At 42.0% G+C, this 53,200-nt stretch overlaps 1 protein-coding gene across 1 annotated transcript; it reads left to right on the plus strand.

The window, feature by feature from the left end:
• The first annotated feature begins 11,714 nt into the window (after positions 1-11,714).
• LOC117560065 (myocyte-specific enhancer factor 2D-like) lies at positions 11,715-50,614 on the plus strand. The gene is made up of 3 exons (XM_034236820.1): positions 11,715-12,061; positions 21,970-22,173; positions 50,252-50,614. The coding sequence occupies exons 1-3, from the start codon at positions 12,008-12,010 to the stop codon at positions 50,597-50,599; spliced, it is 606 nt and encodes a 201-aa protein (XP_034092711.1). The 5' UTR covers positions 11,715-12,007; the 3' UTR covers positions 50,600-50,614.
• Positions 50,615-53,200: the final 2,586 nt, after the last annotated feature.

Raw genomic sequence — 53,200 nt, forward strand, 5'->3', positions numbered from 1 at the left:
TGTGTTGTTGTGTTGTGTACGTGTGCGTGTGTACGTGCTCCTGTAGACTGCAGTATTGACAGCGGCCCGGCAGCGTGGGTGTGATTCACGAGCGTATATCTCCTCCCCTCCCCCCCTAAAAACCACCACCTTAGAAGTGCTGTCCTTGCACTGCATCAGCCCCCCACCTCTCCAAAGACTCACCCATGATTGGTTAAGAGGAGGAGGAGAAAGGGAGGAGGGGAGAGATCATGTTCCACTGCCAGGGTTGGCATCGCACAGCCACAAGCTTCAGATGTACAGCCAGCAGCTCCTTCCCCTCCTCCACTATTTGTCACAGCCCCCCCTTTCACTCCACCTGCTGATGATTCAAGATTCAAGGCTTTTATTGTCATGTGCACATAGCTACAGTGTAGATATGTCAATGAACATCTTAGGTCCTCCAACAGAGCAACACAATAAAACAGATCAAATAGGAGAGTCTATACAAGTAGTTGGAATCTGATATATTAGATACATAATGTGTGACAGATGAATGTTATGGATGGTCTTTCAAAAGTTCAGGTGTTAAATCGTGTCATTTCATTTCATTTGTATTCCGTTCATGGTATGCACAACTTAATGTATAACAGTTATTTATTATTTCTATAAACACACCGTACCCGAAAAGGAGCAGGGGACAAGAAACACAATCTTATATTACCTGCCCCTTTCTCAAAATAAATAAATACATAGAAATAGTCATATGTTCTTATTCACAGCCAATCATAACTGTATCGAATAAGAGAAACACAAAAACGTACTTATGGCCTGTGGAATGAAACTGCGGATGATTCTGCCACAATATCAGCCATAGGGTTTTGTTGATATAGTCGAGATGCATGCTGGGTAACTGAAGTGTAGCGTGCTTGCGTGTCAAATGGTTGCCCTGGAACATGCAGCAACAGGCTGTAAATATCAGGCGGTTGCTGGCAGAACATCCTCAAGGTTGGGCTGCAAACCGAGCCTCGCTGAGACCGATGAGGGAATTCAGAGGCTTGATAAGACGCCAATAACCCCCCCACCAACTCCCCCACCCCCATTGGTGGTTTGCCCCATATGAGGAATGAAACCCCCTCTCGTCTCCACCTTAAAAGCTGATTCATACTTGCACTGCCCTTTGATGCTGCTGAACTGCGCATGAACTTTGGCATTAATGCCTTCATGATGAACCTATAGACGGCTTAAAGTGATGTATGTTCAGGTGTATATCAGTATGTAGTGTCTCTACTTTAAAGAGTCCTCTCCTGCTGATGTTCAGGTGTATATCAGTATGTAGTGTCTCTACTTTAAAGAGTCCTCTCCTGCAGATTGTTCAGGTGTTATATCAGTATGTAGTGTCTCTAATTTCAAGAGTCCTCTATCGCTGATGTTCGAAGGTGTATATCAGTATGTAGTGTCAAACCCCTAATTTAAAGAGTCCTCTCCTGCTGATGTTCAGGTGTCTAGTCCGTATGTAGTGTCTCTACTTTAAAGAGTGCTCTCCTGCTTAATGTTCATGTGTTATCAGTAATGTAGTGTTCCTCTACTTTAAAGGGAGTCCTCCCTCCTGCTGATGTTTCAGGTGGTATATCAAGTATGTAGTGTCCTCTACTTTTAAAGAGTCCTCTCCTGCTGATGTTCAGGTGTATTCAGTATGTGTGTCTCTACTTTAAAGGTCCTCTCCTGCTGATGTTCAGGTGTTGTATCAGTATGTAGTGGTCTCTTCTACTTTAAGAGTCCTCTCCTGGCTGATGTTCAGAGTGTATATCAGCATGTAGTGTCTCTACTTTAAAGATCCATCTCCTGCTGATGATTCAGGTGTATATCAGTAATGTAGTGGGTCTCCTACTGGGGTTAAGAGTCCTCTCCTCTGATGTTCAGGTGTATCAGTATGTAGTGATTCTACGTGTATATCAAGTATGTAGTGTCTCTACTTTAAGAGTCCTCTCCTGCTGATGTTCAGGTGTATATCAGTATGTAGTGTCTCTACTTTAAAGAGTCCTCTCCTGCTGATGTTCAGGTGTATATCAGTATGTAGTGTCTCTACTTTAAAGAGTCCTCTCCTGCTGATGTTCAGGTGTATATCAGTATGTAGTGTCTCTACTTTAAAGAGTCCTCTCCTGCTGATGTTCAGGTGTATATCAGTATGTAGTGTCTCTACTTTAAAGAGTCCTCTCCTGCTGATGTTCAGGTGTATATCAGTATGTAGTGTCTCTACTTTAAAGAGTCCTCTCCTGCTGATGTTCAGGTGTATATCAGTATGTAGTGTCTCTACTTTAAAGAGTCCTCTCCTGCTGATGTTCAGGTGTATATCAGTATGTAGTGTCTCTACTTTAAAGAGTCCTCTCCTGCTGATGTTCAGGTGTATATCAGTATGTAGTGTCTCTACTTAAAGAGTCCTCTCCTGCTGATGTTCAGGTGTATATCAGTATGTAGTGTCTCTACTTTAAAGAGTCCTCTCCTGCTGATGTTCAGGTGTATATCAGTATGTAGTGTCTCTACTTTAAGAGTTCCTCTCCTGCTGATGTTCAGGTGTATATCAGTATGTAGTGTCTCTACTTTAAAGAGTCCTCTCCTGCTGATGTTCAGGTGTATATCAGTATGTAGTGTCTCTACTTTAAAGAGTCCTCTCCTGCTGATGTTCAGGTGTATATCAGTATGTAGTGTCTCTACTTTAAAGAGTCCTCTCCTGCTGATGTTCAGGTGTATATCAGTATGTAGTGTCTCTACTTTAAAGAGTCCTCTCCTGCTGATGTTCAGGTGTATATCAGTATGTAGTGTCTCTACTTTAAAGAGTCCTCTCCTGCTGATGTTCAGGTGTATATCAGTATGTAGTGTCTCTACTTTAAAGAGTCCTCTCCTGCTGATGTTCAGGTGTATATCAGTATGTAGTGTCTCTACTTTAAAGAGTCCTCTCCTGCTGATGTTCAGGTGTATATCAGTATGTAGTGTCTCTACTTTAAAGAGTCCTCTCCTGCTGATGTTCAGGTGTATATCAGTATGTAGTGTCTCTACTTTAAAGAGTCCTCTCCTGCTGATGTTCAGGTGTATATCAGTATGTAGTGTCTCTACTTTAAAGAGTCATCTCCTGCTGATGTTCAGGTGTATATCAGTATGTAGTGTCTCTACTTTAAAGAGTCCTCTCCCTGCTGATGTTCAGGTGTATATCAGTATGTAGTGTCTCTACCTTTAAAGAGTCCTCTCCTGCTGATGTTCAGGTGTATATCAGTATGTAGTGTCTCTACTTTAAAGAGTCCTCTCCTGCTGATGTTCAGGTGTATATCAGTATGTAGTGTCTCTACTTTAAAGAGTCCTCTCCTGCTGATGTTCAGGTGTATATCAGTATGTTAGTGTCTCTACTTTAAAGAGTCCTCTCCTGCTGATGTTCAGGTGTATATCAGTATTGTAGTGTCTCTACTTTAAAGAGTCCTCTCCTGCTGATGTCAGGTGTATATCAGTATGTAGTGTCTCTACTTTAAAGAGTCCTCTCCTGCTGATGTTCAGGTGTATATCAGTATGTAGTGTCTCTACTTTAAAGAGTCCTCTCCTGCTGATGTTCAGGTGTATATCAGTATGTAGTGTCTCTACTTTAAAGAGTCCTCACCTGCTGATGTTCAGGTGTATATCAGTATGTAGTGTCTCTACTTTAAAGAGTCCTCTCCTGCTGATGTTCAGGTGTATATCAGTATGTAGTGTCTCTACTTTAAAGAGTCCTCTCCATGCTTTCATGTTCAAAAAGCTCTTTATTGTTCTCATACTGCCTGTGCTGCAGCACCTCTTTTCACCCTCTGTCTGAAACCAGAGCCCAGTCTGCTCTGATTGGTTAGCTGGCCGGCTGTGTTGTGATTGGTCAACCGGACAAATTCAAAACTGTATACCATATGAATGACTAACAAGTAGTCCTTTAAACCAAATAATTAATAAAACAACTACTGTTTTTATGTCTACATGGCATATTTAAGTTAAAAGATTATACATGTCAGCGTCTCAGAAGCGTTGATCTTGATCGCTTGATCTTGGTCTTCTGCCCCTTCTGCTCGAAGGTGTCAGATTTAGCGAACACTATACTCGCCTCACCACCTCAAACACCTGCTGGTTTCACTTCATGTGATCCACAGTTGCATTAATCCTCTGGCGGCATCATTTGTCATCTCATGTTTCCCCCGTCCTGTGAGGGTCGGACTGAGTGAACACTGAGTGATAAATGATTATTGGTGAAATATTGATCCTCCTCAGCTTCAAACTGAAGGACGGATCAGTCATTTTGATGTTGGTGTGATCCTTCAGAGGCCGGTCGCCCTCCTCCTGAAACCTGACGCCCTCCGCAGATCTCCTGCATATGAACATTCTTCTTCATACGTTTCATCAACAGTCAACATGATTTGTAAACGTCTCATGACTCTCAGCCTCTGATATCTGTTGGACACTTTGATGTCCCAGCATGCCTCAGAGTAACATGTTTTATTTTTAGAATCAACTGTTGTGGCGGCAGCGTCTATTCAATTGTTGTTTATAAGTGTTTATAATATGCAAGTTCAAAGTAACAATGACATGAATTGAAATATGTGAACTTTATTGGCAGTAGATTGGGGAAATAAAAACACACTTATTAGTCATTTCAATGGCAGTCAAGACCCATAATGCCCCAAAAGTAGCCAACAGTGTGGGAGAGACACAGTGATTTTAGCCTTTGCAGACCATTTACATGCACTAAATACCTATATAACACAATATAGGGAAGGAACAACCCCAAAAAGCATAATATGCCCCCTTTAAAACAGTGCATAACTTTTTATCGAGGCGGCTGCTTGAGTCACTTTGTTCTTTTTGGAATACATTTTAAAAAGACTTGGAACATGGTATGTGGACATTGTCCCACTTGTTGATTGTTGTCAGAGTAATTATAGTATTAGGGCCTGTTTAAATCGTTCAGGGTGTAATAATCCCACTCTGGATGACAGTGGACGTTGCAGTCGGGGTGTTTGCAGTGGTTTTTACCGGCAGATGTTGGTGCCATATCTCAGCAGTCCTTTGGCATGGCGCCAGCAGCCATTTTCACCCCCGCCCCCAACAAGAACCCCCACCACCGTTGACTGTTATCTTTCTGCTGCAGGCCGCTCTGCTGCCACTTAACACGCCGGGCCAGTAAAGAATGGAGATGCAAGAAGAAGACTCACAGATAACACACACTCAGGACGGACCAATATATCGATGCTTCAGTTATGTTTCAAGTATTCAAGGCTTTAATTGTCATGTGTACATAGCTACAGTGTAGATATGTCAATGGAAATCTTAGGTTACAGACTCCTCTAACAGGGCAAATCAATAAAACAGATACAATAGTGCAAGTAAATACAAATAAAATGCAATAGAAATAGTGCAAGAAGAGTCTATATACAAGTAAATGGAATATGATATCTTCGATAAATAATTTGTAAGTTGCAAACAGATGAACATACTGATAACGCTCCTCTGAAATCACTGAAAAAGATTTTAGCATGATGACTTTTTGGGGGGAATTTGTGTTCCCTAGACAAGATACTGCAAGACTTTCCTCCCCAGGAATGATAGAGGGGTTATTTATACTCCTTCTTTGAGTCTTAACTTAGAACCCAAACGTCCATAAACCTTGTAGAAAAGATTGCAAAACAATTTTTGAAAAAAGGCACTCTTCATATTTGCAGATCTGCCTGAGAACGCCAGGTTTTTGAAGAGGTTATTCATAGTCTTTCTTTGAGTTATAACTCATTGAAATCTGAACGCAAATATCCCTTAAAAAACAGAAATGATAGAAAAGTTATATAAATAAGACGCTGCTCATATTTGCCTGATAATCTAATGTTTTAAAATGAGTTAAGGCGTTATTTATACTCCTTCTTCGAGTCATGACTCCTATCCCTAAAACCTGATAGAAATGATAGAAAAAGGTACAGAAAAAGGAGGCTTCCTCATATTTGCAGATGTGCTTGAGAATCCTCATGTTTTTAAGTATTCTTCAATCCAATGATACTTGTTGTAATACAGCAAACAAGAAGTGCTAATAGCTCATTTGGCATACATTTAATGGCGCAATTTTGGGCTAAATATTGGGTAGTTAAGGGGATCAATTGTGTCAATACTGTGTGAAGAAGACTACAGTGTCAAACATGTAAAACCCCTGCTCTACACCAGCAAGAAATGTATAAATAAACCGTGTAAATGTATTTCATTCCAGTCTTTCCGATTTAGTTCTGCTCTAATTATCACCTGCTTCTGACCCAGTTATTATACTGTCAGTCAGGCCTTATTTTGCTCTCACACAGACAGCCTCATCGTCATCGCATTACATCACATATTTCCTTTTTATTAAAGCCAACAACAGAATGCCGTCCAACCCAAACACAAAGTCTCTACTCGCTGCGTTTTTTTCTGATTTGTGTTTTCTGTGTCATGACTCAGTCACAGCCCCGCAGCCTCGACACACACACACACACACACACACACACACACACACACACACACACACACACACACACACACACACACACACACACACACACACACACACACACACACACACACACACACACACACACACACACACACACACACACACACACACACACACACACACACACACACACACACACAGCTTTAGGCAGAAACATAGGTGGTGATATATCATTAAGGGGCAGTGTTAGCCTTGAGGACAGCAAAGCAAGGCAGGTTGTCAGGAGGAAGGTCACCAGTTCACAAAACCCCTCGTCTCTGCTGGGAAAATCTGCGTGACGTGCCCTTTAGCAAGTCACTTAACCCCTGATCGCCCAACGGAAGCTTCTTATTCTCCAACAATAGGAGACTGTAGCTGTACTGGGAAGCTTCCAGATGCAACAACTCTGTTTCTAAACAAGAACATGCAAAGACTCTCCTCATGAATACATTTCAAGATATAATATTGCCCTCGCTGCTCGTGGTTTTCCACCCACATCGTTGGAATAAAACACTGAGGCTTTGAGATGTTGTAGCAACAGATGTCAGGGATAATGATCCAATGCAAAACAAATTCTAAATGTGAGGCTATGACCTGATGTGCCTTCTCTGAAGCTTTGTGGACACATTTCTATACTGATAGTACATCTGTTTAATTTTCATACCTTTCTTAAGCTAAGTTAAGACGCTTTCTTTTGTTTCTCAGATTCTGTTTTTGTAGGTTTTACGCTGTCATATCTTTAATACAAACGTTTGATTCATCTTTTTTACAGCACAATCTAATAACATTTAAAGGTCCCTACTTTGGGAACTCTGTATTCGTAGCCTTTGCAGAACATTTACATGCACAAAAACATGAGGGAAAACCCCAAAATGCAGCGTTAAGATGTCTTACGTTTGAAATTCTTGTACTAAAACAAATCACAATATCTGAGCAACTCTTAAAACAATTGCAATTCAAAACAGACACTACTATCCGACTAGTTTGCTGAAGGTTTTCTTTTCAATGCAATTTGCATGGAGGTTTTATCCAAGGAAGAAGCACCACTGATATTTAGTTAGTTAAATTAATCCACAGGGACTGTAATATTCCAGCATCTGTTCTTCTAATGTAATGAATGTAGCAGCTGAGCACATTCTTTAGAAGCTCTTTGCTCCAATATGTGCTTTTATGTCCTTATTCCCCGAGTCCAACTCTTCTGAATATTGCAGAAGAGGAGCTTGTCACTGGCCCCTTGTGAAATAAGCCGGCAAAACGTTTTTTGGGCGTTCCCCAGGGCTCTTATCCGGGTCCGCTGTAGATTCCTAATTATCAGCGTTAATCTTTTCATTGTCCAGAGCCCGCCTGTCGCTCCCTGCTGCTCAGCGAGGCAGGGACACACTCCAGGCCTCCTGCTTCCCGTGTGAGAGCAGAGATTCGGCCTGACATCAGACATGGGAAGCGAGCCCGCGCAGCATGAAGGGTAAAAGGTCGAGATTTGACCACCGGCAGATAAAGCCGCCTTTTCATGTGTGATCAGCCCACAACCTAAAGACAAATCCCTCGGCGCGCTGCTTTGAACTTCATCGCTGGCTTTTCAGAGGATAACGAAGGCTTGCGAGAGAGGAAGTGATGTTACCAACACCTCTTTACTCTGCCGAATGACAAGAACCAATGTTAAAACGTATTGGTAACACCTACTCTTTTCAAAAAGTACACTAATGAGGTGATCCACTGTACGATTTCCTGCTCTCGCTTATTACATCTCTGCCAGTCAGAATTGAAAGACATGACGATGAAGAGAAGCAGAGGATTTTTTATTTTTTTGAAAATGATTGTGCTGTAGGAGCTGGAAGCTGATATCAGAAATATGTTTGCCAATGCTTTGTACATTCAGTTCCTGCAGCTAGACTTTCCAAGTGGAAACCAGGCTCTCAACGGTCTTCCATAATTCATAAGCAACTCATCTCCAAAGCAAGCCCTTTCCATCCTCTCTAAACGAGCGTGCTGTGCGGCGCCCACAGCTGCACAAAGGGAATGTCAGTCTCATGACGGACAATTTCACATTCTTTGTTTCAGAAGAATGGATGTGAGTAGAGGGCGTTTATCTTCTTCTTCTGCAGGTACAGGGAATGCAAACAATGCTGGAGAGCCTGTGTTGTGTCTGTCTCCAGAGGCTTCAGCTCTGCACACTGCTACCACTTTTTTCTCCCACTGTCATGTGACGTGTGCACGCTGCGCAGTGGGTGTACACACAGTCTGTATGTGTATATATATATAGCGCGCTATTTTTAAAAGCCGAACCGCAAATAGTAGGAAACGGGGCCTAAAACGGTCCTCGCTTCTGTTGCCATTCCTGGTCTGCTGCTGCCTCCTCATTCATTCATGAGTCTGCATGAATTTGCAGAAACACGCTTTTCTCTCTCCACTTTTCCCTTTTTGACATTTGAAATGTATGAAGTGCCAATCCTGTGTTTCTGATCATGCATTGTAGAGTATCGCAGACCACCCTTTATTTCATGGTTAATTAGATACACGGCTGAATTAGACACGGCTTTTTACACTCTTTGTATTTTCTCCGTGTTACATACAATTAGGTCAGTGTTCAGTATTTATATTATACTAATGTTATCAGTGGACACCAAATCAGCTTGTATGCCGAGTTTAATCGGAGAGATCTTCCCGACTCATACATGCTTGACTTGAGAGTCATCCATCCATCCATCCATCTTCTCCCGCTTATCCGTGGTCGGGTCGCGGGGGTAGCAGTTCCAGCAGAGAGCCCCAAACTTTCTTTTCCCTGGCGACATCAACCAGCTCTCAAATCAAAATACAAAAATAACGAAAATGTGCTTTTTGAGAGTTAAAGTCAAATTCTTCCTTTGCTGTGAAGTTCATTTTTTATACCCTAAAAAAGACCCTATTTTCTTGTAATTGAACGTCCATAATTGCTGGATATACATATATATATATATGGATATAATTTAAGGACTTTTAATACAAGAGCGTAACGATATAATGAATTATTATTCATTTGGAGCAGAAGTGATTTATTAAATCTTGAATAATTGTTTGATCGTTAATTTCATGTTAGGCTCAATGATGGTTGAATGGATGGTAATTTTAGTTTCACTACTTGACATTAATAACGCAAGATCAGGTGTTTTGTTGGTTTGCATTGGTTGTGTTTATGTGGCAATAGTGTGTGACTGTGTGTGTGAATGTGTGTGTAAGGAGCGTAATGTAGAGTAATGTTCATCCCAGTGTCAACGGTCGTACTGCCCTGCTTTTATCACACAGATCACTGAGTCACAGATTATACGATGCGATACAATAATACTTTCCTGTCAGATCAAGTCTTATATTTTTCTTGAATAACAGCAGCTCCATTTGCAACGTCAAACATTGACAGATATTAAGGAAAACAAACATGTACCAGAACATCACGATCACTGAAGAGAAACACTAATCAAGACCTTCAAAAATACATTTGACTCAATGGGGAAAAAAGATTTGGGGCCATTGAAGTCGCGGACTGACACGTACTGCCGTTTGGCCACTACACATTTCTGCTTCAACGTCTTGGCTTTTAGTCAAAGTCAACTTTAATGTCAATCTTCCAGTTTGTGTGTACAGACAGAGACTTAAATAAAAGCACAACAATCAGTATATACAACATAACAGTCACTTCAATATTTTGAGAATGTGCATTGGTGCAATATTGTCCATTAGTGCGTTATTTTATTGACACAGATCGCAGAGTGAAACTTGTTTCCTGTCATAAATTAGCCGCGTTTATGATGGAAAATATGTGGCGTTAACAGTCTCCGACTAATTATCGGGGGGGAAACACATTCAGAGTGTCAGTCCGGGGCAAGTAAATACCAATACAATACAATAGATATAGTGCAAGAAGAGTCTATATACAAGTAATTGGAATATTGATACATATGAGTTGCAAACAGATGAATGTTATGGAGGTTCTTTCAAACGTTCAGGTGTTACACAGTCTGTGGGATGAAACCGTCTCTGAGTCTGGTGGTTTTGTGTACTTTTGCCATCTCTGGTCATAAATGAGCCACATGGCGTTTTTTTAAATATGTGGCGTTCACGGTTTCTCCTCGCTGCTCTGCTTTCCATCGGGAGGGAAACACATTGGTAGTGTCAGTCCAGGGCAGCCGGGGGCCGCGGGCGACCAGCGGATCAGTGATGTGGCGCTGATGCCTCTAATGAAGCTGACACAGCCCCCCCCCCCCCGAGGGCCTCCTGCTCTGCATGTAGCCCTACAAACACCCCCCACCCTCCATAACTCCCACCACCACACCACCACAGCCCCTAGTAGACCACACACACACACACACACACACACACACACACACACACACACACACACACACACACACCACACACACACACACACACACACACACGCACACACACACACACACACAACTACACAGACATTCCTGTTTGTCATCTTGCAATATGCTTATTTATATGAAGTGTTTGTCTGAAACACCAAACAGATCATTGCAGCATTACCCATAATCCCCTCTGTTTCAGCCCTGTTTCCAAAGTGCTGATTCTCTGTCTGTTACTTTAGATGAAAATAAGGAGCCCCTCCCCACGCCCCTCTGAGAGACATTTGGTTACAAAGAGCTCAATGGTGCTCTAGGAGGAGATTCAGGTGATAAGGGGGGGGGGGGTTACCTTGGTTGCTGATTGGCTAATGGTTACTCAAGCCAAAACATCGTTATGACATCATAAAGTGACCTTTAATTTACATTATTTTATTTTATATTCTGTTCTTGTACATATCACATTCTATTTACATGTATATAGACTTTTTGCACTAGTTTTTTATTTTGTATTTTTGTATTTTATTATATATGTTGCATTGTTGGAGGAGCTCAGGTCAGAAGAATTGTATTCCCATTTCTACACTGTAGCTTCGTGCACATGACAATAACACCTTTGAATTTCTGTCGTTGTGTATGAGGGGTCGTTGCAAACCGTAGTCATATTCCAATTACTTGTATATAGACTCTTCTTGCACTATTTCTATTCTATTTTATTTGCACAATTGTATCTTGTTTGTGTTGCACTGCTGGAGGAGCCTGTGACCTAAGATGTTCACTGTCATATCTACACTGTAGCTAATATACACATGATAATAAGCCTTGCATCTTGAATCCAGCAGCTAAAGTGGGTCACAGTGTGCAAACTCCCCCCTTTTCTCTGTGCACTAATGAATGTCTGTGTGTTGTTTTCCAGGATCTGCCCAGCTGAGGTGAAGGGGAGGGCAGAGGATCCCAGATCAACCTGAGTGTGGATGACCTGGCTCTGGAATCAGGAACATGATCTGAAGAAGGCGCCGCACACCGAACCCCGACTTCCTCTCCTCCTCCTCCCTGTTTTTTTATTTTTTATTTCTAAATCTACTGGGTCACAGCCTCCCTGCCGGGCTGCTAACACCAGCGTGCACTGAGAGGACGACCTGAGGAAGGAAATTCAGCGACAGCCATCCGTGACCTCTGACCTCGACACACTGCCAGAACCATGGGGAGGAAAAAGATCCAGATCCAGAGGATCACTGATGAACGCAACAGACAGGTGAGAGGCTGTTCAGTAACCCAGCGATATCTGGATGTGTAACCAGGCTACTGTTACATGTGATGAGATTAGGTAGTCAAAATACCATTTTTTTTTTTTTAACGGTATTCGATTACAATTACATTAAAAAACGGATTATGGTTACATTCAAAATAAAATAGAGATTACTAGCAGGATTACAGCGTTACAATACATTTTGAAATAATAATAATAATGCTTTAATGTGGTGTAGGAATGAGTCCTGAAATCCCGAAATGAGTCAGCAGTTCACCACTTCCTGTTGCCTCGTGTTGAAGTCAATGTATTTTTGAATGATTCCTATCGAGCTGCAGAGATTTTCTTGTTTTGTTCTGCGTGATAAGATACATCAGTAAATACTCCACTGGTGAATTAAAAAAATGGTGGTTGCTAAAAAGTGTCTAAATGAGACGACCAAACGTCATCACGCCCAACATTAGCCACCTTTAGCTTAGCGGTGGTGACGTGAAGTCATGTGACCGTGCTGTAGTTCCTTTATAGCGCAACATTAGCCGCCTTTAGCTTAGCGGTGGTGACGAGAAGTCATGTGACCTTGCTGTAGTTCCTTTATAGCCCAACATTAGCCACCTTTAGCTTAGCGGTGGTGACGTGAAGTCATGTGACCGTGCCGTAGTTCCTTTATAGCCCAACATTAGCCACCTTTAGCTTAGCGGTGGTGACGTGAAATCATGTGACCGTGCTGTAGTTCCTTTATAGCCCAACATTAGCCACCTTTAGCTTAGCGGTGGTGACGTGAAGTCATGTGACCGTGCTGTAGTTCCTTTATAGCCCAACATTAGCCACCTTTAGCTTAGCGGTGGTGACGTGAAGTCATGTGACCGTGCTGTAGTTCCTTTATAGCCCAACATTAGCCCCCTTTAGCTTAGCGGTGGTGACGTGAAGTCATGTGACCGTGCTGTAGTTCCTTCAAAGCCCAACATTAGCCACCTTTAGCTTAGCGGTGGTGACGTGAAGTCATGTGACCGTGCTGTAGTTCCTTTATAGCCCAACATTAGCCACCTTTAGCTTAGCGGTGGTGACTTGAAGTCATGTGACCGTGCTGTAGTTCCTTTATAGCCCAACATTAGCCCCCTTTAGCTTAGCGGTGGTGACGTGAAGTCATGTGACCGTGCTGTAGTTCCTTTATAGCCCAACATTAGCCACCTTTAGCTTAGCGGTGGTGACGTGAAGTCATGTGACCGTGCTGTAGTTCATTTATAGCCCAACATTAGCCCCCTTTAGCTTAGCGGTGGTGACGTGAAGTCATGTGACCGTGCTGTAGTTCCTTTATAGCCCAACATTAGCCCACCTTTAGCTTAGCGGTGGTGACGTGAAGTCATGTGACCGTGCTGTAGTTCCTTTATAGCCCAGCACTAGCTTTTTACTTCAGAAATCATAAAGTGGTGTCTTGCTAAACAAACCATGTTAGTATTATTAACGTGGGAACCAGGGAGATGCTCATTTACTCTACAAAAAGAATGCATCCGATGTTAACCTGGATTGAACTCCCTATATGATTTAAATATCCCCGTCACACATCCTGCTCATATAATCATATCAACGCCTCCTTAATTAATTTCCATTAGGCTGACAGAAAGCCTTATCAAATTCCCACAGGGATCCTTTCTGTTTTCACATGTTCCATGTAGCATGAACAACCTAATGGGCGTTCTCTCAACAATATAACCGCATTGAGTTTTATGAGTCTCATACGACTCTAATCGGGAGACTTTTTCATTCCCCTACAGTAGAGAAAAAAAGCAACACATTATGATATATACCACCTTAAAACAGTCCCTCGGTTACATCAGTGGCATTGTCAGCGATGATGAAAGGGTAAATGATCCGTCTTAAATGAGTCAACTGGTAAATGGGCTTCACTCCATTGAGCAGATTGAGTAATGGATGTGACGAGCTCTCCTTTAAAAGCAGAGCGAGGAGAGAACAAGGTGTCGAGCTGAAAAAGAGCCGGCCGCTGGGTTTTGGAAAATCATCTTCACTTTTCTCCTCATCAATCTGAGTTGCATTTCAATAAAGCAGAAAAGTGCTCCTGCAGCGGGATGAAGGGTTGCGTTTCATCGGTAAACAATTGGAGGAGGAGGAAGAGGAGGAGGAAGAGGAGGAGGAGGAGGAGGAAGGAGGAGGAAGAGGAGGAGGAGGAGGAGGAGGAGGAGGAGGAGGAGGAGGAGGAATCACATAGGACAAGTAAACAGTCCCCAAGAAACAGTTAATGGGAGAAATTAAAGAAACCTCGATAATACATTTACAACATATTCCAAACCTCTAGAACCTGCATGCGAAAAAATGATCAAATATAATCAAAATATTTATATAAACATAAGACGTTTAAATGAATTTTAAAATGTAGTGTTACTTATTTGACTCGCATATTTCCATCTGTTTTCCATTCATGAGTCATGACTAAAGGAGGTGAAATACAGTTTAACACGCACACACCAGAGTCCTGGTACCCGACCCGATGGGTGGTATTTTTCAAACTTTTTTTTCCGTGTTCGGTTCTGGGTAAAACAAAGAAGATGCGGGTCGGGTCGCGGGTGTTGCATAATGAATATATTAAACTAATAATTTAATTTAATTTAATGGTTAAATCCTCAGACCTCTCCCCCGCGGGACCGCGTAGCCTCTGCAGCGCATCAATCTGCTGCTGAGCGCCACATTCGAAATGGCTGAGGTGAAGCTCTAGCGGAGGATACAGCATTTTCAATAACACTTCCTCAAGAGCGAAATCCAACGTCTGGGAGGCTTTTGGTTTCATCCTAGATGGAGGAAATAACTAACATCCCACACTTTTTGAGACACATATGCAACTGTGTGTTAATAATTGTTCTCACTGCTCATAGGATATGCGGGTTCGGGTCGGTTTGCGGAACTAATTGTCAATATGTGCGGGTTCGGTATTGCACGTCACGGGTGCGGGCAGGTGCAGGTCTTGAAAATCAGGACTCTGGTACACACACACACATACACGACACACCTACACACACACACACACACACACACACACACACACACACACACACACACACACACACACACACACACACACACACACACACACACACACACACACACACTGAAAAACCATCAATAATTACAATCCAGTGATACAATATGTTATTCTTAACTACGCCATTCTGCATATTAAGTACTTTTACTGAACATTTTGAATTCAGCGAGTGCCACGTGGAGCAGAGCTTTCTGTACGCTGCAGTATTACTACTTTTACTTGAGAAAAAAATACCTTTCGTGCCTCTGCATTTCACATTGTGTTTGCAGAGGAACGCAGTATCAGGCGGCTGGATTAAAGCAGATCTTTTCTGCACGCTTGCTGCAGCTAATGATCAGTGCAGCTTCTGAAAGGGAAATCAAATGAGATGATTTTTTGGAGTGCATGCAGCCGTCACCCTCCTACGTGTTGATTCAGAGAGGCTGCCATAAGCTCCAATAAATAAACAGAGTGTGGGCCTCGGCTGGAAACATGACAGCATCTCAAATGCCACATTTCTCACGGAGACAAAGAAAAACACGAGGAGCAGAACCGGGAAATGTTGGCATGGAGGGATATATTTTTGTATTATTGTGTGTGTCACATCAAAGATAGCAGAGAAAGGCAGGATTACTCACTGACACCGTGACCCTTGTAGCCGGGGGTAGAAACCATGAATCCAATAACTGCACAGATGGAAAGTAACAAAGTAAAACTCACAAATAACATATGATTACAGCTTAAGCAGTTTCTAAAGTCATCAGAATTAGCTCCACATGAGGGTAGTTCTTGGATTACAGTCAGAACTCGGGAGGAAAAGTCCGACATTTGAGAAAAAAGTCAACATTTTTACAGATTTCTGACTTTTTTTCTCTGTATTCTGACTTTAAACTCAGAACTAAAAACATAAACTCCCTTTTGGTCAGATCTAAATGAAATGATCATGTAGCTGCTTAATCCTCTTCCTTAGATGTCCCATTCATTCCTATGGGGAACAGGTTCAGCAGTTTTTCACGATGAATTGGAGTTTCATTTCCATCCATGAACCAGTTGGAGATCCCGAACTTTGAGAAAACAGACGGCTGAAATAACTTTGAGTTGCAACGATGTAAATAAAATAATTTTTACTTTACGGAGAAGATAACGCTGTCAGATAATATAGAACACGAGGTTCAATAAGGTGGAAAAGTGTCAGAGTTTTAAAGCAGGGTTCTTCTCCAATAATGCCTTAAAATTACAAAACATATCCCAAAAGAATGTCTGAGCTACAGGAAGCAGGAGAGGAGGTTACGGTTGTCAGGGGTGGTTTCCTCACACACACACACTCACACACACACACACTCACACACACACACACACACACACACACACACACACACACACACACACACACACACACACACACACACACACACACACACACACACACACACACACACACACACACACACACACCAGTCGCCCCCTTTCTCTCTCTCACTTTCTTTTGCTTTCTGTCTTTCCTCACTGAGGATGTCTTACTCTTCAGTTGCCATTGGATACCTGGCTTCTTAATGTCAATTACCTCCAGCTTGTTTTTCCTTTGTGGCAAACGGGGGGTCGGGGGGGAAAGAAACCGAGAAAGCGTCCACTTTTTCCAAGAAAGGAAACAGGTGATTTAATCGAGATGCTGGTGTTAGTTTTGAGAAGGGCTTACTCTCTTTTTTAATATATGTATGGTCCTTTTTTAATAAAGACATATACAAATAAAAGTAATTATAATAATTTGTTTAATATAGGATAAGTAGATTTGTTAAAAAAAAATCGAAATGTACTTAAAATAATAATAATAATAATAATAGTAAATTAGTTCTGTTATTGTATTTTAATTAGAACATATATTTTATTTTATAATATCAATAATCATAATAATATAGGACAAGCAGATTGGTTATAGGAATTGTATTTATTTTGTATTTATACGTGTATTTAGCGCCGGGCAGTATGACTCACATCACAGTATTTGACCAAATAATCACGGTATTTATTTATTTTGAAATGATTGGAAATTTATTTATAAAATGGATAAGTCAAATCAAGCAATCTGATTGGTTCTTAGCCGTGATATAATGAGCGTATATCACGGGTAGAGCTACGTGAAGAGCAAGTAGACCAACTGGAAAAGTACCACCATTCAAAAGCTTTCTGATGCGGGTCTTGAACCAAAGCAGAGACATGATGACCGTTAGTGGCCACAGGTGCGAAAGCTCTCTCCAGAGCTGCTGGAAGCCGAATCTCGGGGACCGGAGAAAGTGGAGCAATATTCTCGCCACGCCGAGCAACAGCCAGAACAACCTCAACCTATACAAGTAACCTCGTAAGCATGCTACTGATGCTGCACAGGTTTTCAGTGGCTGCACAATAAACGCCAACATACAAATTAATGTAAATAAACAGCCAAATAATGGATCAACGCTCTCTGTCTAATATGTTCACTAGCTGTTAGTGTTGTTGCATAGCAACCACCTCGCACTATGTTTCGTGCAGAAGGCAACGGAGGGACTATTTTATTTTGAACATCATTATTTACTAATAAAAACTATTTAGTGTAGAGTGTATTTTCTTTCATATTGCCACACTTGGTAACCGTTTTATAAAAGCAACAGCTCACTTCAGGCCGTGGTATCTGCTCATTATATCACAGCTAAGGGGGTTGTTCGGCCTGTCGTGAGCTATTGCTTAATTACAAGTTATGGCCCCCCCAAAAAAACACTGAAATAAACAAATATTCATGGTAAGATTTTTTTTAAAGAAGTCTGTAAAGTACCGGGACTTTTTATACTCTATTTACTATATATTTAATATATTGCACCTACAGCGGTCTGGATATTGCACGGGTCCATATTGCATATTAAATAAAACGTCTAATATAAATCATGCAGCATCTTCTTGTTGTTGTTGTTGTTGTTGTGTGTATTTATTATTATTATTATTTATACATGATAATAATATAGGACAAGCAGTTTCAAAGAATAAAATAACAAAAATATTCATGGTGATTTTGAAAGGAACCATACCTTTTATTAAGTCTGTAACGTAGTATACTAATATATAAAGTACTTAATATGTTATTATATTGCACCTACAGCGGTCTGGATATAGCACGGGTCCATATTGCGTATTAAATAAAATGTCTAATATAAAGTCGTGCAGCATCATGTTGTTGTTGTTGTTTGCTCGTCTCTTCATCACCTGCCGTCATTTCGTCCCTTTCCAACGTTGCCACATACTTCATCTGCTCAGAGGAAGAGGAAGGGGGGAGGAAGAGGAAGAGGGGGAGGAAGAGGAAGAGGGGGAGGAAGATAGGCAGAGAGATAAAGATGGAGGGTGAGAGGTGAGGTGATGAGGTGGGAAACAGAGGGTGGGGGGAGGCGGTTGCTCATGGATACGACCCCGTTATAATTTGATTTGTGGCAGCAGGAAGCAACGAGTGAGCGCGAGAGGAGGATGTGGGAAAGAGAGAGAGAGAGAGGAAAAAGGAGGGTGAGATTGTGAGAGATTGAAGGTCTCGCTATCATCCTCCCCCGTGTCTCTATCTTATCTCCCCCCTCTATCTCTTCCTCTTTCCTTATTCAATTCATTTCAATTGCAGAAAGCAGAAGCAGAGCAGAGCTTTCATCAGTTCGATATCAGTGATAATGCATCGTAGCGCTATGACTGTGTTATTACAGGACGCTAAATAACACCTCGGAACCAGCGGCGCTATTATGGAAGGGATAAGAACAGATACCATGTGGTTTGGTGGAACACAATGAGATGCAATACAATTAAATCACATGTAATAATAAATACATTAAATAAAAATAAATACAAAATAAATAAATGCATAATAAATACATTAAAAATATAGGAAAATATTATTATACATTTAATTAAAAAAGCATGTCATTACATACAACAAATAAACATAGAAAAATAAATAACAAATAAATACATAAATAAAAACAATAACAAAATTGATTGTGCATTTAATTACAAATACATAACATGTAATTAAATATAATAACACCAAATAAAATGTATTAAAATGAATAAAATACAATTACAAATAAATACAATAACAGAAAAATAAATACATCAAACAATAAAATACAAATAAAACATAATAATACAGAAATGATTTCAAATTGAATTCAGTTCTAGTGTCTCAGCTATTTATCACTTCCGATCAAAGCAGACTGTCCATTTTCTGACTTTACCACCATTTTCATTTCGTTTGAAGACAGGAATATAAAGCCCTAAAAACGTAGGCCGCTTCACAGAAATGTGGATTTACAGGATGAAACGCTCCGGGATCCCTTCAGTGCAGACACAGGAATGCTGCTCCACAGCTCCCGCCCACTCTGTGAGGTCACAGCAGGTGTTTTACCTAATGGAAATGTGTTGATGTCACCCGTGGGCGCGCCCTGACCAGCAGCGTGCTTTAAAACCGCTCGTTACACCTTCACATCAGTCCTGATTCCCATCTGTGTCTCTATCTGCATCGCTGCCATATCAAACACCATATTGTGTCTGAACCTGAAGCCTCTCCTTCTCCCTCTGTGTGTGTGTGTGTGTGTGTGTGTGTGTGTGTGTGTGTGTGTGTGTGTGTGTGTGTGTGTGTGTGTGTGTGTGTGTGTGTGTGTGTGTGTGTGTGTGTGTGTGTGTGTGTGTGTGTGTGTGTGTGTGTGTGTGTGTGTGTGTGTGTGTGTGTGTGTGTGTGTGTGTGTGTGTGTGTGTGTGTGTGTGTGTGTGTGTGTGTGTGTGTGTGTGTGTGTGTGTGTGTGTGTGTGTGTGTGTGTGTTGAATCCAAACAAAGCCAAATCTCCCTGGATGGTAAATACCAGTTGGTTATCGCCGGGAAGCGCTTTCTAAAGCCAACATGGAGACGACAAGGGACCCTGTGCCTCAGCAACACTCCCACTTCTGCAAGTGTGTGTGTGTGTGTGAGAAATAACGTGTGACAGAAGGAGAGTGTGGAAAAGAGAGCGGGAGAGAGTGTGTGACACAGAAAGAGAGCATGGAAAAGAGCATAAGAGAGTGTGAAAACGGAGAGGGGAATGAGTGTGACGGGAGAAAAGCTGTGTGTGTGTGTGTACTACAAACGGAGTACTTGAAAGAGAGCATGTTCAGACACTCTGTCTAGAAGTCTGTTTCCTAAAGCACACAGTACTTTTATACAATCACTCCTGTTTCGATCCCATACTCCCCCTGCAAACTATAAAACATGGCAATAAAACAGTGATTTTGTGTCAAAATGCTCAGATCGTATCCAGGATTATCACAAGTTGAACATATAAGGAGTACTTCTATCGAGAGGGAGATATGCCAACGTGGTTCGTGCTTAAATCAAGACTGAAAGTGTGAACTTGACTTCAGGAAATGAATGTTCCCGGCAGAAAAACACTGTAAATGATATGAACTGTTACATTTTAGTTTGGGATAACACAGGAAGCAGTTAGCTTTGGAGCGTTGGATACAGAGCCACGCTAGCTGTTTGTGCTAAGCTAAGCTAATTGTGCTCAGGCTTTATTGCAATACTTATCAGACGGTCAAAATGTATTTCCCACTATGTGAAACTATGTGACCCTTAAGTGTTTACAACTGGAGAAGAACATGACCCTTCATTGAGTTTGATGAATACACACAGTACCATTGCACACGTGACGCATTTTGTTGGTCTCTTCGGGACTTGAACTGGCAACTCAGGGTGCATTCACACCTAATAGTCCGCTCTCAGCTGCGCACCGGACCACAGTGTGTTACATGGTTTCATTCTTCAGAAGGTTCGGTTTGCGTTCACACGGCAAAACTCAAACGGACTATAAACTTTAAACACAAGTCATGTGCACGGAAATGCTGTTCAACCATTGGTCAGACATTGAGGGGGTAAAAACGCAAATCCCGACAATTTCTACCGGAGCCTCCGCCATGGAGCATCGGCACTTTCGGCAGGTTATTCTCATGCTGCTGTTAATGTGGAGATCAACAGACACTAGCGGCCCGCGTATATGATTATATAATCAGACAATGTCCGTTAAAAAACATTATAACACATGAGAGACGTTCTGCAGTCAGGAGGGCGTTTCACCGACGACAGAGGTTCTTACTTTTATGTAGTTGATGGAGAATTTTTACTTTACACGACACTGTTCAACTCTTCATTCTGCTTCACTCTTTAACTAAGCAACCGCGGATGTCTTGAAAGACTCTTTCGCTAAAGATTTTGAAGATATCCACGTTCTTGTGACACGTAAATACTACGCTTCCTATGTTTTGGTGCACACTGCGTTCACACCAGCAATGAACCGCTCCAGAGTTCAGCAATGAACCGCTCCAGAGTTCACTAGCAAGCGCTCCGAGACCACCTATTTTAGCGGACCAGAGTCCGGTTGTTTAGTTCACTTCAGAGGTCTCGGACTGTGTTCACACCGACCCAAATGAACCGCACCAAGCGGCTGAACGCACCAGGGTTCGATTCAACCGCACTATAAAAGGCAGGTGTGAACGCACCCTAAAATCCCCCAGAAAATAAAAATATTTCAAGTTATTTCCATAGAAATCTGCAGTTCTTTGAATGTTCCTGGTCCATTTTACATTGTCAATCATCACGCCGACTTAAATAGAGATATCTTCAAAACTAATCGATAACATGTCAACAGGTTGAGGTTATTCCTCTTTCGCCAGTTCAGTTTAAAATGAAACGTGAAAAACATGACAGGAAAAGGACGGTTGCTGCTCTAGAATACAACATTTAACTTTGACTAACAAAAATATGGATTTCTTCTGCAGTGCATTCATTTCCGATTTTGAAAATGAAGCATTCCCGTGACTCAAAATGTCTTCCTCCTCTTCTTATCTCCAGGTGACGTTCACCAAGAGGAAGTTTGGTCTGATGAAGAAGGCGTACGAGCTGAGCGTGCTGTGCGACTGCGAGATCGCCCTCATCATCTTCAACCACTCCAACAAGCTGTTCCAGTACGCCAGCACCGACATGGACAAAGTTCTGCTCAAATACACCGAGTACAACGAGCCGCACGAGAGCCGGACCAACGCCGACATCATCGAGGTAAAGCGTGGAGGGGGAAGGGGAGTGTCGTGGATCCCAAACCGTAGACATAACAAGATAACAAAACAGAAACACAGACACACTGCCGATTGAAGGAATTATTATATTGTTGTACAAGAGCCAGAATACTTGCGTCAAGTCCGCCAAGAGTACATGTGTCTGTCTGCAGAATAACTGAATCTCACAGGTTTGATACACTTCTTTTGAGTTTACACAGCACTGTGCCTTTGGAGCTTTTACAATCACATGTTTCAAGACTCAATAACACGCTGCAGACAGACATGCGCACATTCATGGTCTCTTTAGATAAACTACAAGATGGCTCACAACACATGAGCGGTCAACAAGTGCACCGGGCGGGAATTACTTGAATTTCCCCAAATATATCATCCATTTGACCATGACACAGTCTTTGAGTGGGATAGCCCACTTTGCTGACTCGCTATGGAAACATTTTCAGTCAAAAGGTTGTTTTTTGTTGGCAAATCAGCGTTTTAGTAACTGTTCCTAGTGTTTATTTTTCACTTAACCCTCCTGTTGTCTTCGGGTCAAATCTGGCTGATATACTTTAACTATTTCCACACATAAAGTGATTTTATATGAATAACCAACCAGTTTCTGCTCGTTAACGTCAAAATAAACAATGTTTAATCACATTTTAATGAACACAAAACACATTGTGATATAACTAACACTCTTTCACAATGAGATACACTTCTTTAACCCTCCTGTTGTCTTCGGGTCAAATCTGACCGATTTACTGCTTTCATCAATCATAACTTTTTTGTTTTACATTCGATTGCATCAAGGCTTCATGATATCCTTCACAGGAGACATTTGAACATATAACATTGCTGATCACCACTTTCATTGCATTTTGGATGATTTAGTCAACTTTGAAACACCTATGGTTTATGACCGCCATAAAGAAAAGGAATTAGTAACCATCCGGATCAGATAAAACACACACACACACACACACACACACACACACACACACACACACACACACACACACACACACACACACACACACACACACACACACACACACACACACACACAGAACAATTTGACACATTTCCCGCTCTTATGTGCCCCTCCCCCCACATGGATCACACCTGGCACATGCAGTACATGTTCAGTGTCTGTTCTTTGTATATTGACTGCAGTTTTTCATGTATACCAGTAGTCTGATACAATATGTACAGTTTGAAAGGGTGTTAAATGACATTTGGTGAAGATTAATGGTTTTTGTGTTAATGTAATAGCAGTTAAAACAGGACCGGTCAAATGTGACCGTGAACACCAAAGTAGGGGGGGGGGGGGACGAAGGCAACAGGAGTACGATTGAAACATTTTCAGGTTGTTCTTTGGTGCATCAAAGTTGGAAAATCTGCGTTGTAGTAACTGTTCTTGGAGTTTATATTTCACTTAAACTAATCTAATCCCACCCTCCTCAGACTTCATTAAGTCCAGTCTATCAAGGCTATTCCAGTTCATTGCAGTCCAGCCTGTTAAAAGGAGAGTGGATGATCCAACTCCATCCCGCTTGTTTAGCTGTTGATTATTTCTGTATTTGTTATCATTGATTTCTACCCGAAAATACCCAGATTTTTGTAAAAAGCAGTTCCTTTTCACCTGGATTTTATATACCTACATGTGGTATTACTGGTGGTATTACTGGTGGTATTACTGGTGGTATTACTGGTGGTATTACTGGTGGTATTACTGGTGGTACCTACTGGTGGTATTACTGGTGGTACCGACTGGTGGTACCTACATGTGGTATTACTGGTGGTACCTCCTGGTGGTATTACTGGTGGTATTACTGGTGGTATTACTGGTGGTACCGACTGGTGGTACCTACTGGTGGTACCTCCTGGTGGTACCTACATGTGGTATTACTGGTGGTACCTACTGGTGGTACCTACTGGTGGAACCTACTGGTGGAACCTACTGGTGGTACCTCCTGGTGGTACCTACATGTGGTATTACTGGTGGTACCCGACTGGTGGTACCTACTGGTGGTACCTCCTGGTGGTACCTACATGTGGTATTACTGGTGGTACCTACTGGTGGTACCTACTGGTGGTATTACTGGTGGTATTACTGGTGGTACCTACTGGTGGTACCTACTGGTGGTACCTACTGGTGGAACCTACTGGTGGTACCTACTGGTGGAACCTACTGGTGGAACCTACATGTGGTACCTACTGGTGGTACCTACTGGTGGTACCTACTGGTGGTACCTCCTGGTGGTACCTACATGTGGTACCTACTGGTGGAACCTACTGGTGGTACCTACTGGTGGAACCTACTGGTGGAACCTACTGGTGGTACCTCCTGGTGGTACCTACATGTGGTATTACTGGTGGTACCTACTGGTGGTACCTACTGGTGGAACCTACTGGTGGTACCTACTGGTGGAACCTACTGGTGGTACCTACTGATGGTACCTACTGGTGGAACCTACTGGTGATACTTACTGGTGGTACCTACTGGTGGAACCTACTGGTGGTACCTACTGGTGGAACCTACTGGTGGAACCTACTGGTGGTACCTACTGGTGGAATCATTAGGACCTAAGAGATTCCTAAAAAACCTACATGAGAGAGACAGAGAGAGTAGCTGTACTACACTGCAAACAACTGTACCAAAACAATATTAAGACTACAGAAACACATCTTATTTAACCCTTACATGGTTTACGGATACAGTCATTTACCAAGGCTGTGTCCATGTGTAAAATGGGTGTAATAACAGTGCAATACTGGTGTCACATGGGTGCAATGTGGGTCAAATAACAGTGTAATATAGGGATAATTTGGGTGTAATAGTTAGGTGGGTGATTGTGTAATAACAGTGTAATAACAGTGTAATATTGGTTGTTACATGGGTGCAATGTGGGTCTAATATGGCTGTATTAATAGTGTTACACGGGTCAATAGTGTTTTATTTTCCTACATGCCTGACCGAGTTTCTAATATAAACAAATTAGTGTTTTCACGATAACGTTTTATGGAAAAGTAGCTTTCTCATATGCATATTAGTATCAGAGAGGTCAGTGATGGGGTCAGGAGAGAAGGTGCGAGCGCAATCGTTTGCTTCTTATGTTTTGGTAATTCATTTCCTGACGTCTTTGCTCCCTGTGGGGAAGATGTGCAGCTCGTCAGGCGAACACGCAGCACATTCACATGCTTGCTGACCCTATTATACATAATGGCCCTCTCATGAATTGAACACGAGATGCTATGATTCAGCGCGCCGTTACACTGCACTGCAGCACTTAGGCTTCGCATGGAGCGGAGACTTAAAGCTCCAATGTTTTCCTCACTTGTTTTTTGACACTGTTTGAAATCGGTCAACCACAAACACCGTCAACATGCAGGAAGCGCCACATATTGGCAAACACATTATCGTCATGTAGAAAGGTCGGGTTAACGCCGCATTTCAACAAATAAACACACATGGCAAAGCAGAACAATGTCAGTTTCTGAGGGGGGGGGGTTAGGATAAGGTGACCAGATTTTCAAAATGAAAACCGGGGACATTTTGAGTTTTGCGGTCAATATATCATTAACATATCCAATTTTCTTCACTGTTAAATAAAAAAGGGGGACAATTCTGGTTCAATGTAATTTGAACATTTGAACTGTTAGATACAAACAGAAGGACGATATCTCATATATGAGACTTCAAAGGTCTTTTATTTTGAAATTCTACATCAGATTGTCCTGATTCTCTCTGAGTGACTAGATGAGGTCTCCTGCTGCTATCACCCTGAAGTGAAATAAGTCTTTAATTGAATTTGAGTGACTCTTTGATTATGGAAGGTGTCCATTAAATAATAATCAAAATATAGATGGACAATAGATCTAATTTGAGATTTTAAACAGCATACATTTTAAATTGTGCTTCAGAAGTAATGTTATTTTAGGAGTGTTGTGAGATGGTGTCAACATCAATTGAAATTAGTGGAAATGCCAGATATGTCTTCAAACTGTATCCTTACATTTTACATTCACTCAGTTATAATGTGGTTATACGTAGTTTGTTTTAAATTATGATTGATCACATTATATAGTACATATGTCTTAATTTAAGCTCCAGTATATATGAATATGTTTGGTGTGTTTTTTAGGTATATTTGTTATTGACCGAGTAAACGCTTTTATTTTGAAGGCAGTTTTTACAGGCCTCTACCGTAATGCATATTCGCGCACCGCAATACAACGTGCGGGCTGGCTTGACTGTGTTTTCCGAAGTGGGGGCTGGCTCGACCGCAGTCTGTTCACCCAGTGTTTCCTGACATGAAACGTTTTATTGCACCTTGCTATGTGTTTTTAACGTATTAAAAAATGGGGACAGTTTCAACCGGGGACAGGCCAATACAAACGGGGACTGTCCCCGGAAAACAGGGACGTCTGGTCACCCTAGGTTAGGACAGGAAACGCCGAGTCACCACAGAAGCATGATTTTGAACTACCAGAAGATGTTGTCCAATTGGCCTCATTATTTTGGAACAAAACCATCGTTCCCACATCTAACGTCAGCGTCAAATGAACTACTAATGGGAGTTAGTCCCCAGGAACGCTCAACAAGGGAACACTTTCGATTTGAAACAATTCCTCTCTGCCAGTTTCTGATTTATAAACAGAGCGGTGCGTACCAGTGTTCCAGGAATGGTTGACTTTGACACCGAATGATTGGCTGTATTTCACCTTTTTCAGACAGTTTTTTTGTATCGAAGATGTTTTTGGAAGACGCCCAGAGGCTTCAGAGATTGTTTGATTCATCTCTTAAACCCTCGAGAGGCTCCTCTGACCTCACACTGCAGCTTCAAGGCATCCTTCTCTTCCAAGTTGTCTGAAACTATCCATAAAAACATCTAAATCAATCACAAGCAGGCGAAATGTGAGACGTTTCACATGCAGCTAATAGATCCCTGCCACTCTTACAGAAACCTGGGAACCTTTTGAGGAACCTGAGAATCTGAGACTTATGGAACAAAAGTTTAATACATGTCAGAAGCGAGGGTCGAAATGTGGTCCCTACTCCAGGGGAAAGTTCTTTACAATGACAAATACAGTAAAGTGTTGTGGCTGAATTGACCGTAGTTGTTGACACTTACAGTATTGGAGAAATGTCAACAGCATCGCCTTCATTCACACATGAAGCATAGGTTTCCCTGAGGATGAACATTGAGACTGTTATTGGACTAACGGTCCTGTTGGACATGTCGTCTCTACGACTATCTTTTTGAGAAGAGGCTTGAGGTTTGTAACGGAGAAAGTCCAATTAGGTGTGAAATGTTGGTGAGGCAGTTTTGGATTTGAGTGGGCAGAAGGAAAGACTGAGGAAGCAAAGTCCTGGTTTCTTCCTCCCCGCTGTCACTTCCTGTCTCCCTTTCTCTCTCTTCCTCCTCTGCCTTCCTCCTCTCTCTTCCTCCTCTGCCTTCCTCCTCTCTCTTCCTCCTCTGCCTTCCTCCTCTCTCTTCCTCCTCTGCCTTCCTCCTAACATCCTGATTCGGTCACGACCATTTTACCCTTTTCTCTCTCCCTCTCTTTCTGTCTGTCTCAGAGTGTCAGCAGTAAAACCTTTCTGGAGGCTGTATCTCCAGCTGCAGATGGCTCTTAAGTGTGTGTGTGTGTGTGTGTGTGTGTGTGTGTGTGTGTGTGTGTGTGTGTGTGTGTGTGTGTGTGTGTGTGTGTGTGTGTGTGTGTGTTTGTGTGTGTGTGTGTGTGTGTGTGTGTGTGTGTGTGTGTGTGTGTGTGTGTGTGTCAGGGCGTTGAGCAGCTCGGGGCAACATCAGCTCAAGCTCCACTGGCCCTGTTTGTGTGTGTACATGTGTTTGTGTTTTCAAGTGTGTCACTCTGTCTCTTTCTCTCTCTCTCTCTCTCTTTATGTGTGTGTATGTATGGTGTGTGTGTGTGTGTATGCATAAGTGTACCTCTCTCTCTCTCTCTCTCTCTCTCTGTTTGCACGCTCTGCAGCAGCCCATGAGAACGCCTCATACAATATTCAGTCCTGGTTAGCCTCTCGATGCGTTGACTTCTGTCTGTGTGTTCGCGTGTGTGTGTCCTACATGGGGGCTTCCATGCTTTACCTCCCACCTCCACCCACCGGTTCCCTCTGTGGTCCATGATGCGTTGTCCTCAGTTGTCCCGCTGCCAGATGTGCATCCTGCTGGTTAAGCGGGTGTTAGTGTCGTCTGTGCCAAACATGATCCACTAATCCCGTATATTTTGCATTTACAGACACATTTTGAATCATTAGGACATAAGAGATTCCTAAAAAAAACGCATTTCAAAGAGTAGCTGTACTACACTGCAAACATCCATCCATCCATCTTCTCCCACTTATCCGTGGTCGGGTCGCGGGGGTAGCAGTTCCAGCAGAGAGCCCCAAACGTTCCTTTCCCTGGCGACATCAACCAGCTCTGACTGGGGGATCCCAAGGCGCTCCCAGGTCAGCGAAGAGATATAATCCCTCCACCTGGTCCTAGGTCTACCCCTTGGTCTCTTCCCAGCTGGACGTGCCTGGAACACCTCCCTAGGGAGGCGCCCAGGTGGCATCCTTACTAGGTGCCCGAACCACCTCAACTGGCTCCTTTCGACTGCAAACAACTGTACCAAAACAATATTAAAACTACAGAAACACATCTTATTTAACCCTTACATGGTTATGGATACAGACATTTACCAAGACTGTGTCCATGTGTAAAATGGTTTTAATAACAGTGTAATAACTGTGTAATATTGGTGTTACATGGGTGCAATGTGGGTCAAATGAGAGTGTAATATAGGTGAAATAACAGTGTTACATGGGTGTAATATGGGTCTAATAGTATGGGTGAATTAATAGTGTTACACGGGTATGGTAAGAGTTTATTTGGGTGTATTAACAGTGTAACTACAGTGTAATTATGATATTATGAACTATTTTTGACTTATATATACATGATATATTTGCTATACACCTCCATTTTCACATTTAAAAGGCTTCCATAGCCGGCCTGTACTGTGACATATTGCTTAACTAACATTAAGAAAAAGGCAAAGCAAATACTATTACATTATGTCGTAAGAATTTGTATATATTGTATTTCCTCCATGTTTTATTCGGGTCACATTGCAGCACGTCGTACATTCACATGACTGCTCACATGACACTTGACATTGGGCCTTTCAGGGCAGAGCAGCCAATGTGACGGTATGGATGAATTATAGGATAGTTATTAAAGAGTATCTGCAGTGGCACATATGAGACACACACACACACACACACACACACACACACACACACACACACACACACACACACACACACACACACACACACACACACACACACACAGATGGTAATTGGATAGTCACAAAATGTGCCCATTTGCCGCTGTGCCTCCGTGATTCACTCCAAGCAAGTGCTTTTGAGTATAAATTATGAAGTGTGGATTTAGTCACACACACACACACACACACACACACACACTTATGTGCTTTGGTTTGTGTTTGGTCACCATGCATTTACTGTACATGCACGCAGTAATGTCCCTGTACTGTATGCTTATAAAAGCCCTGTGTGTGTGTGTGTGTGTGTGTGTGTGTGTGTGTGTGTGTGTGTGTGTGTGTGTGTATGTGTGCATCACATGGTTAAACATTCCTTCACTTCATTGCAAGGCTGAGAGGCAATACATATACACACACAGCCTCTCTCTTAGATGCACGTGCTGCTTGAAAGACTGTGTGTGTTCTTGTGTGTGTTCTTGTATGTGTGTGTGTGTGTGTGTGTGTGTGTGTGTGTGTGTGTGTGTGTGTGTGTGTGTGTGTGTGTGTGTGTGTGTGTGTGTGTGTGTGTGTTAGTGTGTGTGTGTGTGGGCAGCCTGCCTCTCCTGCCAGGATGTGTTAATCTGCTTGACTGCAGATCCCAATCAGAGCGAGGGAAGGGAGAGAGGGAACACGAGCGAGCGAAATGCTAACAGAGCGGCGAGGAAAAAGCGATAAAAGAAAGCAGGAGGGGCGGAGAATGAGGGAAACCCCTTTTTTATATCTTAAGCAGCTGAAACAACGCACATTTCTCCAGTGAGACTCACCGCGGGGGCTTAAGGACTTTGGGACCCCCCCATTATCCTCCTGGGTCGTATCTCAGAACACAAACTTGTCTTATTGTCTGTCCGACATAATGGACACTGAATAAACTGAAAAGTTGTCTTTAAATTATAAGGTTTTCTGTCAACAAATGTCTCGTAAGCAACTCTATTAAGTGGAACCTAATATGTTATATTTACACTTAATATTACTGCTTTCAACTAATCTGTTGACAGAAAACATTTAATTAAAGTCAACGTTTCAGTTTTTTCAGTGACAACTCAAAAAGATAAGATAAGATAAGAAGTACTTTATTGATCCCAATTTGGGAAATGTTTGTTGCAGCAGCAGAAAAAGATAAGGCATTGTACAATAACAATTACCCCCCCCCCCCTTATCACCTGAATCTCCTCCTAGAGCTCCATTGAGTTCTTTGTAACCAAATGTCTCTCAGAGGGGCGTGGGGAGGGGCTCCTTGTTTTCATCTAAAATAACAGACAGAGAATCAGCACTTTGGAAACAGGGCTGAAACAGAGGGCATTATGGGTAATGCTGCAATGATCTGTTTGGTGTTTCAGCCAATCAGAGACAGGCTCTGGATATATCTGAGACCTGTAATATATTGATGAAGAACAGTATAATAGGAGACCTTTAATGTCTAGTAAACTCTATCAAAGGCTTGGAAATTACCTGTTTTTGGGAATCTCGCAAATATAACACCAATCAGTGGTGAGGACCCCCCTCTAAACCCATCTACTTCATGGTGTTAGGGTTACGGTTAGTTTCCAAACTCTTACAGACCTCCTAAAATCCCATCCCAATCTGGACAAGACGAGGTCACTGAGAAGTAGAGCTGCAACGAATAGTCGACTTATCAGTTTCTACATAGAAAATATATATTCACAAACCATTTTTATGATACGTAAAAGTATTTGTTCATGTGGAAATCAATGAATACAATCAATAAATCAAGTAGAGCTGCAACAATAAGTCAGTCAACGGGAAAATAATCACCAAGTATTTTGGAAATCATACATTTTTGGAGTAGTTTTTTCATCCAAAAGTTGAAGAAAAATGTCTATCTTTTTTAAATATCGTTTGCTTTGCTCTCTTATATAAGTGATGGAAGTGAAGTTATTTCTAGGGGGTTCGGACTGACAGATCAACGTTTAAAGACATCACCAAGGAGTGAGGACTTAAAAAGGATATATTTCACTATGTTCATGGAGACCTAACAAATAATCATGAAAGAAATCTAGAATTTGATCAATAACCTTAGTTTACACCCTAACCCTAACCCTAGAATGAAATCGGGTGTATTTAAATATTTATCTTATGAATCAACAAAAGAAAGACTGACAAACTAATAAACACTCAATCACTAAACAAAATGAGGGGGTACAAGCTGTGAATGCCAACATCAAATATATTAAAAGGGTTTTAAAAATGTCAATATCCGACAATACATATGAACAACATTAATACCAAAGTAAAAACACATTTTATTTGTTGAAATTTAGACTCTTGATTTCTCACAGTCTTCATACAATATGATAAAAACCCAAAATGATAGTATGAACATAACATACATAAATAATCTACATTAATTTACCCAGCAACCCCAACCTCAGAGTTCTAATAAAACCAAAGAGAACCAACTTAAGAACTTACAACTTAGAGATCACACACACAAGGAAGACTTCTAATAGTATGAGTCCTTAAATATTTAAGAAGACATTCTCGTAAAGACGTATTTTTTATATCTGCTCTTTCAGTATAGCTGCTTTAACACTTGTCATTAGACTTGAAGGTACAAAGGCGAGTCATCTTTTTTCATCGCCTCTTACGAGTGAGAGGAAGGGTTAATTGGATTCGATTCCTCATCATTACAGCAGCATTTCTGGAGCATTGCACGGTCAAGGACTTCCCTATAATTACTCCTGTGGTGATGACATTGACTACAGTACGGTCTACAGCAGGGGTGCCCAACCGGTCGATCGGCCGATCGCGGGGAGATTCCCAGTCGATCGCGAGATGTGTCTAAAAATAGAACAACAACATTCTGTTTTATCGTTAATGTCCTGTAACATAATCTTCCTGTGCCAGAATAATGCACTTGAACGCATCAAAGCTTTGTGATTGGCCGGCGTGACCCCATGTGTCGGGGCGTGGCTGGTGGGCAGTGGGCACTATTTCGCTGAGGTTGTCCGTGTCAACAGGAGTGACAGTCGCACACACACAAGACCGCAATTATGGCAGAAGTAAAAAAGCCCCAAATATATAATTTTCACTCCGAGTGGGAGGATCATTATTTTTGTATCTATTCCAATTCAAAGTCCATCTGTCTCATCTGCAATGCGAGCGTGGCTTTATCGAAGAAGGGTAATTTAGGAGCGGCATTTCAAAACAGTGCACAAACGCTACGAGACGGAATTCCCTCCTAATTCTGCCCTACACTCCAAAAGGGGAGGGGCCTGAGAGCACAGCTAAATGCACAGCAGTCCATTTCCACCAGGCCCAACAACAAGAGCAAGACTGCTACCAGAGCATCTTATCGTGTCAGTCACGTTCTTGCGAAACACATGAAGTCTTTCAAAGACGGCGAAGTTGTGAAAGAAGCATTCCTGGAGGCTGCCGACGGGCTTTTTGGGGACAGTAAAAATAACAGAAGCATTTCAACAGGTTTTTGATATAATAAAAACTCAAGTTAGATACCGTTATTAATCAGCTGTAAGTTTGAGTTTGTTTGAACTTATTCATTATAATTATTGTACAAAATGGTATAAGAATGCAAACATTCAGATCTGTTCTGTTTAAATTGATTATAGTCTATTATCAATTCAGGTTAAGAAACTAGTGTTGCTTGCATCCTATTTTAAAGGCATTTATTTTTATACTCGACTAAAATGCTACAAAAAAGGGTTTGATTCTATTAATTTGGTCTTTTTTATTGCACTTTGGCAGCAGATTCCTGTGTAGCTTCAGATCTGAGTTGTCTTATTAGTAAGCCTAATTTTTACTTTTGTAGCAACACTATTTTTATATAATGGCAAAGAAAGGGTTCAGAGTATTTTCTTTTTTCCCTGTGTCATATGTGGCAGCACTGTTCAATGTTTCTTGAAAACATTACCCACTGTAGTGACGTGTGAATAAACTCCAACTCTGTATCAACAACACTGTTGTGTAACTTCAGTTAAATGTGTGTAGATTAGAAAGAGGTAAGATAAAGGATCTGCAGTATTTTATGAAGTATTAATCGTACAAAGGTCAGGTTTATACAAGTAGAAGTGTGTATTTACCTGGTAGTAGGCTGTCAGTAATGGCTACGCCTCTCTATTTGGACTGGTAGATCTCGGCAGACTGGCAACTTTGAAAGTAGCTCTCGGTTCAAAAAAGGTTGGGCACCCCTGGTCTACAGTAAAGACAGTACTCCTACTAGGCCTTTTACAATAAAAGGAATATTCGAACAATTCCCATTTACATTCAGCCTTCAAAAAGGATTCCTCTCCATGTTCTCCAACAATGGTGAACTGCTTACGATGAAAACACAACGTTCTTCTTCCAGTCCTTTAACCAGTGTCTTGAAAAGATTGCTGCGATATTGGCAAGTTTCCCAAAATCCAGATCCAAATGTGCGTTATAGATAGATGGATACTGTAGATAGATGGATGGATAGATGGATGGATGGATAGATGGATGGATGGATAGGTAGATAGGTAGATGGATGGATAGGTAGATAGGTAGATGGATGGATAGGTAGACAGGTAGATAGATGGATGGATAGATAGATATATAGATAGATAGATAGATAGAGAGATGGATAGATGGATGGATGGATAGGTAAATAGGTAGATGGATAGATGGATAGATAGATGGATGGATGGATAGATATATAGATGGTTGGATGGATAGATAGATGGATAGATAGATAGATGGTTGGATGGATAGATAGATAGATAGATAGAGAGATAGATAGATAGATAGATAAATAGATAGAAGGATGGATGGATGGATGGATGGATAGGTAGATAGATAGCAGTAGCGTGGCGTGGGGAAAAAATTAGGGGAAGCCAATAATACGTCCTTTCTTTTGGGTCGGGGGTGTGGTGGTCAATGTAATAACGTAACCAGATGAGTGATTACAGCACCCGGTATCATTTTACACACATTTGTATCAGATGCAGGACTTACACACGCCTGTTATCTAACCGACAGGTCCGCACGCACTCTCCAGCCGAAACTCTAATAAGCATTCATTCACAAACTAAGTCAGGAGACCTTTAACGTTTTACGTCCGATTCGCTCCTTTTTTCCTCGCTGTACACAGCTCCAGTTTGGGCATTGGCCTGTCATCAGATTGTATTTGTTGTTGCTGCTGTAGCGGAAGTTTAGTACAATTACTTTTGATGAAATATTCCAAATCTCCACCCTCCATAATTGTACTTGCTTCAGTTGCTTGCTACTTTCTAACGGCGGTGAGAGTGATGCAGTGACGCTATCTATCTTCTATCGATTAGATTTATGATTGGAAAATTATTAAGTAGGGTAGACATGTGGATATTATCTGACTGAACAAAACTTGCATTTATCTAACAGGTTCGTTTTCCACTGACCTTATTTCGAGCTATTTTCCTAAATCCTATGGAGAAATCCCATTGCTTTCTGTCGAGGGAACCCGAGCGCAGCTTACTTCCGGGTTTTAGGATGCGTCACTGCAACACTAAGTTGATGCGATTTGATTGGAATGTGAGGCAAGGGAAGCCAGCCGCCTCTGGCTTCCCTTGGCATGGCCCTGACCAATCACAGGTTGGCAGGGGCATCACGTGAGCCTCATCTGATTGGTCAATCCCTCCATTTTTTTTTCACCAAGGGAAGCCAGATTCGGCTGGCCTCCTCTCGCAGCAGAGAGTGCAATCTACTGTTTCACCATAACATCTAGAGGGGCGCTGTTTTACTCTTTGTAAAATACTCAATGAGAATGGGGGAGAGACGGGCCGGCAGCAACACACAGCAAAGGAGAATTATCGAAACAAAACAAAGTGTTTTTATTTATTTATTTAAATTATAACTACAATCCAAAAAACAGGGGAAGCCTGGCTTCCCTTGGCCTCCGGGAGAAAACGCCACTGTTAGATAGATGGATGGATAGGTAGATAGAGAGATGGATAGATAGATAGATAGATAGATAGATAGATAGATAGATAGATAGATAGAGAGATGGATGGATAGAGAGATGGATGGATAGATAGATAGGTAGATAGATAGATAGGTAGATAGGTAGATAGAGAGATGGATGGATAGATAGGTAGATGGATAGATAGGTAGATATATGGATGGAGAAGTACTTTATTTATCCCAATTTGGGAAATGTTTGCGTTGCAGCAGCATTAAAAGACAAGGCAATGTACATACAATAAATCAAGACACTAGATATACACATGTCCAAAGAGAGCTCCTCAACATGTCCTATATTAGGAATATCCAAAGGAACTATGTTGTTTAAATGATAAGTTTTGGACATTTGGAATATTGTTTTAATTCGGATTAAAAGAGGAACATGTAAAGGTAGTGCGCCACACACTCCTGGAGGTTCTGTTCAGATCTGACATCTTGACCGTTCTTGCTAAAATGATTGATTGCCTTACGATGAAAAGGGGCCAAGACTCCATTAAAAAGATATTAGGTTCTGATGAAGTCCATGATTGATGAATTACCGACTCATTTCCAGACTCACTCGCAGTGTGACGATGCTGAATGATGAACACCCGTCTGCCAACTTTAAAAAAAACCCAAGTAGCACGTACTGTTTCTGAAACAAACTTCTTCTTTAGTCTCAATGTTTAGTTCAGCCTCCATCAGTGCAGACGATCAGGGGCCAAGACGTCATCTGCTTTCACTTGATTGGTAAAGAGTCAGATTATAACAATACATTTTTTTTATAAAGGCGTATTTCAAGGCTCTCAAGGTCGCCGTACACAAAACAAAAGTACAAAAACAAGACGATATAATCAATCAATAAAAACAGAAACAAAGGAAGAAGGATGCTGGTCGACAAAAATCAGTTATAATAAAAATATAAAAACGATCTTACAGTAAAGGACACTTCGTCTTTACTCATCACAAGTCATTGCTGCAAGAAAAGGCACTAGTGTGACTTATAGACTTTACTTGTTGCATATTTGTTGGGGCGTCTGTGGCTCAAGGGGTTAGTGGTCTTCTATCAATCAGTGGTTCAATCCTAAGTAACCTTTTTGAACATTAAAGCATGTAAACAGGTCACAGTAGGGACATCACATACACATATGAACCTGGGAATGAGCATAATAAGGCGAGAATTACAAAATAAGATGAGTGCAGGAAACTCTGCCCGAGAATACTGACAGTTTTCATTACCTGTGTTGAGTAGCCGATTTACTTAGCGTAACAAAGTTAACTTAGGCCTTGTAACTTATTCTCCCTGCACTTCCCTTGCTGTTTGGATCTCTGCTTTTTGCACTTATTGTAAGTCACATTGGATAAGTGTGTAATGTGTTTTGATATCAGATGCTACTGACGCAGTTCTGTTGGACCAAAGAGTGAGGAGATGTTATAAGAGAAGAGAAGGAGGAGAGAGATAACATACGCTGAGAAAGCTCTGGGAACGGGTCAAGAGAAAGAGAGAGGATGAGAGGAAGGATGATGAGAGGAAATGAGCGATCAGGGAGACTCGGAGACATTACGGAAAAACAGAGGAGAGAGATATTAAGTGTGTGTGTGTGTGTGTGTGTGTGTGTGTGTGTGTGTGTGTGTGTGTGTGTGTGTGGTGTGTGTGTGTGTGTGTGTGTGTGTGTGTGTGATGTGTGTGTGTGTGTGTGTGTGTGTGTGTGTGTGTGTGTGTGTGTGTGTGTGTGTGTGTGTGTGTGTGTGTGTGTGTGTGTGTGTGTGTGTGTGTGTGTGTGTGTGTGTGGGTGTGTGTGTGTGTGTGTGTGTGTGTGTGTGTGTGTGTGTGTGTGTGTGTCGTGTGTGTGTGTGTGTGTGTGTGTGTGTGTGTGTGTGTGTGTGTGTGTGCACTGCCGGTGGTGGGCCGAGATGGGAGAGTTTCACGGAGAGCTGGAAACAGAGGTCGGGCGGACAGGAGGGTGGGCGAGAGAGAGAGAGAGGGAGGGAGGGAGGGAGGAAGAGGAGGGGGCGGGGCTTGTGAGGAGCCTCTGCCAATCAGAGGCCGGCATTGAGCTCTGCAGGGTTTTCTTACCCTGGCAACACAATGAAGAGAGAGAGAGAGAGAGAGAGAGGCGGCGGACAGGTGAACAGATGGCTGACTGACTGAGAGACAAGCTGATCAGTGTGTGAGTGTGTGAGTGAGTGTTGTGATAGAGAGCATGTGCTGTTATTTAACACACAATATTGCAGCAGAGAAACGAACAAAGAAAGAGAGACAGAGACACACCAACTCGTCTTTTTGTTCACACACTGTTATGTACGTTAAATTGATGTTATTTGAATCCATCAGACATATTCAGCTTCTTTCCTTTAATTACATAATTGTGTAAAGCTTCTTTTCATTAGCATTTGAGAGGGAAAAGGAAAAGTTGCACTTTAAAGAGTCCTCTCCTGCTGATGTTCAGGTGTATATCAGTATGTAGTGTCTCTACTTTAAAGAGTCCTCTCCTGCTGATGTTCAGGTGTATATCAGTATGTAGTGTCTCTACTTTAAAGAGTCCTCTCCTGCTGATGTTCAGGTGTATATCAGTATTTAGTGTCTCTACTTTAAAGAGTCCTCTCCTGCTGATGTCCCGGTGTATATCAGTATTTAGTGTCTCTACTTTAAAGAGTCCTCTCCTGCTGATGTTCAGGTGTATATCAGTATGTAGTGTCTCTACTTTAAAGAGTCCTCTCCTGCTGATGTTCAGGTGTATATCAGTATGTAGTGTCTCTACTTTAAAGAGTCCTCTCCTGCTGATGTTCAGGTGTATATCAGTATGTAGTGTCTCTACTTTAAAGAGTCCTCTCCTGCTGATGTCCCGGTGTATATCAGTATTTAGTGTCTCTACTTTAAAGAGTCCTCTCCTGCTGATGTTCAGGTGTATATCAGTATGTAGTGTCTCTACTTTAAAGAGTCCTCTCCTGCTGATGTTCAGGTGTATATCAGTATGTAGTGTCTCTACTTTAAAGAGTCATTTCCTGCTGAATGTTCAGGTGTATATCGGTATGTAGTGTGTCTACTTTAAAGAGTCCTCTCCTGCTGATGTTCAGGTGTATATCGGTACGTAGTGTCTCTACTTTAAAGAGTCCTCTCCTGCTGATGTTCAGGTGTATATCAGTATGTAGCGTCTCTACTTTAAAGAGTCCTCTCCTGCTGATGTTCAGGTGTATATCAGTATGTAGTGTCTCTACTTTAAAGAGTCCTCTCCTGCTGATGTTCAGGTGTATATCAGTATGTAGTGTCTCTACTTTAAAGAGTCCTCTCCTGCTGATGTTCAGGTGTATATCAGTATTTAGTGTCTCTACTTTAAAGAGTCCTCTCCTGCTGATGTCCCGGTGTATATCAGTACTGTATGTAGTGTCTCTACTTTAAAGAGTCCTCTCCTGCTGATGTTCAGGTGTATATCAGTATGTAGTGTCTCTACTTTAAAGAGTCCTCTCCTGCTGATGTTCAGGTGTATATCAGTATTTAGTGTCTCTACTTTAAAGAGTCCTCTCCTGCTGATGTCCCGGTGTATATCAGTATTTAGTGTCTCTACTTTAAAGAGTCCTCTCCTGCTGATGTTTCAGGTGTATATCAGTATGTAGTGTCTCTACTTTAAAGAGTCTCTCCTGCTGATGTTCAGGTGTATATCAGTATGTAGTGTCTCTACTTTAAAGAGTCCTCTCCTGCTGATGTTCAGGTGTATATCAGTATGTAGTGTCTCTACTTTAAAGAGTCCTCTCCTGCTGATGTTCAGGTGTATATCAGTATGTAGTGTCTCTACTTTAAAGAGTCCTCTCCTGCTGATGTCCGGTGTATATCAGTATTTAGTGTCTCTGCTTTAAAGAGTCCTCTCCTGCTGATGTTCAGATGTATATCAGTATTGTAGTGTCTCTACTTTAAAGAGTCCTCTCCTGCTGATGTTCAGGTGTATATCAGTATGTAGTGTCTCTACTTTAAGAGTCCTCTCCTGCTGATGTTCAGGTGTATATCAGTATTTAGTGTCTCTACTTTAAAGAGTCCTCTCCTGCTGATGTCCCGGTGTATATCAGTATTTAGTGTCTCTACTTTAAAGAGTCCTCTCCTGCTGATGTTCAGGTGTATATCAGTATGTAGTGTCTCTACTTTAAAGAGTCCTCTCCTGCCTGATGTTCAGGTTGTATATCAGTATGTAGTGTCTCTACTTTAAAGAGTCCTCTCCTGCTGATGTTCAGGTGTATATCAGTATGTAGTGTCTCTCTTTTAAAGAGTCCTCTCCTGCTGATGTCCCGGTGTATATCAGTATTTAGTGTCTCTACTTTAAAGAGTCCTCTCCTGCTGATGTTCAGGTGTATATCAGTATGTAGTGTCTCTACTTTAAAGAGTCCTCTCCTGCTGATGTTCAGGTGTATATCAGTATGTAGTGTCTCTACTTTAAAGAGTCCTCTCCTGCTGATTTTTAGGTGTATATCAGTATGTAGTGTCTCTACTTTAAAGAGTCCTCTCCTGCTGATGTTCAGGTGTATATCAGTATGTAGTGTCTCTACTTTAAAGAGACCTCTCTGCTGATGTTCAGGTGTATATCAGTATGTAGTGTCTCTACTTTAAAGAGTCTCTCCTGCTGATGTTCAGGTGTATATCGGTATGTAGTGTCTCTACTTTAAAGATGTCTCTCCTGCTGATGTTCAGGTGTATATCGGTATCGTAGTGTCTCTACTTTAAGAGTCCTCTCCTGCTGATGTTCAGGTGTATATCAGTATGTAGCTTCTCTACTTTAAAGAGTCCTCTCCTGCTGATGTTCAGGTGTATATCAGTATGTAGTGTCTCTGCTTTTAGAGTCCTCTCCTGCTGATGTTCAGGTGTATATCAGTATGTAGTGTCTCTACTTTAAAGAGTCCTCTCCTGCTGATGTTCAGGTGTATATCAGTATGTAGTGTCTCTACTTTTAAAGAGTCCTCTCCTGCTGATGTCCCGGTGTATATCAGTACTGTAGTAGTGTCTACTTTAAAGAGCTCCTCTCCTGCTGATGTTCAGGTGTAATATCAGTATGTAGTGTCTCTACTTTAAAGAGTCCTCTCCTGCTGATGTTCAGGTGTATATCAGTATGTAGTGTCTCTACTTTAAAGAGTCCTCTCCTGCTGATGTTCAGGTGTATATCAGTATGTAGTGTCTCTACTTTAAAGAGTCCTCTCCTGCTGATGTTCAGGTGTATATCAGTATGTAGTGTCCTACTTTAAAGAGTCCTCTCCTGCTGATGTTCAGGTGTATATCAGTATGTAGTGTCTCTACTTTAAAGAGTCCTCTCCTGCTGATGTTCAGGTGTATATCAGTATGTAGTGTCTCTACTTTAAAGAGTACCTCTCCTGCTGATGTCCAGGTGTATATCAGTATTTAGTGTCTCTACTTTAAAGAGTCCTCTCCTGCTGATGTTTCAGGTGTATATCAGTATATAGGTGTCTCTACTTTAAAGAGTCCTCTCCTGCTGATGTTCAGGTGTATATCAGTATGTAGTGTCTCTACTTTAAAGAGTCCCTCTCCTGCTGATGTTCAGGTGTATATCAGTATGTATGTGTCTCTACTTTAAAGAGTCCTCTCCTGCTGATGTTCAGGTGTATATCAGTATGTAGTGTCTCTACTTTAAAGAGTCCTCTCCTGCTGATGTCCGGTGTATATCAGTATTAGTGTCTCTACTTTAAAAGTCCTCTCCTGCTGATGTTCAGGTGTATATCAGTATGTAGTGTCTCTACTTTAAAGAGTCCTCTCCTGCGGATGTTCAGGTGTATATCAGTATGTAGTGTCTCTACTTTAAAGAGTCCTCTCCTGCTGATGTTCAGGTGTATATCAGTATGTAGTGTCTCTACTTTAAAGAGTCCTCTCCTGCTGATGTTCAGGTGTATATCAGTATGTAGTGTCTCTACTTTAAAGAGTCCTCTCCTGCTGATGTTCAGGTGTATATCAGTATGTAGTGTCTCTACTTTAAAGAGTCCTCTCCTGCTGATGTTCAGGTGTATATCAGTATTGTAGTGTCTCTACTTTAAAGAGTCCTCTCCCTGCTGATGTCAGGTGATATCAGTATGTAGTGTCTCTACTTAAAGAGTCCTCTCCTGCTGATGTTCAGGTGTAATCAGTATGTAGTGTCTCTACTTTAAAGAGTCCTCTCCTGCTGATGTTCAGGTGTATATCAGTATGTAGTGTCTCTACTTTAAAGAGTCCTCTCCTGCTGATGTTTCAGGTGTATATCAGTATGTAGTGTCTCTACTTTAAAGAGTCCTCTCCTGCTGATGTTCAGGTGTATATCAGTATGTAGTGTCTCTACTTTAAAGAGTCCTCTCCTGCTGATGTTCAGGTGTATATCAGTATGTAGTGTCTCTACTTTAAAGAGTCCTCTCCTGCTGATGTTCAGGTGTATATCAGTATGTAGTGTCTCTACTTTAAAGAGTCCTCTCCTGCTGATGTTCAGGTGTATATCAGTATGTAGTGTCTCTACTTTAAAGAGTCCTCTCCTGCTGATGTTCAGGTGTATATCAGTATGTAGTGTCTCTACTTTAAAGAGTCCTCTCCTGCTGATGTTCAGGTGTATATCAGTATGTAGTGTCTCTACTTAAAGAGTCCTCTCCTGCTGATGTTCAGGTGTATATCAGTATGTAGTTCTCTACTTTAAAGAGTCCTCTCCTGCTGATGTTCAGGTGTATATCAGTATGTAGTGTCTCTACTTTAAAGAGTCCTCTCCTGCTGATGTTCAGGTGTATATCAGTATGTAGTGTCTCTACTTTAAAGAGTCCTCTCCTGCTGATGTTCAGGTGTATATCAGTATGTAGTGTCTCTACTTTAAAGAGTCCTCTCCTGCTGATGTTCAGGTGTATATCAGTATGTAGTGTCTCTACTTTAAAGAGTCCTCTCCTGCTGATGTTCAGGTGTATATCGGTATGTAGTGTCTCTACTTTAAAGAGTCCTCTCCTGCTGATGTTCAGGTGTATATCAGTATGTAGTGTCTCTACTTTAAAGAGTCCTCTCCTGCTGATGTTCAGGTGTATATCAGTATGTAGTGTCTCTACTTTAAAGAGTCCTCTCCTGCTGATGTTCAGGTGTATATCAGTATGTAGTGTCTCTACTTTAAAGAGTCCTCTCCTGCTGATGTTCAGGTGTATATCAGTATGTAGTGTCTCTACTTTAAAGAGTCCTCTCCTGCTGATGTTCAGGTGTATATCAGTATGTAGTTGTCTCTACTTTAAAGAGTCCTCTCCTGCTGATGTTCAGGTGTATATCAGTATGTAGTGTCTCTACTTTAAAGAGTCCTCTCCTGCTGATGTTCAGGTGTATATCAGTATGTAGTGTCTCTACTTTAAAGAGTCCTCTCCTGCTGATGTTCAGGTGTATATCAGTATGTAGTGTCTCTACTTTAAAGAGTCCTCTCCTGCTGATGTTCAGGTGTATATCAGTATGTAGTGTCTCTACTTTAAAGAGTCCTCTCCTGCTGATGTTCAGGTGTATATCAGTATGTAGTGTCTCTACTTTAAAGAGTCCTCTCCTGCTGATGTTCAGGTGTATATCAGTATGTAGTGTCTCTACTTTAAAGAGTCCTCTCCTGCTGATGTTCAGGTGTATATCAGTATGTAGTGTCTCTACTTTAAAGAGTCCTCTCCTGCTGATGTTCCCGGTGTATATCAGTATTTAGTGTCTCTACTTTAAAGAGTCCTCTCCTGCTGATGTTCAGGTGTATATCAGTATGTAGTTTCTCTACTTTAAAGAGTCCTCTCCTGCTGATGTTCAGGTGTATATCAGTATGTAGTGTCTCTACTTTAAAGAGTCCTCTCCTGCTGATGTTCAGGTGTATATCAGTATGTAGTGTCTCTACTTTAAAGAGTCCTCTCCTGCTGATGTTCAGGTGTATATCAGTATGTAGTGTCTCTACTTTAAAGAGTCCTCTCCTGCTGATGTTCAGGTGTATATCAGTATGTAGTGTCTCTACTTTAAAGAGTCCTCTCCTGCTGATGTTCAGGTGTATATCAGTATGTAGTGTCTCTACTTTAAAGAGTCCTCTCCTGCTGATGTTCAGGTGTATACAGTATTAGTGTCTCTACTTTAAAGAGTCCTCTCCTGCTGATGTTCAGGTGTATATCAGTATGTAGTGTATCTACTTTAAAGAGTCCTCTCCTGCTGATGTTCAGGTGTATATCAGTATGTAGTGTATCTACTTTAAAGAGTCCTCTCCTGCTGATGTCCCGGTGTATATCAGTATGTAGTGTCTCTACTTTAAAGAGTCCTCTCCTGCTGATGTTCAGGTGTATATCAGTATGTAGTGTCTCTACTTTAAAGAGTCCTCTCCTGCTGATGTTCAGGTGTACATCAGTATGTAGTGTCTCTACTTTAAAGAGTCCTCTCCTGCTGATGTCCGGTGTATATCAGTATGTAGTGTCTCTACTTTAAAGAGTCCTCTCCTGCTGATGTTCAGGTGTATATCAGTATGTAGTGTCTCTACTTTAAAGAGTCCTCTCCTGCTGATGTTCAGGTGTATATCAGTATGTAGTGTCTCTACTTTAAAGAGTCCTCTCCTGCTGATGTTCAGGTGTATATCAGTATGTAGTGTCTCTACTTTAAAGAGTCCTCTCATGCTGATGTTCTACAGTGACATGTCTCTGTGCTTTAATGTTCAAAAAGCTCCTTATTTTTCTCATATATTTTCGTTCCTGAAATATCAGTTGTGTTTGCAGGAGATAAAAAACTAAATCAAGTGAGTGTGTGCATAATATCAGTTTTAGACCTTGAGAGTAAGGACAGTGTAGGAACTTGACAACGTCCCCATTTGTATTCCCTGGAGTTTAGTCCATTTTGTGTTATTTTGTACTTCGTAGTTTCGTAGGTGTGGATGCACGAGAGTGAGAGTGAGGGGGTTCAGGGTGGCAGATGGTGAGTCTGATTATCATGCAGAGTTGGTGTCCTTTCACAGACCTGCATGACTGTGTGCCTTTTTATCAACCATACAGACTATCGTTCCCTACGCTAAAGTGTTTTAGTGCCAAGTAAACCTTACCTACGTTTATTTGCCATCATCTTTTCTTAGCTTAAACCATACTCTTGTTGTCATGCACAGATGTTCTACAAAGTGAGATTTGAAAAAGATTGTAAAAAAACGGAAACATCCAATATTGATAGGACTCATGTTACATATTTAGTTTGAAGATTAAAGGACGATCCGTCTTGTGTTGACTGCCAGGCCGAATCCCTTAATGATGGTACATAAGTACAAATATGTGTTATATGTGTGTGTGTCTATAGCCTTTTGTCACATGCAATTGTCGTCATTCATTTTTACTTATTTTATTTGTTCCCATGGTTCCCTTTGTTCTCTCCATTTTGTTGAGGTCAGAACACACATCGCAGCCTGCGCAGTGTGCTTTCTCCATGAGAGGTGCACAGCAAAGCGCATGGTGGCGGCTCCTGTGTCACAATGTGCATGAAGCTGCAGATCAGAGCGCTGAATCAGGCGAACACATCTGTCTAATAACCCGTTTGTGTGAGTAAAAAACGCCGCTTTGACACCGCTGTGATAATAATTATAATGGCTTCCACTTTTAATGAGATTCATATCAAAGGAGCACTATTGTTTTCAAGGCTCTTTACCGTGAAATCCAAGTGTTATCATTACCCTCTCACCTGTTTGGAGGATACGCTGTACCCTCAAAGAGTCTGCTACATACATTAACATACATATACTAATGAATGGATGTCAATGGTGGTTCAGAACAGCAGAAGAAATGCATTGAACATTCCTTAATGCAACAACAAGGTTTCCAAAATGGTTGGCCGTGATGTTAAAGATACATGAGGACTAACATATCACTTGTTTGGTCACTTAAAGTCTTATCTTCGCATAACATTCATTACATTTGGATGTCATTTTCTCATTTGCAGATTTCTTGTTTGTTTGTAGCCTTTATTTAACCAGGTTTAAATCCCATTGAGATCAACCATCTCTTTTTCAAGGGAGACCTGCAGCACATTGGTTACACATACACAACAGAAAACAAAAGGACATCATACAACATAATTACAGGGGTACAAATTACAACCTATTCCATTCTATCTCCATAAAACCAAGATAAAAATAAGACCTTGCCGTTTCTACATCAGCACACAGATCAAACCCAAACAGGTCATGAACAAAACCCTGCTCCACAAAATGTTTTATGTCTCTCTTAATGATAATACGAGGTTTAACCTTTTGGACCTTAGTGTCCCTAATTGTGGCTACAACAGTGATCACTCAGAGCATTCGCAAATACTCCCACAGATGAGTATTTATAGGGAACATTAGTTAAGATGAGATCAATTAGGGAGGATTTATTTGGGGACTTAATGTTAGGGCGAGTCGGACTGTCCACAATCTGAGTAACATTCAAAGAGATACGAAGGTTTTTAAAATCCTCTGACACTGCAGTTAACCAGGCCCAGTTGAAATCTCCAAGTAGCACTATTTCCTTGTAGTCTAGCTGCGATAAAAGATTTGCCAACGAAGACAAGGAGTCCTTGCCAGCTGAGAGGGGTTTTAAAGATTTCCTGGACTCAGTTACAGATGTTAAGGACATCCATCATCACCCTCTCATCTGTTTTGAGAGTCCGCTACATAGATTGACATAAATATATGAACGAATGGAAGTCAATGGTGGCTCAGAGCAGCAGAAGAAATGCATTGAACATTCCTTAATGCCAACAAAGCTTCCAAAATGTTTGGCCGTGATGTTAAAGATACATGAGGATTAATATACCACTTGTTTGGCCTTATCTTCGCATAACATTCATTACAATTGGATTTCATTTTCTCATTTGCAGTGGCAGATTTGTTTTAAGGATGTCCAGGACTCAGATGTTAAGGACATCCAAGTGGCATCATCATACCCTCTTTAGCTGTTACTGTATAACGCTAAATTCCTCCCAAATGAGAAGCGTCTGCGTCTTCCTCCTCGGGGTTTTGTTGAAGCTCCCGCAGGTTCGAGTTCCCCCCGGTTGCACTTTTCCATAAGCTGCAGGGTTGCATGGAGTTGAGTCATCCTCACTTAGCAGAGATGGTTCGCAGTGGGAGTCGTTGAACATGTGCTCATGTTTTAATCACCCTCACTTGACACAGCATAATTAATTAAAGAAAATAAAGGGTGAGTGAAGTATTGAACACGATGCTTAGAGTTCTGTTGTTGCTTATGGATCGTCTCTGAAGCGATGCACTGTGAAAGAAATCTGACACTGAGGCTTAAAACAACCAAACCAGTTTCTACCACCCCATGATGAATGCATGCAGTTTCAGTTGGGTTATGGTCAAGGTACAATTTTCAACAACCATTAATGTCCATTTATCTACAAATGTAAAGTATAAAAACCTCACAGTCATATTTAACGCTATTTATTGTATGTTTCCTACCATTCTAAACACCCATTGATTTCCATTCATTTCCAAATCAATCAATCAATGTTTATTTATATAACCCAATATCGCAAATGTTACATTTGTCTCAGTGGACTTCACAGTGTGTACAGAATATCAGTATGACAATACGACACCCTCTGTCCTTAGACCCTCTGTCCTTAGACCCTCTGTCCTTAGACCCTCTGTCCTCAGACCCTCGGTCCTCAGACCCTCTGTCCTCAGACCCTCTGTCCTCAGACCCTCTGTCCTTAGACCCTCTGTCCTTAGACCCTCTGTTCTTAGACCCTCTGTCCTCAGACCCTCTATCCTCAGACCCTCTGTCCTTAGACCCTCTGTCCTTAGACCTCTGTCCTCAGACCCTCTATCCTCAGACCCTCTGTCCTAGAGCCCTCGTCCTTAGACCTCTGTCCTTAGACCCTCTGTCCCTTTAGACCCTCTGTCTTAGACCCTCTGTCCGTAAGACCCTCTGTCCTCAGACCCTCTGTCCTTAGACCCTCTGTCCTCAGACCCTCTGTCCTTAGACCCTCTGTCCTTAGACCCTCTGTCCTTTAGACCCTCTGTCCTCAGACCCCTCTGTCCTCAGACCCTCTGTCCTTAGACCCTCTGTCCTCAGACCCTCTGTCCCTGAGACCCTCTGTCCTCAGACCCTCTGTCCTTAGACCCTCTGTCCTCAGACCCTCTGTCCTTAGACCCTCACATCGTCAAGGAAACACTTCCAAGAGACAAACCCACAGTTTAAAGGGAACATGGGAGAACCTCAGGAGAGCAACAGAGGAGGGATCCCTCTCCCAGGACGGACAGACGTTGCAATAGATGCCGAGTGGTAAATTGAAAAGATAATACATTTGCACATAGGTAGTCCAAGATGTTTGGAAATGCATGTGTGTATAATAGAAGATGAATCCACGAGGATATCCATCCAGGGGACCTATGATCCAGGACCACAGCCACGACTCAAGATCCAGGGCTCGCGATCCAGGACAGAGGAGCGCAGGATCATCCATGACTCCGGATCCGGCGTATATAGACACCAAAAAAGAAAGACATTTGGGGAAGCTGGGTTAATGGGAACATGAGAGTACACAGGTATAGACAGAGAGAAGGAAGAAGTAAGATGTCCCCCGACAAACTAAGCCTACATCAGCAAAACTAGGGGCTGAATCTAATCAGCCCTAACTATAAGCTTTATCAAAAAGGAAGGTCTTAAGCGTTCTTCTTCCAAACTGTATACAAAACAATTAGCAGCCGCCTGAGTGGTATACTACGGTAAACATAACAGTTCATATCAAGTTAAAGCCACACGTATCGATATTGATGGAGGGTTTTAGCGTCTGTAAGCATTGTTTTGGTTTTATGAGAACGTCGTTTATTGGGTTTTATCTGCAGAAAGCAGCCGTTCTCAACAACATGCAAAACTAAATCCACTGTTAATTGAAGGACAGATTTAGATGCTGATGAAGTGATGAAGCAGATGGTGAACAAAAGAAAATGAAGGCAACAGACGAGCTAGATTTCTTTCTCTTTTAGCTCATTGTTTTGGTTTTATGTGAATATACTGTTTTCTACTTAAAAGCTTCTCTGAATCCACGGTCACCTTCCTCTCCAGCACCACACAAGTAGGTGTTGATACAATTAGCGAGCAGCTGGTAACTAAAGCTGGTCGAGAGCAGAGCATAAAGACGAGTTATCTGTAATGCATCCATCATCTCCAACCCGATGCTAAAGTAGCTCCATTTCTGCAGGAAGTGCAAATAGTTTACTGACTGCTAACCCGTCATCAGGTCGTAGTATGTCAACGGTTTGTGTGCAGCTTGTTATGCTCTACCTCAAAGACAATCCAAAATAACTGAAGTATATAGATGAATGGAAGTCAATGGTGGCTCAAAACAGTAGAATCAATGCATTCCTAAATGCGACAACAAGCTTCCCAAACTGGTATGGTCTTTTTAAAGTCTTATTCTTATTACATTCTATAAATATGGATTATTTTAGATTGAAGTGAAGCCTCGTGACTCTTGCTTGTTTCTTGATGCTAATTTATATTGGAGACAGGATGTAATATTCTCATTTGCAACGGCAGATTTATTCATTTGTTTTGAAGTCTTTCACGACTCAGTTACAGATTTAAAGGACTCGATAAGATGGATTTCATTTCGCTCGCCTCCACACTCTTTTTGCTGATAGATTTCAAGGGTAGGGATGTTCTCTTCCTCTCACGCCAATCAGGTCCAAAGCTAGCATGTGGACCGCAGAAGGCTCTCGGGCGCCGGTCTAAGATCCATTTTGCTGTGCGGATCTTTCTGCTTGGCTCCGTGGTCAAGGGCCCACCCGGCAAAGCTACTTAACGGCAAATCTCGTTTAAGCAGAATCCTCTCAAAATAAGAGCCTCTATCTCCCTCCCTCCCTCTCTTCCCTCCCTCTCTCCCTCCCTCTCTTCTCTCCCTTCTCGCCTTTTCCAAAGTGTGCTAACACTGAAGCAACCTGACTGCCATTAGCCTCGGCGCTAACACCACAGCATGCTTCCCATCTCACCCATTACTCTTTGTTCAACTGCTTTTCCTCGGAGCAAGGCTTCACACCAATTACTCACCCTGTTGATTGGCCTGCGTGTTCAGAGGTGTGAGGCCTCAATGACATGCTTACATTCTCGCCACAACAGCAGCACTTGGTAAAGATTGGGGGTGCTTGTTTTCTATAGACATCCATGTGTTTCCATTTGAAATCTATTCTTCCTGAGAGCACCTGCTGGGCGAGCAAGTGCAGATTCAGTTTTAATAACGTGCTTCCACGTGGGCGGCACATGTCACGAACGCTGACCTCAGAAAATGGATTGGATGTTATCAGAGGTTGTGCTCTCTGAAAGGTTCCGTTTCTATTTCTTTAAAACGCTGCTGGAGGAAAAACACCCTCCTTGTTTGTGTCGGCTCGGGTCAAACTGCTCCTTCGGACTTTTGCTGGTTGCTTTTTTTATACAAAGAACAGAGTGGGAGTCAGCAGAGGCTGTGTGGTGCAATCAAGATGGTCATTTGTGTTTGTGTGAAAGCATAAGATACGTTATAAATCCCGGGAGGACAATGGGTTTTGTGACAGTTAATTAAACACAAGTAAAAATGTGCAAGATAAAATAATCACATCACAATGTAAGCTACACCAATAATAGACAACACATTTTAGCTCGTTGGTTTTATGGGAATCTACTGTCTGCTGACGGCAGCTGTTCTCAACATACAAGCTCTCTACACATCGTCCACTTCCTGTCCAGCGACACACATATAGCTGTTGATAAAGTTAGCTACGAGCTGGTTGTCAGACAGATTTTTCTGTGTGCTAATGCTAATGTACATCACTGTCTCCAGGAGTTCACCCCATATGTGCATGAAAAATGAAATGTAAATGTGCCTCCTTCTCCTCCTTTACCCGCCTCAGACGTTGCGAAAGAAAGGCTTTAACGGCTGCAACAGCCCCGAGCCCGACGGAGACGACTCCATCGACCAAAGCCCGCTAAACGAAGAAAAGTACCGCAAGACGGAGGACCTGGACAGCCCTCTTCAAGCGCTACGGCGTGAGTACCGTCACACTTTTATCACTTTATCTAACCTATCTTCTCTTTCTCTATCTACCTCTTCTTCTTCTTCCTCTCCCTCTTCCTCTTCTTCTTCTTGTGTTTGGGGAACGAAGGCTCTGAACAAGAAAGAGCACCGGGACTCTGAGAGCCCAGACCCCGAGGAGCCCTTCTCGCTCACCCCCCGCACTGAAGAAATACAAAAAAATTGACGAGGAGTTTGATAAAATGATGCAGAACTATAGGCTGTCAGTGAGTACCGCCCCCTGCCCCATTTCCTCTGTGTAACCCTGCCCCCCCCCCCTCATTTTGCTGCTGGCGCTCCGGTTTTTCAGCTGTTTTCGGCGGCATTATTACTCACAGAGCACTCGCCTTCACCTCCACCACCTCCTCCCCCCTTTACCTCACCCACCTACTGTATTCCCCACATTCAAAACCATAACGTTCAGTTCTGTAACGACTACAAAGTATTGTAGTTAGAACACAATTAAAATACTTGGGTGCAAACACTTTAGTAGCAGTTGCCATGCGTCTGTGGCGGATACAGCGGTCTATCAAATGTAATTGACAAATTAAAGGTCTCCTATTATACAGTTTCTCATCAATATATCACAGGTCTCAGATATATCCAGAGCCTGTCTCTGATTGGCTGAAACACCAAACAGATCATTGCAGCATTACCCATAATCCCCTCTGTTTCAGCCCTGTTTCCAAAGTGCTGATTCTCTGTCTGTTACTTTAGATGAAAATAAGGAGCCCCTCCCCACGCCCCTCTGAGAGACATTTGGTTACAAAGAACTCAATGGTGCTCTAGAGGAGATTCAGGTGATAAGGGGGGGGGTTTGTTCCTGAAACTTTAAGAGTCTCTTTCCACAGAGGGGACACATGTTGATGTAGAAGAGACATGAAGAAGAGGGGACACATGTTGATGTAGAAGAGACATGAAGAAGAGGGGACACATGTTGATGTAGAAGAGACATGAAGAAGAGGGGACACATGTTGATGTAGAAGAGACATGAAAAGAGGGGACACATGTTGATGTAGAAGAGACATGAAGAAGAGGGGACACATGTTGATGTAGAAGAGACATGAGAAGAGGGGACACATGTTGATGTAGAAGAGACATGAAGAAGAGGGACACATGTTGATGTAGAAGAGACATGAAGAAGAGGGGACACATGTTGATGTAGAAGAGACATGAAGAAGAGGGGACACATGTTGATGTAGAAGAGACATGAAGAAGGGGGACACATGTTGATGTAGAAGAGACATGAAGAAGAGGGGACACATGTTGATGTAGAAGAGACATGAAGAAGAGGGGACACATGTTGATGTAGAAGAGACATGAAGAAGAGGGGACACATGTTGATGTGAAGAGACATGAGAAGAGGGGACACATGTTGATGTAGAAGAGACATGAAGAAGAGGGGACACATGTTGATGTAGAAGAGACATGAAGAAGAGGGGACACATGTTGATGTAGAGAGACATGAAGAAGAGGGGACACATGTTGATGTAGAAGAGACATGAGAAGAGGGGACACATGTTGATGTAGAAGAGACATGAAGAAGTGGGACACATGTTGATGTAGAAGAGACATGGGAAGAGGGGACACATGTTGATGTAGAAGAGACATGAAGAAGAGGGGACACATGTTGATGTAGAAGAGACATGAAGAAGAGGGGACACATGTTGATGTAGAAGAGACATGAAGAAGAGGGGACACATGTTGATGTAGAAGAGACATGGAGAAGAGGGGACACATGTTGATGTAGAAGAGACATGAGAAGAGGGGACACATGTTGATGTAGAAGACATGAAGAAGAGGGGACACATGTTGATGTAGAAGAGACATGAGAAGAGGGGACACATGTTGATGTAGAAGAGACATGAGAAGAGGGGACACATGTTGATGTAGAAGAGACATGGAGAAGAGGGACACATGTGATGTAGAAGAGACATGAAAAGAGGGGACACATGTTGATGTAGAAAGACATGAAGAAGAGGGGACACATGTTGATGTAGAGAGACATGAAGAAGAGGGGACACATGTTGATGTAGAAGAGACATGAAGAAGAGGGGACACATGTTGATGTAGAAGAGACATGAGAAGAGGGGACACATGTTGATGTAGAAGAGACATGAAGAAGAGGGGACACATGTAGAAGAGACATGAAGAAGAGGGGACACATGTTGATGTAGAAGAGACATGAAGAAGAGGGGACACATGTGATGTAGAAGAGACATGAAGAAGAGGGGACACATGTTGATGTAGAAGAGACATGAGAAGAGGGGACACATGTATAGAGACACATGAGAAGAGGGGACACATGTTGATGTAGAAGAGACATGAAGAAGAGGGACACATGTTGATGTAGAAGAGACATGAAGAAGAGGGGACACATGTTGATGTAGAAGAGACATGAAGAAGAGGGGACACATGTTGATGTAGAAGAGACATGAAGAAGAGGGGACACATGTTGATGTAGAAGAGACATGAAGAAGAGGGGACACATGTTGATGTAGAAGAGACATGAAGAAGAGGGGACACATGTTGATGTAGAAGAGACATGAAGAAGAGGGGACACATGTTGATGTAGAGAGACATGAAGAAGAGGGGACACATGTTGATGTAGAAGAGACATGAAGAAGAGGGGACACATGTTGATGTAGAAGAGACATGAAGAAGAGGGACACATGTTGATGTAGAAGAGACATGGAAGAGGGGACACATGTTGATGTAGAAGAGACATGAAGAAGAGGGGACACATGTTGATGTAGAAGAGACATGAAGAAGAGGGGACACATGTTGA

The sequence above is a fragment of the Gymnodraco acuticeps genome, unplaced genomic scaffold (genome assembly GCF_902827175.1).
Source record: "Gymnodraco acuticeps unplaced genomic scaffold, fGymAcu1.1, whole genome shotgun sequence".
NCBI lineage: Eukaryota > Metazoa > Chordata > Actinopteri > Perciformes > Bathydraconidae > Gymnodraco > Gymnodraco acuticeps.

Coding starts and splice junctions, on each gene's coding strand:
- LOC117560065 (XM_034236820.1), top strand. CDS start 12,008: ATGGGGAGGAAAAAGATCCAGATCCAGAGGATCACTGATGAACGCAAC. Junction 12,062..21,969: donor CTGATGAACGCAACAGACAG/GTGAGAGGCTGT, acceptor TCTTATCTCCAG/GTGACGTTCACCAAGAGGAA. Junction 22,174..50,251: donor CCAACGCCGACATCATCGAG/GTAAAGCGTGGA, acceptor TACCCGCCTCAG/ACGTTGCGAAAGAAAGGCTT.